The sequence below is a fragment of the Diabrotica virgifera genome, chromosome 2 (assembly GCF_917563875.1).
Source record: "Diabrotica virgifera virgifera chromosome 2, PGI_DIABVI_V3a".
Taxonomy (NCBI): Eukaryota; Metazoa; Arthropoda; class Insecta; order Coleoptera; family Chrysomelidae; genus Diabrotica; species Diabrotica virgifera.
In genome coordinates, this window is record NC_065444.1 from 110,580,000 (window position 1) to 110,652,088 (window position 72,089).

Genomic DNA, 72,089 nt, shown 5'->3' on the forward strand with positions numbered 1-72,089 from the left:
AGTATCCTGAGAAACAACAATTTTCCCGAACAGAATTATACACAATATCGAGATATGACTGCTGTTGATATTTTTGAACAATTTTTTGATGATGAAGTTATTGAATATTTAGTAAATGAAAGTAATAAATATGCATTATTCATCAACTGTCCGAATCCAAAGATTACGTTGGGCGAAATGAGATGTTTTCTTGGTATACTCATTGTTTCTGGATATTGTGACCTTCCTTCTAGAAGAATGTATTGGGATTCAGGTGAGGATGTAAGAAACCACATGGTCTATCAAGCTATGAGACGTGACCGATTTGACCAAATTATGAGATTTTTGCACTGCAGTGACAATACAAACCTACATAAAGACGATAAAATGTGTAAATTGAGACCTTTGATGAATTTATTAAAAGACAAATTTATAAAATATTTTGTACCCGAAAGAGAAATTGACTATGATGAATCAATGATTGAATATTTTGGTCGGCACGGATGCAAACAATACATCCGTGGCAAACCAATACGTTTTGGATACAAAGTTTGGTGTCTCAACACTAAAAAAGGATATTTGGTCAATTTTGAAGTATACCAAGGATCCACTTCAAATGCCATTGCGGATGATCAAAAACGGTTTGGTAAAGCAACAGCACCTCTAATATCACTTATAAATGATCTAGATATTGAAGTCAGAGAGTTACCGTTTAGATTTTATTTCGATAATTTATTTACTTCTATGAATTTGCTTACGTACATGACAGAGCATAATTACGGTGGAACTGGTACGATTAGAGAAAACCGCGTTCCTAAGACTTGTCCTCTGAAAGCGGTAAAAGAAATGAAGAAGAAGACGGATAGAGGAACATACGACTACAGCCTATCAAAAAATGATTCGATTATCATTGTACGATGGAAAGACAATTCCGTTGTCACTGTGGCATCTAATGTTCATGGGGTATTTCCTCTAACCTCAGCTAGCAGATATTGTGCTTCTCAAAAGAAAAAGATAGCAATTCCACGACCTGACGCTATAACCCAATACAACAACTACATGGGAGGCACTGATCAGATGGATGCTAATGTCAATGTGTATCGGATTGGAATTAGAGGGAAAAAATGGTGGTTTTCCATCTTCACATGGTTATTGGATGTCAGCATTCAGAACGCCTGGGTTTTAGCCAGAAGTACAGGAAAAAAAATTTGCCAACTTCAGTTTAGAAGGGAAATTGTTCAATGCTACTTATCAAAATACAAAAATCCACCCAAAGGACCTGGTCGTCCTTCCACATCTGCTGGAGACTCTAGAGTTCACGAAAATATTCAGTTTGATCGGTTTGATCATTACATTGAGTATGTGCCGAATTCCAAACGAAGACGTTGTGCAGGGACTAATCATATAGGTAGTGCCGTACGAACGCAATGCCAAAAATGTGATATTGGGTTATGCATTACATGTTTTGCTTCCTTTCATACAAAAAAAATAGTTATACTTATTTGTTTATTGTTTAAATCTTTAGTTTCTTATGTTTAATTTTTTTTTCAATAAATTTTCGGAAAAAAATATGTTATTTAAACATACCCTAAATTCCTAGCGTTCCATATAAGGCACGGCCTCTAACTAAAAAAATATTTAAACAAATAAACTTGTTTAAGTTATAAATTGCTTAGAATACATGTCTCATGTGTTTACCTAAAATTTACCACTGTAACTTAAACAAAAATAATTCAGGCGTTAATGGGTTAAAAAATCCCAAATTGAAACAGGAACTCGCTTATATCAATGACAATTATAAATTAATAGTTACCACAATTAACTTATTAGAATAACAAGAGATAAATTTATGTGAGTCAGTAAAATTAATAGATAATTTAAAGACGAAAATTAAATCGGCACCTGGAAGTAACGGTCAATTAATTAAAAAAAAATGAAATATGTTTTCGACAAGAATGAAGGTTTTTCGTTTTTATCTAATGTTGCTAAAGTTTTGAATGGGACATTTTCCGAGGAATTACAAATTATGCCAGATTTATTATCCGCTCTGAAATATGCTCCAATTACATCTGTCAATGTCGAACGTTCGTTTTCAATGTACAAATTAATTTTAAGTGATCGAAGACGTAGTTCTAAGACCGAAAATATTGAAAAACATTTAGTTGTTTCTATTAATGATAAAATTTTAAGTGGTTACAATGTTTAATTATTAATTAACAGTTATTTAGTTACTAGTTTATTTATACTAATGTTATGATTATGATGTGTAAATATACCTGCCTTAAGTTAATATTACGTTAATTCACTTTGTACAATAAATAATAAGTTATATTCCTTTATTGCCTATATTTTGCCTAAATGTTAATATTCCTGCCTTTTAATAAAAATCTTTGCCTATATAGGCGCCTTTTTCTTCAATTTTTGTTGCCTATAAATCCGAGCTTTATTGATAACTATCGATTAATCGAAAGCGACCAAGTCATCTGTCATCACTGTCATGAAATTTTTATTACGTCAAAAATTTAAAACATTCTTAAATTGTAAATAACAAGTAAGTTTTAAATCCAGTATCAAATTATGTTAACGATAAAATTTTGTATACACCACGTCAGTAAAAACTCTATCGAACTCGTCTGTTACTCGCTTCTCTCGCTACGCTCGCTCTGCTCGTAATATTCGACTCGTTCATAAAGAGTCACTTTACTGACATGGTGCATAAATAACTATTACCCGGACCGAAAAAATTGATTTTTATAATTTGTTTATATTTGGTTTTAAATAAATGTAGCAATAACTCCGAAATTATGGCATTTGGGTATAAAATAATCAGTGTTTCTCATGGACTTTAAAACGCAAAAAATGTACAGGATGTTCTTTTTGAAGTAAGAAAGTTCATTAGATGTCCAGAAAAACGGAAAATTTGACAACAATGTAATTACCACTATAATATCGGCCGCTATAATATAACCCTTAATTACCAAAATCTATAAAAATCGTGCAAGCCATTTCCGATAATTGGGGTTTCCATAAAACTCACTCTGTATAACAAAGTAAGGTTATATCTGTATATTTTATATGCATGTTAAAAAAATGTACAGCCAAGCTCTTTTCTATTTAGCTCATATCGAAAAGAAAAACAATACAAGAGAGATTTATAAAAGACATGGCGATAAGAATAGCAAGGGCGTAGCCAAAGAAATTAAGTAGTACAATAAAACTTGATAGTTAATAGCACAAGAAAGATAACTATAGATAATACTGGGCTACGTAGATCATACAAAAAAAATACAACCAAGATATTGGCTTGAGCCATGGAGGAAATTAAGCAAAACATTTTGCACAAACATAACCAAAAACACACAGAAACAAATAGTTAACTTATTGCTCATACCACAACACAAACATCAAAAGAGGAATTATCCAATCATTATACATAATATGTTAGAACCCATCACACCTGCTGTAATGAAAATGTATTTCAAGAAGAAAGTGTTGCCCTCGTCTTACCTAATAAAGAAACATGTATAGCAAAGCAATCATCAGAATGTCGCAGTCTCTGGTTACCAATACTAAAAAAAAAACAGCAACGAGTACATAACAACATTAATAGATAAATGTAAGATTAGATACATACATTATACAAGAATCCTACAAAATTGAGGCCAAGTAAGAGAACCTGTCAAATTAGTATAACAAATCACCAATAAAGATCAACCGGTTAAAATAACATCCTTATTTTTTTAAATACCTTTTTTGAAAACGATTTCCACAGTGGAAATAGAAATGTCAAAGCAAACGTAATCAAATTGCGGTTTAATCCCATTTAAATATAATTTGTACAGTACGTAAATAGTTCAGCTGGACATAGGTAACTCACACTAAGGCAATCTCGAAAAATCTTCAGCTATGCTTCTTTTCATGAGCATTTTTCAGTGCGTCACAAATGATAGAAAAAATGGTAAGTCCGTGATAATATACATTTTGGTGACATGACATTTTAGTTAAATCTGACAGTTGCCACATTTTATTTGCAATTTGGTGTAAAAATAAAACAACTTATTGCATTTAAAAAATGGTATTTTCTTTGATTTGTATAGTCTTATAAATTGTTCAGATTATATTCGTAGATATATTATATAATTCGCAAATTATTTCATTTTCGATTATAGCGCCATCTATTGACAACTAGAATAAATGTTACAAATGTCACCGACGAAATGTAATCAACGACGTCCGTTTTTTCTGTCACATACAATTTAATGCGTTAGAAAGAAATCGAAAAACTGTGAGGCTCTGAAAGATCCTCATGAGAAAAAGCATATACTCCGTCCCAAACCCTTTTTTCATGCGTCATTAATTTTGACGTCATATAGGATTTTAAGAATGTCGCAAATCATTACATGACATTTTAGTTAAATCTGACACTGACAGTGGTCAGGATCTTTATATTTATATTAACATCAATATTTATACAAATATTTGATAGAATATTAATATTTAAAATAGTTTAATATAAAATTAAATAAATATAATATCAAATTTCACTATACAATGCCCGAATATACTAATGACTTAAAATATTAATATTTACGTAGTTGACAAATTTCTAACCTAGAAATTACAATTGTCGTTTTACCATATGATCGTTTATTTTTGTGTCAAATTATCTTACTCACCTCATTGATTGTTATCTATTTAGAGTTAGTATTGTAATCTCCAACCAATTATACATAATATATAGTATAAATCCATTTTAATATGCAAATACCCGTCAAGGAATACATAATTTTTTAAGTTCAATATAATATAATAATCACAGAGAGATACGTTTTTTTCTGTCGTTTCCAACTGTAATGTTAGAGAGAAACAGATAATCTGTGACGCACTGCAAAAAGGGTTTGGGACGGAGTATACTACATTGTCATGTTTTGACGTCTATAAACATGACAATGTATTAGCTAAATATTTTTGGTCTGATTGAATGGGAAAACTGTGTCTGTTTAATTTTGAAATTAGTTTTTAAATAAAATATATTTTAAAAACGAAATTAAAATACGTAGATACTAAAAGTTAAAATATCTGCGGCCTTGAAGACAAGATATATCATAGTTATCATAGATATCATATGTCATCGAGAGAGCATAGTTGCCACACTTGCCTTAGTGTGTGTCACCTATGTCCAACTGAAAGATTTACGTACTGTATAATATAGTTGTTCAATCGCAAATTAGTCCATTAATTTGTAATCTCACAATAATCTTAACTTAATTATGTTAATTAGAGTTTATTCAACTTCCTGCAAACTGAATAAATTGTAAAATAGTGTTATTTCTAATTGTGCTTCCTAGTGTTGCGATCGCTTCCTCGTTAAAATTGTATTGGTAAGTTTTCAAAGTTCAAAGTTTTTGTTACTATGCTAGATGCATTAACCTCTATGCTGAGGTATAATTATTGGTGAACTTATAAATTAGGGGATTAGGGGTCCTTAGTTGGGGAACAACTCCAGTGCGTGAGTCATTGTTTGAAGTTACGTCGACAAAGTGTAATTATCAGTCTCTCTCTCTTCAATCCTGACCCCCCGGAGGGAATGTAGTGGTCGACGTGATGTCGTGTATTGTCCGGCTCCAAAGATCTCTGTCTCTGGTCATTTCTTTTAACTCATGCATAGGTCTTTTGCATATACCTGTAATCTGATCGATCCATCTTGTTGGATCTTCCTCGTCATCTTCGGCCTTCCACCTTTCCTTGTATGAGTCTTTCCATGTTTTCTGTGTTGGCTCTCATAACATGTGCAAAGTATTTTAATTGTTGGAGATGGACTTTACTGGAGAGCCGTTGGCTAACTTTTAGCTCTCTTAAAATCGAATTATTTGTTCTATGATCGGTCCAAGGAATTCGTAGCATTCGTCTCCAACAGAACATTTCAATGGCGTCTATCTTTCTTCTTTCCGAATTTCTCAGGGTCCAAGATTCACATCCGTAAGTCAGTATTGGGAATATTAAGCAGTTGATCAGCCTCATCTTTAACGCTCTTGAAATTTGACAGTCCTTCCATATTGTGGTCATTTTTGATGTGGCGACTTTTGCTAGATCACATCTACGTTTTATTTCTTCCTGTAGTGACCCTGTGTTTGTGATTAATGATCCCAGATATAAGTATGAGCTCACAACCTCAAACCGATCAATTGTGGTTATATGTGGATGATTGTTATGTAGTCTATCCACTATCATGATCTTTGTCTTTGATATGTTTAATTGCAGACCAAATATTTGACTTTCGTTTTCAACCAGTCGTATAAGATCAATCAGCTCTGCTTGACTATTTGCAAGAAGGGCTGTGTCATCTGAGAAACGTAGGTTGTTTATTTTATGACCATTTATTGAGATGCCTTTTTCCCATCCTTCAAATGCTCTTCTCATAATATGCTCTCCATATATATTGAATAATTGTGGAGATAGTATACATCCCTGTCTGACACCCTGTTCTGGATGAAATTCGTTTGAAAGTGTGTCAAGCACTTTAACTGATCCAGTAGTGTGTTCATATAGTTCGTATGTTCGTATGTTCGTAATTATCAGTAGCTGTCAGTAATACATTTTTTTATACTCCACGACTTCAACATTTATTTATCATCGTCGATCGAGAAAAAACGGACACAGGGCATTAGAAACAATTTGTACATTGAATTGTCCAATAGTAACAAAATAATCATAAATAAGACTAGAGTCTTATTATCTCATCAGTTCTCATCAGTTAGCGACCAATGTTAGATAACGATCTGATTTGTTGAAACAAACTATGTATTGATTGTGTAGCTTTAGTAAATATAGTCAATTTTCTTCCTGCAAAATGTCATATCCTAGATAGATCAATTCTTCTTACAGCTAATAAATTATTGTATGTAATCCCTGTGCTTCTAAGTTGCGCTATAAAATATTGTCGAAATAATGACACGTAAGGATTTTCTTATATATAATCATAAAATCTTCCTGAAGGTACGAGTATAGCCTGTTTTTCAGTTTTTACAAGGTACAATTTTAAAAATCCACACGATGCGATATCCATGCATGTCTTAAGTCCGGATTTGCATGTCTTAGAACACAATAAACATTTTATGGCTCCTATAAAATGTTAAAATGGTTGCACGTTTACTTAGCTTTTTCTTTTTGTGGTCAGTCGCGACAGATCTATATCAAGATTATTCCAGATATTTTACAAGCCATAAAGGAGCTTGTAAGAGCACTTAATTAATACATACGAATAGAATAAATAAATGTTCAAAGATAATAAATATTTAAATTTTATTCTAAACATGTGTCGAATATTTCAGTTTTACAAAATATACCGGGTATGCCAAAAGTATCGAGACAGTCGAATACATCGGACCGAAATATATAAAAAAAAGTATACAATACTTTGCAAAAATCTATCGAATGATATCAAACACGACCCCCACCACCATCCTCTGGAAGTCTGGCAGCGGACAACTTTAAAATCTTAAACAGTTTTAAAATCTTTAATATAATAATGGACGAAATAAAAGAAGCATTACCTAAAGGTCATGGTTACAGAATGGGGAACAAAGAAATCCAAATATTATGTTATACAGACGATGCCGCATTAATAGCCGAGATAGAAGGCGATCTCCAAAGATTAACACACATCTTCAATGCAATAGCTAAGAAATACAATATGATAATATCAGCAGAAAAAACCAAATGTATGACAACATCTAAATACCCACTTCTTCTTGACTGGCTTTATAACTCGGGGTGAGTCCTCGCCGCATCCACTATGGCCCTCCATCGTCTGCGATCTTGCGCTTCGATTTGCCACTGTTGTACCCCAATCCTAGATAGATCGGTTTCAACATCCTCCTTCCATCTTTTTCTGGGACGGCCCACTGATCTTCTACCGTCTGGTCTCTCGAAGAACACTGTCTTTAACACTCTGTCTTCCTCTGATCTTACTACATGACATGCCCATCTTATCCGATTAGCTTTTATATGTCTGACGATGTTTTCCGTACCATATAGAGTCACCAATTCAGCATTGCGGCGCCTTCTCCACTCTCCTGTCAATTCATCTATTTGAGGACCAAATATCATTCTGAGGACTTTCCTTTCAAATATCAGCAATTTATTTATTTCTCGCTGATGTAGAGTCCATGTTTCACTCCCATATGTAACAACTGGGCGAATAATTGACATGTACAGTCTTAATTTAGATTGTCTTTTCAGCAGCTTAGATCTTAATAACGATGATAGGGAGTATAATGCTCTATTTCCCGCAGCTATTCTTGCTGAGACCTCTTTTTCTATGTGATTGTCCTCTAAATCCCCACTACGATGTAAAATCGAGATTGATGGGAAAATAATAAAGCAGGAAGCAAGGTTTAGATATCTGGGAATAGATATAAGCAGTTACGGAGATGTTGAAGAGGAAGTACGACAAGTAAGCTTAAAAGCAAGTAAAGCGGCGGGATCTCTTAATGACACAATCTGTAAGAACAAACACCTAAGACAAGACACAAAAGCAATATACTATAAAGCAACAATTAGACCTATATTGACATACACAAGACCTGACCCATCTAAAACGAGACGACTAGTAGGAACAACAGAGATGAAAATACTTCGACGAATATCAGGGAAAAATCTTTTTGATAGGGAGAGAAGAGAAAATATAAGAAGGTCATGCAATGTAGAAGACATAAATGGATGAGCGACAAAACGGAAACAGGAGTGGAAGAAACACATTAGTAGAATGGCAGAAGACAGAATAGTACGAATAGCACGAGATAAGTCAATAAATGGACGAAGAAATATTGGCAGACAAAGAAAAACATGGTGCGATAATTTAAACAATTTAGGAGGCCAATATTGAAGAAGCAACAGGCTTTAAAGCCTACATACAAGAAGGAACAAGAAGAAGAAGAAGAAGATCATAAGTGCTTATACAGTGAGGACGTTTAGGTTGGAATAAATTAATTTTCTCGAGAATCGGCGATTTTGGAGAGAAATCCCGAAACAGGTCGATTTTTATTTTTAATTTATGATTTTTTGGCATATATATTGACGTTATCCATCTGGGCGCAATAACGTAATTGATGCTTTTTTAAATAAGAGTAGGGGTCATGTGATAGCTTATTTGAAAGGTTATTTAATTCTTCTTCTTCTTCTTTTGTATAGACATGACTCTGTCTGTTCCTCCAATGTGCCTCTAGTAGGTTGTCGTTCCATCGTTTTTATGGTCTTCCCACTGATTGTCTTCCTATTGGGGAACCGTCTCTCGCCGTCCTTACTACTCTATTTGTTGTCATTCGGTTTATATAGTCATTCTATTCTACTCTTCTGTTTTTCACCCAGTTATTAATGTTGTCCACCTTGCATCTCCATCGTATATCTGTAATTCAAGCTCTAGTAATATAAACGTTAACATAATTATTTATACAGGGTGTCCAAAAAAAATTTTTTTTCAATTAAATTAATTGAAACGAAAAGAAAAAAGTATGTAATTCATTTAATTTAAAATACATTTTATTGCTGAAAATTAAAAATTAGAAAATTATAAGTTTAAATTGGGTATAACTTTAACAAAAGTAAAGATGAAGTCATTTATAAAACTATGTTTGGAAGTCTATGAATTAACCTTTAAAACGAGATCTTGTAAAGCTCAATTGCATTTGTAGAAGCCGAGGTACGATCGGGAAAGGTTCGAAAAATACTTATTTTGCAATTTGCAAGTTGCATTATGCACTAATTTTACAATATCTTGAGATCTAATTGTTGGATTTCATTATTCTCTTTGCCTTATCCCTATGCGGGGTCGGCTTCCCTAATTGTATTTCTCCAAACAACTCTATCTTGGGTCATAGCAATGTTAATCCCCTTTACCAACATGTCCTGCCTTATCGTCTCCCCCAGGTCTTCTTTGGTCTTCCTCTCCTACTCCTTCCCGGAATCTGCACTTCAGCTATTCTTCGTATTGGGTGACTAACGTCTCGACGTTGAACATGACCAAACCATCTTAACCTATGCTCTCTTATTTTGGCATCAATTGGTGCCACATCTAGACTTCCCCCAATATACTCATTTCTAATTTTATCCTTCTTTGTCACTCCACTCATCCATCTAAGCATTCTCATTTCCGCCACATGCATTCGTTGTTCCTCTTTCTTTTTCACTGCCCAACATTCAGTTCCGTGCATCATAGCCGGTCTTATGGCTGTTTTATAGAATTTTCCCTTCAGCTTCATTGGAATTTTTCTGTCACACAACACACTACTCGCTTCTTTCCACTTCATCCATCCAGCCCTAATTCTACTGCATGCATCTCCATCTATTTCACCATCCAAAGATACCATTTTATTTGTAGTAACTCCATCTTTAAATGAACATTCCAAATACTCTGTTTTTGTCCTACTAAATTTTAAACCTTTTTCTTCCAGAGCTTGTATCCACTGTTCCAGTTTTTATTCTAAGTCTCTTTCACTATTTCCTATTAACACTACATCATCAGCATACATTAGGCACCACGGAATACTACCCTGTAGTTTCGCTATTATCTGGTCCAAAACTAATGAGAATAAATAAGGACTAAGCACCGAGCCTTGGTGCAATCCTACTTTCACCAGAAATTTATCAGTCTCTCCCACACCTGTCCTAACACTAGTCGTTGCTCCCTCATACATATCTATCACAATCTTTACATATTCGCCAGGGACTCCTTTCTTATTGAGTGCCCACCACAGAATCTCTCGAGGAACTCTATCATATGCTTTCTCAAGATCAATGAATACCATATGAGCGTTGGTCTCTTTATTCCTGTATTTTTCCATCAGTTGCCTTACAATGAAAATTGCATCTGTTGTTGATCTGCCCTGCATAAAGCCAAATTGATTATCGGATATTTCGGTTTCTTTACGTATCCGTCTATCAATTACTCTCTCCCATATTTTCATGGTGTTGCTAAGTAGTTTTATAGCCCTGTAGTTTGTGCATGGTTGTATGTCTCCCTTGATTTTGTAGACAGGTACTAATATACTGCTTCTCCATTCATCTGGCATTTGTCCAACTTCCATAATTCTATTAAATAGACCTGCTAGCCAACTTATTCCTGTCTCTCCCAATACTCTCCATACCTCCCCAGGAATATCATCTGGTCCGACTGCTTTTCCTTTCTTTATAGCGCTTGAGCCACTTCCTCGTTTGTTATTCTGGTAACCATTGCTGTTACTGTTTCCGTTAACTCCACAGGCTGTCTGTCAAATTCTTCATTTAATAAACTTTCAAAATACTTTTTTCTCCTTTTTAACTCCATCTCTTTTTGACATCCTTTTCGTGAATTAGTATTTTATTATTTTCATCTCGGATACATCTAATCTGATTAAAATCTCTTACTTTCTTTGGTCTTTGTTTGGCTATTTTATATATCTTAAGTTTAGTAAATGCCGTTTTGTTTGATTTTTATTAAGGAACAAAATTTAATTAAAAAAAAATTATCTCATTCAGTTTATGCCTTATAAGCAATTTATAAACAATTAAATTGTTTATAACAATTTTTTGGCCACTCGGTTCGAAATCCACCCTCGAAATTCGTAATCAGCAGACAAAAATCCATAAGAAACCGTTGAGTTGAAAATGCCACGGTGACCTTGCTGGGGCCTACACTATAACCATAACCAATAAAATTAATATAAGTAAAAAACATTACTACATGTTCCTACTTTGAACATTATGCATTCGAATCACGTCCTCAGTAAGAGTCTTAGAAGTTATTCAACATCATCAGTATAAATACTGCTTAATATTTTTGTCATAACAATAAAGGACGAAAAATATAATACCATACCCCTATCACCACAACCCTCCTCTTGATGCTTAGAGTTGGTAATTACCGCAAAACAACCCCAATAAATAAGTAATTTTAGTCGTTCGTCCACCCCCTAACCCCTCAAAATACCATACTTCATTAATACCCTGCGTTAAGGTAGCCATAACAAAGCAATTAAGCTGTAATTGCAAACAGTTTATGTCCCTACACCCCTTAAAGATGTCCCCTAAGACATCCTTATTCACTGGTCCTACTGAGGTAACTTTGTCGCGTAAGAATTGTTAAGGGTTGCTGGTAAGCGTCTGCAGAAACGAAATGGGATTACGATATAAGACAGGATAAGAATATCTTATTAACTGAGAGGGAATGGCATCTGGATACGAATTATTTTTAACTCATAGTAAACGATAGACTTTTTCTACGAAACTATACATAATTACTAATGTAAATACAACTTTTCGTATAAATACAGATTTAAACTTTAAAAGTGTGCGTGTATATGAACACCACTTACAGTTGAGTCCGCGAGTATTTACCCGTGCGTCATTAATACCTGGCGAGATGAAACACATACTTTTTATCTAGCATCATTCTCTTCCATGCATGAAACTCATGACAAACCAGCTGCCGTTTGTTATTAAGTAACAACACATGTTATTTTTATGAACCATCTAGACTCAGTGCATTGAAAAGAGATAGGTACAAAAAAAGACGATTCGGTATGTTTTCATATTTTAAGCACAACTTGTTTGACGTTTCTGATTTGATTAATTTGGTGGCTGTCAGTCAGTTGAACTTTTTGCGGTTTTTGTCGAATTTTTGCGTTTTGAAGTTTCTTTATATTACACAAACAGTTGTTTTCACAACTAATTTTATATTGAGTTTTGAAATTTTAAGGTAAATAATTATATTTAGGCAATTAATATTTAAAACATACAAAGCTAACGTCATTCACACAGTAAAGAAATGACTGTGTTTAGATTTCCGTCAAAGTGAATAAAATAACAAAAATAAAATATGTTATTGGATTATTTTATAAATTGTTTATTTATTTATTAATCAATAATAATAAAAGAATTTATTAAGCTACTTCAAATGTAGCTGTAATTCTGCGCAAACATTTTGAAGCAAAACTTACATTTGACATTCTATATATTATTTGATAACGTCAAATTTTATAATAAAACCCGTAATCAGAACAGTAGCCACTTTCTGTCAGTTGTTGTTGCGTGAAATAGATTTCCGACTTATTTCGTATGCTTTAAGTGATGACGCACGGGTAAAGACTCGCGGACTCAACTGTAATTAATTTGCATTATTATATTTTCATCAATCGTAAGGTGGATCGAACATCATAATGTGATAGCCAGATTAAAAAGTAACAGTAGGCAGACATGGTGGTACACTCACCGGCAAAATTAACCGCCCACCTTAAAAATGGGACATTTTTGACCTGTTGTCCAATTTAAGCGAATTTTTAATATGTTATAGCCTTATAGCTAATAGGGAATATTACCAGTATGCGCGCCAATGGTGAATATTAAATTCTTAATTGTATGTCAAAACATGTGCAATAACTACGTCTTAAATTAAAATCTCCCAAATTTCATTTGCATCTCTCAACCGGTTTTAAAGCAATAAATAAATCGTTAGTTTGTAAGAAAAATTTCAACACCCCCTATCTCGAAAACGAAGCATTTGCGGACATAAGTTTATCAAGCAAACTGTCATTATGTTGTCATGTAGAATTACCCCTTAAAGTCTGCCATACTTGTTTATAAACAAGCTGTATTAGTGAAAAACATGGCTAGTTGTTAAAGACCTAACTTTTTTATGCTCCAACATAAGCGAATGAGTCAAAGAACATAATTTAGAGAAAAGATGAGGCTATAGTTGGGTTTTAATTTCAGTAGTTTATAACTGCTAGAATATACCTCAGGGTGATGCGAATTTTTAGAAAACTCAGTTTGATTGGTACACCCGGTATAATGAAAAATTACCTGTTTAGCAATAATAAGGCTATGATATATTAAAAAATCACTTAAATCGGAGTACTGTTACTCAACTAAGCTTTATTTTTAAACCAAGAGGAGTAAACTAAAAAGATAGATTCACACTCAAGAAGGTCACTAGAAATATCACCAAATACATCTTTTTTGGTTGATCATATCGGCCTTTGACGGTAATCCATAAATATTATATTATACTAATCCGTCGCTAAAGAGTTCTGGAATTAATTGTTTTTTATATAAAAACAGACAAAAATCTAAAAATTAAAGAAATAACAAAAAATAAAAAGAATCGCTGATATAACTTAATTAACCTATGAAATGCCAAAAGTGTCAAAATTTTATAAATATTAGTGTCAACATTTGATAAAAGTGGAGTAAACTTTCCTGAGGTTGGACCAATTACAAACAAGCTTTACGGCGCGGGAAATTTGAATTGCGGACTACTCCTCTTGGTTTTAAAAGATACTATAGTGTTCTGAAGTTTAATATCCAAGCAAGCTGTGGAGTATTCCCCCCAAGATTTAGTCAATATTCAGGTTAAATTTAATTATGGTAGGGGAGCCCAAGCGTGGATTTTTGCAGTTACTCCAGCGCTTCAGATTATCATATGGGGAGAGACCTAGTACCCTGCAGATGTACCTCTACCATATATTGGCTCTTAACACAGGGGGGTTCGTTCAGGGGGCCCAAAAAAATTTATCCTTAAAAATACTCGAAATTGTCAGATTAAGTTAAGTAAATGCAAAAGAGTGTATGTTTAAAAAATCCGACGATTTGAGAGGGGCGTAAAAAAATGGGCGAGTCAAAAAGTTTTACAAAAATAGCGAATATTTCGCGAAATGAACGTCAGATCGAAAAACTAAAAACTACGTTTTCAATATTTTTCAAAAATCTATCGAATGATACCAAACATGACCCCCCACGGAGAGGGTTAGGGGGTAAATTTGACATTTTAAATACAAATCCCGCGATATTTCGCAAAATAAACATAATATCGAAAAACTGCAATATAGACTTATAACTCTATTCCACAAACATACGCCTGTTTTGGATTACTTCGACAACGAATAATTTACTGTGCAAAATAAGAAGAAAGAAAGTAAATTGCCAATTACATTGTTGTTTATTGGAATAATTATTAGCGCCATTTACTTTCGTACTTCTTATGTTGCACAGTAAAATATTCGTTGTCGAAGTAATCCAAAACAGGCGTATGTTCGTGGAATGGCCCATATTCAATATTTTTGAAAAATCTATCAAATGGGACCCCCAAATTTTTATTGCATATTTGGATTCTATACCTACGTAAAAATAAGCAATTTTTATTCGAGACATTTTTTCGAATTATGGATAGATGGCGCTATAATCGGAAAAAACGATTGTTGAAAATGGAAAATTAAATTGAAAAATGGAAAGTCCCCATTAAAATGGAAAATTTTACTTAACTTTTTTTGGTTTTAGGACCTAATAATCACAACTTAATAGGTCCCCATAACGCTCGAGTGACTGCAAATTTAGCATACTTTACTTCCCTACAATAATACAGATTAAATAAACATCTGAGACTTAGTCCAGAAATTAGTAAATCTTACAAAATAGATTGAGATGGAATAATCTTAATATGAGGACCACGAAAATAAAAGAGAGGAAGAGGAGCAATGGCATACGCAATGCACTGACAGTGTGGTATTTGACCTCAAAACCTGGCCTAAATTATTTTTTGATCCAAACGGTTCCTAATTGCTTCTAATTTCTTTTATTATTAATAAAAAAGGTAAAAACAAAAGCCTATTGTGATTTTAAACTATTTATTCATCACCACTATCATCACATTCAGATTGTATATTTTTTACATTAGCAAGGTCACATTCTGACAAAAGTTTTGAAACTTTTGTTTGTGTCTCTTATTATTTCATATTGGGCTTTAGTGAGACCTGCTTCTATGAACATAGAAAGTGCCTGTAAAGGTGACAGCTGACGTGGTTGATCTTGTTCTTTTTGGCTCTTTTTCATAGCTGTTACATATTTTGTTGCTCTTCGAGGACTTCTTGTGAGGTCTTTCACGACCTTTAAAGCATCAGGTTTGCCCAAATCACGAAGTTTTATCTGTGTTGCATATGTTAATTCGTCAACATCTGCCGATCGAAGATCCTATGTTTTCCGCCTCTTGGTTCTTTCACTTGAGTCCGAAAAAGACTTGATGGGGCGACCAGGGCTGTTTCCTGTTAAATATTAATAAATAATTAAAGGTAATTAAACAAAAACGATAATTACTATAATAGTAATCAAGATGATGAAATTTCGGTTAAATTACACCCCGCTGAGTTAATCATTAGCGGGAAGCATCTTGCTTTCTATGAAATCCATTATTATGTGTATTTTTACATACCTCTGGCTGGCAAGGAAATTGTGCTATTGAGCCAATTAGTGTGTTCTTTTCCTCGAATCTTGCTTTTGTTTTATTAGCAGCAGTCCATTTTTGCTTTAAGTCATTTTTTACAATTGACAGTTTATGTTTTACATCCTTTAATATGATGTCATTGTCAGCATACTGTTTCAGTATTTCAGACTCCATAAATTAAAGCTTTCCATCAAAAGTTGCTTCGTTTGATCTTTTTATGATAGCATACAACTCATTTCGACTGAAACACCTCAACTTAGAAGGGCCTGTAATAACAAAAAAACATAAAGATTAAAAAAGCGAAAATTTACATTCTGAATGCTAACATAAAAAAATAGAATTTTAAAAAATGGGGCGGTTTCGGGCGGCCATTTTTTTCATGGCTGTCTAGTGGACAAACCACATTATGCCCTGGGATAAGTTTGCCCCAGAAATGCCCAGAAATGCCCAGAAATATTACAGAAACCAATATTTGATATGTTGCAAAGTTGTCTTTTTTTCACATATATGAGAGGATTCTGTAATATTGTCAAAGCGGACTAAATTTGGCTAAAAATTTATCTAATATATAGTAGGATATAAAGAACATACCTGGTTCTGCAGGATCCATCACAGAAAAAGTAAACAAAGTGCTTAGAGACGTAAAAATAAAATTTTGAAAATCAGTAACTTTTAAAAACCCTTATCAATCACACTACACTCTGAGGCGAAAAGTAACTTTAGACTTTAGACCGACAATGCTGAAAAACGATTACTCATAGCGACGTGCGGCTTTCATCTGCTCATGCGCACTACTTTCCTGTCTTAATATGATGAATATTGGTGGGGAGAACGCATTTTTAACAAAAACAATTTAGGCCAGGTTTTGAGGTCAAAATACTGTGATGACGTCTAAATAATTTCTATATGCTTGTTACCTGTACCTATACCCTGTTTTTAAATTAAGAGGAGTAAACTCAAAAGACCGATTCACATCCAGTAATGTCACTATAGAGAAATTAATCACCAGATTTATCTCCTTTTTTGGTTGATCATGTTGGCTATCGAAGGTACTTAATCCATAAATATTATATTATACTAATACGTCGCCAAAGAGTTCTAAAGACAACTGTTTTTATATAAATGCAGACTAAAACTAAAAATTAAAAGAATAACGCAGAAAACGCGAAAAACCGCCGATATAACTAAATTAACCTATGAAATGCCAATAGTGTCAAAATTTCGTAAATGTCAATAGTGTCAAAACTGCATAACACTAGAGTAAACTTTCCTGAGGTTGGACCAATTACAAACAAGCATTACGGCGCGGTAAATTTGAATTAGTCCCCCTAGTTTAAAAACGAATTACCTATAGGTAGCTAAAAATTATGCCCGTATAATATACAGGGTGTCCCGAAAAGATTGGTCATAAATTATACCACACATCCTGGGGTCAAAAATAGTTCGATTAAACCTAACTTACCTTAGTACAAATGTGCTCATAAAAAAGTTACAGCCCTTTGAAGTTACAAAATGAAAATCGATTTTTTTCAATATATCGAAAACTGTTAGAGATTTATTATTGAAAATAGACATGTATCATTCTTATGGCAGGACCATCTTAAAACAAAATTATAGTAAAGTTTGTCCACCTCATAAAAATTATATGGGGGGTTTGTTCCCTTAAACTCCCCCAAACTTTTGTGTACGTTCCAATTAATTCATTATTATGGTACATTAGTTCGACACAACGTTTTAAAAACTTTTTTTACCTCATAGTATTTTTTCGATAAGCCAGTATTTATCGAGATGCGGCTTCTTTTTTAATATATTTACATAAAATTTTTATGGGGTTTTGTTCTTTTAAACCCCCCAAATGTTTGTGTACGTTCCAATTAAACTATTATCGTGGTACCATTAGTTAAACACAGTGTTTTTAAAACTTTTCTGCCTCTTAGTCTTTCTTTGACAATTCACCTTTTATCGAGATGTGGCTTCTTTTTCAAAATATAATTTTCAGATTACATATTAACAGGTCTCTATAATCGTACTTAACCATATACAGATATGTGGTGGATTCGACAAATATTCAAAATATGTCGATAAACACTGGCTTATAAAAAAAGTACTAAGAGGGAAAAAAGTTTTAAAAGCATTGTGTTTAACTAATGGTGCCACAATAATAATTTAATTGGAACGTACACAAAAGTTTTGGGGGGTTTAAAGGAACAAAACCCCATAAAATTTTTATGGGGTGCACAAATTTCACTTTAATTTTTGTTAAGATGCTGCTGCCATAAGAATGCCACATGTCCATTTTCAATAAAAAATCTTTAAGAGTTTTCGATATATGAAAAAACTCGATTTTCATTTTGTAACTTCAAAGGGCTGTAACTTTTTTTGTGTGCACTACTGCATATAGGTCAGTGAGGTTCAATCAGCCTATTTTTGACCCTAGAATCTGTGGTATAATTTATAATCAATCTTTTCGGGACACTGTATATATATTGTTCAAAGTTAGCAAATATTCTTTTTAGTGTGTATGTTCAAGAGGGGATGGCATTAGATAAACTTTTTGCCACAGATATTTGAAAGTTAAAGATATATTAAATTTTTCTAGCAATTAGTCCTTTCATATGGTATTTATTAAGTTGACAATAGGGCTTTTCATCGATTGTCATTTGTTTCGAGCTTCTGTTATATGTTGTATAATCTGGGTATAATATTAATATATACGGATTATACGACATGTGACAGAAGCTCAAAACAAATGACTGTGAATGAAAAGCCCTATTAAAGATTATATGATTTAAATCTGCAGTAAAGTAGTTATCACATGATCAGAGAGAGTTGATTCTTTTTAGTTAAAAATGTAAATTTCTTTAAATCACTTATCATCAAATATACAGTATATTTTATACCACATCTGTCATCTAACATTAATAATTCTCTCTCAAGATACATACCACAATCAGCGCTAATATTGACTAGCCACCTAAACTACGAAGCACCCGCCTACTCAAAATTGCCCGAAGGGCAGAAAGGTGGTGACACGCCAGAAATGCCCCAGGAAGAGTTTTTCTTCTTAGGCGCTTCTTGTAGAGGAACGCACCGAGCAAATTGTTTTTGGGGGTGATTAGATTGGGAAATTGGTTTCAGGGGATGATTTCTGGTTAATAGGGGTTCGGCTTTCAATATTGGGGTGTATTGAAATGTCTTTCAGTTAAGGTAATGTGCAATTGTGTGTAAGATGTAGCCAACAGTATGCTAATGAAATTGTATAAAATTTAATTCATTATTGGATTTTAAAATTTTGATGCTGAGATAGGAACATTTCGGGAATTTTATTTTAATAAGAAATTGAAAATGGCCGTATCTAATGATTTATTACCATTATTCTTAGTTAAATAATTAATAAAAAAACTTAGTAATAATCCCGTAAATATTATATAGATACATATATTACACTTACATATACAGTGATGAGCGTGCTAATAACCGGCAAAATAGCGCAAAAGATGGAAAACATATTAAATTGTGAGATAAAAAGAAATAAAACTAGTAGAGTTGTTAAATTTAGCGATAGTAACATATAAATTTACATTTTATTGATTGTTTCCCACCTTTAGACATATCAGAGGAGTATGTCAACTAAAACTGTCACTGTGACAGTGACAGTCAATCTATAAGTTACTATCGCTAAATTTAACATCTCCACTACGTTCATCTCTTTTTATTGCATCTGTGTTGTTGGTGCACCGGTGTTGAAAGGATTAGCCGACATTACTCGTTTCCAGGGGACGCCCGATTGTATTCACAAGTGATCACAATCTACGTGGAGGCTCCTTTCATGCCATCTATGTGGCCAACCATTGGAAATACAGAATTTAAAGTTGTTGGTGTTCCGGACACGGAAAGTAAGTAAGTATCTCTTTTTATCTCACAACTTAATATGTTTTCCATCTTTTGCGTTATTTTGCCGGTTATTAGTTCGCTCATCACCGTATAAAAAGAAATGAAACTAGTAGAGTTGGGACGTTTAGTGATAAAAACGAATAAATGTACATTCTATCTATTGTTTCCCTAGACGTATCAGAGGAGTGTTATGTCAACTAAAACTGTCACTGTCACAGTGGCAGTTGCCAAACTCGTCCGATACGTCTAAAGGTGCGAAACAATAAATATAATGTAAATTTTATTCTAGCTTTTTATCGTTAAAAATCCCACCTCCATTAGTTATTTCTTTTTATCCCACAACTTAATATGTTTTCCATTTTTTGCGTTATTTTGCCGGTTATTAGCCCGCTCATCATTGTAGGTATTAAGCCCGCTCATTATTGTAAGGTCTATTCACATGCGTATCTGTCCGGAGGATATGTCCGACGGACAGATATTCCGGACAGATCCGCATGTGTGTATCCATACGTACGCAGTATGTGTCTTGCTCGCCGTCTGTGATTCAAGACGACGAGCATAGACAGCGAACCAGACATACAGGGTGATTGATTAGTAGCTCAATAGCTCCGCTATAGTAATAGATAGCAATAAAAGTTAATAACAAAAATTTTAGCCATCTTTGAGCTTCACATTACAAAATTAGTTAGAATGTTACAGGGTGTTCGATAACACAATGGCAGACCAAACTTATGTTTTTTTAAATGGAACACCCTATATTTTATTTTAAATTCGAAATCCTGTTTACTTCTATATCACAAAAATATAAAGGTTTGATATGTTATACAGGGTATTTACAAAGTTATAACCAATTTTATATGAAAATCGTAACAAGTTCAACTCCCTGTATAAATAAAAATAAGCAAAACAACAATGGTTTATTAATGCCATATTTTTTAACGTATTGTCAAAATTTTGAAGAATGGTCGATATTGCTAATTTTCTTTATATCAAATACAGGGTGAGTCAAAACGCAAGTACATTATTTTCTCAGTAATTTTAAATGGAACACCCTGTATTTTATATCACTATTGAAAAGTACCAGTACCGTACTTTAATTTTTAGATAACATTCCCTATGTCTAAATTTATTAGTTTTCGAGATATTTTCATTTTTCAATGGACCAGTAGCGTGGCCACCCAAATCAACAGAATTTAATAAACTGGACTGATATTTTTGGGGTTACGTTAATAATGAAGTTTATAAAATACCTCCAACAACAAGGGATGAGATGAAAAGTAGAATACAAAGTGTATTTCGATGTGTTAATTTAGAAATGCTCCGTAGAGTAAGTAGCTCATTCAATGATCGTTTTTAGGCGTAAGGGAAAGTGGGGGAATGGTGCGCACTTAAGCAAAAATCGATTTTGTTGTAAATTCTTTAAATCTATCATAACGGCTAGTATGTTACAGTAAGCTCTAATATTATTCTACTTCGAATATTTAAAATAGGTTTTAGAGAAATACAAAGTACTAAACCAAAATCTTAAGAAACAAAAAGAAGTGCCTTTGCGCACGATTCCCCATCCATGAGGGTAATCATGCTCAGGGATTGGTAAATGGTGCGCACTGAATAATGTTTTTATAAAATTCTTTAAACATTGTTCTTTTCTATTTTCCAGCAAATACAACATGTCCCTAGGTGCAGCTGGTTTTCTGGTGGTGGAATGAAACTTAATTTTATATCATATAATTTGTCTTCATCGATAATATCTGACAAATCAGTGTCTGTTACATCAGACTACTCAGGTGTTAGCTACCTTTGCACTCTCTTCTTGTTTTGTATGCCCTAAAGTATTTTTCTGTCTGGCGAGATATCTAGCAATTTTTTAACAAATCCAGTTGCTTTTCTTGCTGCTTTCTGTTCCTGCTTTCTCTTGAGATTCACGTCCCTTAATCATCTTTTTTCCTTGGCGTTCTCCAATTTTGTCTTCATTGGTGAGCTTTTAAGATTTTTCGATTGTTCGAGATTTTCTTTTAATTTCCGGTTTAACTCGTAATAGATCAACATGAGTGGAACATAATTTTCCAAGCAAATATGCAATAAACGGCCATGATAGTTCTTCCACCATCAACAGACAGAGGCTACATACGTAGCTCCTTTAGGTACATAAACCCGTTCGTCTTTTTCTTGAAGTCGATCTTGAATGTCGAAACCTTTTATCGTTTCCCTTATTTTTTTGCGGTCATTTCTGATTGCATACAGAGGATTTTGTAAATCTTCGTTAGTATAATATATAAGAGTCATAGATTTTCTAGTGTAGTTTTGTGGCCTCTGGAAAGGAAAATGGTAACTTTATTATTTACCACTTCATTGTTTGTGGGGGAATCATGCCCACTCCTGCGCACTATTACCCCTTTACGCCTTAAATAGCAAACTTCGTCACAAACAAAAAACTACTAAACCATATAAACCAACAGATGCACCAATATGTACAGAAAACAACATGATTTAAATCAATAGTAAGCTCAAAGCAACTTAATAAAACCTACGAACTTAGTGTCTTAATTTTTTGAGAAGAAACATTTAAAGAATTCTTGCGATTTTCAATAACCGGATCTCACTTAGTCCACGTGCAACATTCGACTAAAGATAATGGCGTCAACCGTTCACGAGATCATCTAAAAGGTGTAGGACTTGTTGAGTTCTTAAAATCATCTACGGAATTTGAAATACAATGCAGCGCACGATTACCCGCTGCGCACAATTCCCCCACTTTCCCTTACATAAATGTGTTAGGAGATAATTTTGATCCCTTATGTAATTAAACATTTACTGTTTAACCTGTTAACCTGTTACATTGTTACATTTACATACAAAAGTAGTGTTTAATTGTCTTCACAAAATATTGTATTTTGTGTTTGTGTGTTTTTTTGTAAAATTTATTACTAATTTTCTTTGTTTATTTGTTGCATTTACATAAAAAGATAGTTTTTAATTGTTTCAAAAATGTTGCATGTAGTGGTTGTGATTTTGTTTGTAAAATGTATTACTAATAAATTATTTTTATTTCTTTATTTGCTACAGTGTTACATTGATTACCGGATTGATAATCGGTAATCTTCAAATTGTCAATTCAGTCATGGCTTACTTAAAATTTAGATAAATTTAAACACCTAAAATAATTTGCTCTGAAAAATGAAAATATCTCGAAAACTAATAAATTTGGGCATAGGGAATGTTATATAAAAATTAAAGTACGTTAATGTTACTTTTCAATAATGATATAAAATACAGGGTGTTCCATTTAACATTACTGAGAAAATAATGTACTTGCGTTTTGACTCACCCTGTATTTGATAAAAATTTTGACAATAAATAAAAAAATATGGCATTAATAAACCATTGCTGTTGTGCTTATTTTTATTTATACAGGGAGTTGAACTTGTTACGATTTTCATACAAAATTGGTTATAACTTTGTAAATACCCTGTATACCTTTACAAACCTTTATATTTTTGTGATGAAGAAGTTAACAGGATTTCGAATATAAAATAAAATATAGGGTGTTCCATTTAAAAAAACATAAGTTAGGTCTGCCACTGTGTTATCGAACACCCTGTAACATTCTAACTAATTTTGTAATGTGAAGCTCAAAGGTGGCTAAAATTTTTGTTATTAACTTTTATTGCTATCTATTACTATAGCGGAGCTATGGAGCTTTACCCTACTAATCAATTACCCTGTTGTATACGCATGTGTGTGAATAGTTTCAAGGATTTGTTCGCCGGACGAAGAGTATCTGCTTTGTATCAATTTTCATTATAACCGCGGTAGTAAGCGTGTATTAATATTACATTAAAATGGCATTTGCGGATAATAAAGTATTTTGGGAAAGTTTTATTTTGTTATGTAAGTTGAAGCCATGCTTGTGGAATGTAAAAAGTAAAGAATATTCTGACAGGCAACTGCGAAAAAACGCATATGAAAAATTAGTGTAAAAAAGCCAAGAAACTTGCTCCAATTGTTGCTAGTTGCTTTTTATTATTTATAGCACAGTGGAAAACAGATAAACATCCAACGCGGGAACCAGTACAACTAAGAGATTTGTCCGTGAATGTGTAGTACTAACCAATTTGTCTTGAGACACATCTGCCTGTATATAGACAACGGATCTGTCCATCGAACATATCCGCCGGACAAATGCGCATGTTAAATAGGGCCCTTTACTCTAGTACAGGGCCTGGATTCCGTGCATTGTTGTAGATATCTACACGTCGCGTCGCTTTCTATCGATGTCAATTTTCGTAAAAATATTTGAATTTTTAGCTTTAATTGAATTATTTTCTAGATTTGCTAGGTTATACTCTAATTGATGCTGAAGTGACACTTAGTAAAAGAAGAAAATATTTGAATTAAAACTAAAAATTCAAATATATTGACATCGCGCCGATCGCTTTTATCATTGTCAATATATTTGAATTTTTAGTTTTAATTCAAATATTTTCTTGTTTTACTAAGTGTCACTTCAGCATCAATTAGAGTATAACCTAGCAAAACTAGAAAATAATTCAATTAAAGCTAAACATAACAAAAATGTTTTTAAATCATTTTACAGCTATAAACCCTCTTCAATGCTAGTTGTTAAGGCCATCGGAAAGTACCGATTAGTGTCACAAGATAAGTACTTACTTGGAAAAGTCGACAGGACAATTATTTACCGTATTTAGGTACATAAAATCAAATCTTCAAAGTGACTATTTTGCTAATAACGGCAAAAAATTTCAGAATCACAACTAACACTAAAAAAACAAATTGGCATTTTTAGTAGGTAAGTAAGTAGGTAGGTAGGTAAGCCAGGGGCCAGGCAGGAGGAGACACTCGTGGCTGCAAAATCTGCGAAAATGTTTCGGGCTCACATCAGTCGAACTATTCAGAAGTGCCGCAAGCAAGATCACAATTGCAATGTTGATAGCCAACGTTCGCAACGGACAGGCCACTTGAAGAAGAAGAAGACTCTCATTTTTCTCTTTTTATTATTTTTATATTCCCCAGTAATCCTAAATTTCCATTAAACCTACCTACTTACCTATTTGGGGATTACATCAGTCTGTTCAAAATAGTCTGTTTTTAAATCAAGAGGAGTAATTCAAATTTCCCGCGTCGTAAAGCTTGTTTGTAATTGGTCCAACCTCAGGCAAGTTTACTCCACTCTTATCCAATTTTGACACTAATGACATTTATAAAATTTTGACACTATTGGCATTGGCATTTCATAGGTTAATTAAGTTATATCAGCGATTTTTTGTATTTTCTGCGTTATTCCTTCAATTTGTAGATTTTTAGTCTGTTTTTATATAAAATACAGTTGTTTTTAGAACTCGTTAGCGACGTATTAGTATAATATAATATTTATGGATTACCGTCGAAGGCGGACATGATCAACCAAAAAAGAAGATGTGTTTGGTGATATTTCTAGTGACTTTCTTGGGTGTGAATCTGTCTATTTAGTTTACTCCTCTTGGTTTAAAAACAAAGCTTAGATGCTCTGATAGTAGCAACCATCTTTGAAATGAAAAACATGTTTTTATTAGTACATACTTCTTTTATTTTATTCGATATAGTTTACTTATAACTCGAACCACGATTCCAGAGATTTTCCAAATTTTTTATGCCATACAATAATATCGGTTATTGATAATTTTATATTTTTCAAAATAGTCAATTAAAATTTTAAAAATCCACTAGGAAGAATTTCCTGTAGCTGGCTGTATACCATTAATTACAAGTAAAATTTAATAAAAAATTTTGGTCTTGGTAAAAGGTATATTATTTTAAAAAGCCCTATAGGGCTACAAACATCGAACAGAACGTTTTCGCTCTAAAAAGAGCATCATCAGTGTTGCCTAAAATAAGTATAACCATATTAATTATCAAAATGTTGAACTTAAAGTGATGACCAAGGTAGAATCAAAGTTTGGTTATACTTACAAGAACATGGTGAGCCAACCAAAAAATACGAAGGTCAAAGCCTTTCAAAAATGGACTAAAAGTCACATCAAAATGCTAACATAGCAAATTCCAAAGGATGGATATAATCCCTAAGGATATGGCCCTAGGATAACATATGACTCCCACACGTTGTAAGTGGGTCAAAGGTAACAAATTAGGTCATTATGTTACAAGAGCTGACAGGCAACTAAGATGTGATAACTTTTGATATCTCACATCTTAGTTGCCTGTCAGCTCTTGTAACATAATGACCTAATTTGTTACCTTTGACCCACTTACAACGTGTGGGAGTCATATGTTATCCTAGGGCCATATCCTTAGGGATTATATCCATCCTTTGGAATTTGCTATGTTAGCATTTTGATGTGACTTTTAGTCCATTTTTGAAAGGCTTTGACCTTCGTATTTTTTGGTTGGCTCACCATGTTCTTGTAAGTATAACCAAACTTTGATTCTACCTTGGTCATCACTTTAAGTTCAACATTTTGATAATTAATATGGTTATACTTATTTTAGGCAACACTGATGATGCTCTTTTTAGAGCGAAAACGTTCTGTTCGATGTTTGTAGCCCTATAGGGCTTTTTAAAATAATATACCTTTTACCAAGACCAAAATTTTTTATTAAATTTTAATTAAAATTTTATTAAAATGTTGAATGGGTTGCATATGAGAGTTCATTTTAAATGAAGTAAAAGACAGACGTACTCTCAATCATTTATTGTAACTTCCGACAACCGGTTTCGCTCTCTAAAGTATGAGCATCTTCAGGTCAACGGTTACAAGTCACTAAATGCTACAAATAAAAAACCAGAATTAGAATAATGTCTGGTTGTAAAAGATGCTTAAGATCCATAAGATCAAGCCAATGTTGAACAACATATATAAAAGTAGTGAAAATAGCAGACAAATGCACATGCATGTAAAAACGGGGGCGGTAACAAACGTCCCAAGTTTACAAATACATGCAGATGTATGCCGTCTATATTCATGCAATTATAACGTGTCGTACTTACATTCGGATACAAGGAGCTACTACCTCAGTATTCATGATGTTTTTGCTTAAGTTATGCTTAACGGGATATGGTGGAATAGACGGAGAATGTTGCCAAGGTAAACAAGTTTATGGGATTTGGGAATTCTTGAGGGTGAAGAGATAGTTGTTGAAAGACAACCAACTAATCTGTGCCTGTTATTATGAAAATCAATTTATATTTATTACTGTTTTTATTATATGACTGCTAATTTAATATTTTAGCTACAACTTTTAAGCTTTCCGATTGGTCATCCCCTATACGACCACTACTCCTCTCATTAAAACATCAAGAAGTACTGACCTTAACAATTTAGGTTACAGCTGCACATCCACATCTAACAAACATATTAAACATTCGACTCGTTTTGATCCAAGCGTTGTCAATCTTACACTAACACATACACTAATAAATAGAAGTCTTTTAATAAATATAAATAAAAACAAAATCTCTTAATAAACTGAAATAAAAATCTTTAAAACCATCACATTTTAAAATTGTATATAAGACATTCACTGTAGTTTACATCACAAACATAATAACAGGCACAGATTAGTTGGTTGTTGGTTGTCTTTCAACAACTATCTCTTCACCCTCAAGAATTCCCAAATCCCATAAACTTGTTTACCTTTGCAACGTTCTCCGTCTATTCCACCATATCCCGTTAGCATAACTTAAGCAAAAACATCATGCTAATGAATACTGAGGTAGTAGCTCCTTGTATCCGAATGTAAGTACGACACGTTATAATTGCATGATTATAGACGGCATACATCTGCATGTGTTTGTAAACTTGGGACGTTTGTTACCGCCCCCGTTTTTACATGCATGTGTATTTGCCTGCTATTTTTACTACTTTTATATATGTTGTTCAAAATTGGCTTGATCTTATGGATCTGTAGCATCTTTTACAACCAGACATTGTTCTAACTCTGGTTTTTATTTGTAGCATTTAGTGACTTGTAACCGTTGACCTGAAGATGCTCTGCATACTTTAGAGAGCGAAACCGGTCGTCGGAAGTTACAATAAATGATTGAGAGTACGTCTGTCTTTTACTCCATTTAAAATTTTATTATGCCTTTGCAGTACCACAATACAGTGACCATGACCTTTTAGAGGTTTTGATCGACTCTCGACTCTTGACCGCTTTAAAGCACCTTTGCCGGCTGCAGTCCACTGCCGTACGTTCATTTAGTTCTCTGGTGTGTAGTAGTGGATCCAGTTTGATCAACACGGTTACCAATCACCGCTCAGCAGTGGTCACACGATCATATTTTTGGTCAATGGTTGCTGCCCAACGTGGCAAGATAATTTTTCCACATTCAAAATTTTATACATAAATCGAACAAAAAGGTTTGATAAAAACATACAACGTAAAAAAACATGTCAAAAGGGACGAAAAATTAAAACTTATTAAAAGTTTTGTACATTTTTCTAACTTACCGGTATCGTACTAGTTGAAAACTGGGCTTACCTGAAAATAATATAACTAAATTAATGTAATGAAAATAAGTCAAATGAAACAGAAATATGATTTTCCCAAATATAACGGTCTAATATCATCTCGAGAAATACACTTCCAAATAAAAACCAAAAATGCGTCTTTTATATTTTTTAAGAATCTATCGAATAACATAAAACACGACCCTCCACTTCACCCATTGAAGATGGGGTGGGGTGTAACTTTAAAATCATAAATAGGAGCCCCCATTTTTATTGCAGGTTTGGATTCCTTAAAACACTATTTATTAACGCCATCTTTTAACAATTCTAAAAAATGTTTCGAATAAATATTACTTACTTTTTCATGAGGAATCCAAATCTGCAATGAAACATGGGGATTCCCATTTAAGATTTTAAAGTTAATCCCCACCCCGCCTCCAGGGGGTGGAGTGGAGAGTCGTGTGTGATGTTATTCAATAGGTTCTTGAAAAATATTAGATACGTATTTTTTGGTCTTTGATTTGGAAGTGTATTTCTCGAGATATTAGACCGTTTCTATAATTTACCTATGGTATCACGATAAATCGTTTTTTCCGATTATAGTGCCATCTATCCACAATTCGAAAAAAATTCTCGAATAAAAGTTGCTTATTTTTACGTAAGTAAATCCAAATCTGTAATAACAAATGGGCGTTTCCGTTTAAGATTTTAAAGTTACCCCTACCCCACATCCAGGTGATGGAGTGGGGGGTCGTCTTTAGTGCCAATCTTCATTTCGCGAATTATTCGATCGTCCCGCGAATTATTCGATCGTCCCGCGAATTATTCGATTGTCCCAGGCGACGAGCTCCACCTTGGGCACCAGGTACCTCGGAGACCATCGCCGTCGTGAAATTTGTGTTCACTGACCTCGAAAACCACCAAATATAAAAATTGAACTCATTTCCGTCAATATTTCCCAAGTTCTAAATTTTTCATTTTCCATCTCTTCGAGATGCACTTTGAAAATGCATTTTCTCATGCACAAATTTTTTTGCCGGAGATCAATTTAGTTCACAAAATTGCCTGACACTCTCTCGAATTGAATACATGACGATTCATCTTACTGCAAAAAATTCCTAGGTTTTGGGTTTTTTAGTGCTTCGTTGCTTCGTCTTTCGGTAGAACGATCCTTTCTAGCTACCCACTTCAACGTTTAGAAAACTTTTTTAGTTCAATAAAGATGTTGCAAACTAAAATAAAATATAATAACATCAAACAGGACAAAATTCCCGAATAAATAGATGCTTTCGCTACGATTTTTGCAAAGTGGAACTTTCTATTTAATACAACATACTGAAAGTTTAATTTTGGGGACGGCTGTAGAAAAATAGGTACTATGTATTTCTAATAGTTTCAGGAATGTTTTGAGGACTATAGATTGCACTGATATTGCAATTATATTTCCTCCAGAAAACTACCCGGCCCTTTCAAACTCTTGTAGAAATAGCTATTTGTATAACAAGGGAGGAAAGTGCTACTTTTCCTCCCGGGAATGAAGTTTACTATCCGACGCGAAGCGGAGGGCAGTAATCATTCAAGGGAGGAAAAGGCACTTTACTCCCATGTTACACATATGATTTTTCCACCTTCCTTAAATAACAAGTCATTTTTTCATTTTTGAATAATTTATTTATGTAACTAACTAACAGAATTTATTAGAGAACTAAAACTAACAAGTAGGTACAGCAGAACTGTCAAATATACGTCAAATTATTAATATAAACATTGTTAAATCAAAATAACAATTTACTGTTTTTTACCATTCTGCAAAATACAGGGTGTTCTACAAATAAACGTTAAAATGTATAGATACTTACGTAATAGATAATAGCATATTGTATACGGCGTCAATAAATTATTTCATCAATGACATATCATGACGTCACTTTTACTTTTACTCCCTAGGGAGGAAAAGTACTTTTACTCCCTAAGAAGGAAAAGTACGACTTTGCTCCCTACAATCAGGTCAGGAAAAGTATACTTTCGGTAGAGGTAGGTGGAAAACGTATTATTTTCGGCGAACAGCCAATTTCCGCCGCAAATTTTTGGCCGCCGACCGTCAGGTTTTGGACAATTTCTATGTTAAAAAAAGAATGTGTGTGGACTTTGTACGCACGTAAGAAGTTATACTTCTATTATATGATTTAAACGAAATTAATATACTTTTTATTTATATTTTGTTTAAATATTAAACTAATTTATACTTACTACTTCTCAAACATTTTTATTAGAACAGTGCCAAAAATTAAAATAATAAAAGAATAAAACACACATAAACACATTAAACAAGCCACAAATGATGTCTGAACATTAATTGTCGAAAATTTTTTTAACTAAATACGTATTTTCTGAAAATAAAATTATATAATAAATATACTTACAATCATAAAATGTATTAAAAAAAAACAAAAAAGAAAGTTTCTATTGGGACTCGAACCAGCGCTGATAAGCGCGGTTGGTATTGGAATTCATTCGCCTTCAACGCTTAGCCACGGACACTATGTGTCATTATTTACGAAGATCGACTAACTAAACGGATTAAACTTGTGATATTTTGATATTTTGAAAATTGATCAAATTATTTTAATTTTGAATTGAAATCATTTAGAATTGAAAAAATACAACAAAACATAGAGTAAGAAAACAATATATTAGGTGAATATTGATAGAAATTTTGATGGTAATCAAATTATATAAATAAAAGTATTTATAAATAAAAGTATTACATACTATGTATTTTGGCAGATCAAATAGGTAGGTTTATACCCATGATACATTAACAATTATTACGAACCTGTTGCTTTTAAAAACTATTTAAAAGTCACTACAATATTATAAACTTTTTGTTTCTGTCCTCACAACAATAAAAGTAATATATTATACATTTGTTTACCTTTACCTCCAAACCACAGCTGTCCTACAGCTGCCATATCGGATAATTTTTGACATGTCATTTGAACATCCAATCAGAACAAAGTTATAATGCGCATGCGCCGGGCTGATAGGTTTTAACATATAAAAATTCACACTCTATCGCCGGTAAAGAAGTATAACTTCAAAAATTAACACTCAACACAAATCAATCATACTTCAGACAATCAGAAATCTCATCAGTAGCGTTTACATGTTTAATTTTTAGTTAAGTATTTCAGTTATCTACTTATTAGCCCGACTCCTACTAGCCTCCTACCATCGCATTCATTGTTCTGCAAATATTTAAAGAGTCAGGCATTACCCATCGTGTTCTCTCTGAAATATGGAAACACTTAACAGTTAATTAGCATAAAAATTAACGTTACTGCTTCGGACGTCAAGCTAACATCAAAGTCCACTTTACAGAGTTATTTCACAAACAACGCACCATGACATAAACAAAAAGATATTTAATTTGAGAATAAAATGATAAAATTCTCTTCTCTATCTAGCACAAAGGAATATAATACATATAAAGGGTGTAATAAAAAGGCAAATTATAAAGTAAATCACATTTTTGGGATGGAAAATAGTTCGATCGAACCTAACTTAACTTAGTTCAAATGTACACATAAAAAAGTTACAGCCTTTTGAAGTTACAAAATAAAGTTGATTTTTTCCAATATATCGAAAACTATTAGAGATTTTTAATTGGAAAATTCTTATGGCAGGAAAATTAAAAAAAAAATAACAGTGAAATTTGTGCACCCTATAACAATTTTATGGGGGTATTATTCCCTTAAACCCTAACCCCCTTCAAATATTTGTGTGTACGTTTCAATTAAATTATTATTGTGGTACCATTAGTTAAACACAATGTTTTTAAAACTTATTTGCCTCTTAGTACTGTTTCGATAAGCCAGATTTACTGGAGATATTTTGAACATTTGTAAAATCCATAAAATATTTTTTGTAAATGGTTAAGTAAGATTGTAGAATATTATTTTAGGTATTAATATCACAAGATAGTGAGAATATATTGAAAATAATGCGACAATTTTTCAAAAATTTGTTGCCTTGCAATAGACACGAGAGCCCGCAGGGTCCTAGTGACTATTGCCGAATGGCAACAATAAATGTCAAAAATTTTCCAAAACTGAAAGATCGCAGACCACAACGAACGAAGTTATTAGACAAAACATTGCCAGTGAATTAAAGTCATGATTCTTTTTGCCTTTATCCCTATGTGGAGCCGGCTTCTCTAATATTATAGACCAGGACGCATCTGTAAAAATATTAGTACATTTGGATTTTGGATGTTGAGAGGTGACTCATATTTTTTTGCAGAAAATGCTTGGAAATAACTCATATTATAATAATATTTGAGTTATTCTCGTACTCAAAAAGGTCCGGAACATTGTTTAAATAATCAAAATATCAAAAAATTAAGGAAAAATTCGATTTTTCTCTTGGTTTTTTGATTATAACTTTAAAAGTATTCATTTCCTAGAAAGGCTGCACTGACATTAAAGTTGCGCAATTAAATTTCCTACAATATAGGATTAGTTAAAAATTTTAAAAATTGTCACCCTTGTTGCAAAATAGCAATAATTGTGAAAAAAACCACAAAAAAACAAGTATTCGCATTTTACATTTTTCAACCATTTATGCTACACTTAGGACCTTCATATTTTACCCAGAAAAACTTTATGATACAGTAAAACAAAACTGTAAATTTCATTAAGATCGGTTTAACAGATTTTGCAAAATAAATTTTGCAAAATAAATTTTGCAATCCAGCTTTCGCAAAAAAATTCATTTTTTCAAAACAAGTTGAGACAGCAAGTTGAGGTTACCTAAAACTATCTACCAGCAGGGTACCTAAAACTATAACTTTTCACAATCACTTCATCATCCAAAGTTATCAATTTATTTGTAGTAACTTCATCTTTAAATGAACATTCCAAAATTTTTTTTTTTTTTGTTCTACTATATTATAAACCTTTTTCCTCAAGACCTTGTCTACATTGTCCGAATTAATTTTTGTTCGAAATCCCTTTCAATAGTTTGTGAATGTACAATAGAGGCATGTATATAATATATGAAATTACTAATATAATTTTAGAGTTGTGGACCGTATGCTAGGTTGCTGGTTCAAGTGGGGATTTAAAGAGGGATTATGCTATTATGACAATATTATAAGTTCATAAAAATTTTTACCCAAGGTTATGTGTCACTGTTCACTTTTCGCGTTTTCATCAAACACATATGCCGTTCTCACACGCGGTTCCACAACTGTTCCGTGACCGAATTGCGCGAGTTTCAATTATTCTTAACGGTTTAACGGTTATTTATATCGGATAATTGTATTGTACTATTGCTTAGAGAACTTGTATTTGTTTAACGGTAATGGTATCCACAAAGACAGGTCCAAGCGCATGCGCCCATCGCGCGTTGCTTCGTCTCAGCAATAATAATTGTCTGTCTTGGTAGGGATAACTAGTTAGTTGGATCAAGGTTGAATTTAAATCTAAGGCACAAGATAGAGAACAATGGAAGAATATGAAGGAGACCTATATCCAACAGTGGACGTAAGAGGTTGAGGAATGATGATGATGGTGATGATGGATTATTTTTTGCATGTGAAAACTTAAACTGTAAAAGTATAAGTAGAGAATGTTGTTTTGAAAAAGGGGATCAATTAGAATACCTCAAAGTGAGGATTACAAAAGATGCTGAAATAAATAAATGAATTACTAAAATAAACCTGTACTGTAGGAGCATTACACAAAACAATCAAATCTGCCTTAATATCCAGAAATATAAAAATCAGGAATTACAAAATGATTGTGCAACGTACAGTTATGTACGGCAGCGAAACATGAGTTTTAAGTCAGAAAAGTAGGTACATAAAAATGGGAACGATGGTAAAGAAAGATGATACGCAAGATATATGGAGGAGAAAAGGGCTATGACGACTATAAAGAGAATAACAAATAAGAAAATAATGGAGTTCTACAATCAACAAAAAGTAAAAGCACAGACACACGTTGGTTATGACATATTTATAGGATGCCCACAAACAGGCATGTAAAAAAAGGATTAACAGGAGAAGCGGACAAAAAGTGAAGAAGAGGAAACCAAAAAAAAGTGTTTAGAAGAAAACTAAGAATACCGGTTGGAAAACAAAAGACGCAATGAATGGAGAAAGTACCAAAAAAGAAAAGTCGCGAGCAGAAAAGTAAGAATACTGGACTATGATGAAAAGACAGGAGTAAAAATAGACATGAATAGAAAAAAAAGTCCCAAAAAAGAAGTGGTTAGAAGAAAACTAAGAATACCGGAGTAGGAGGAAAAAACAAAAAACAGGCATGAGTGAAAAAAGTGCAAGTGCAAAGAAAAATATAAAATACTTTAAAATTTATACAGTGTACCATCATACACCTATACTCCAGTTGCGTGTATTGTTTTTCCTGTATATATGGAATAAATCAAACATGCAGTACGTGTTGTTGATTTTAAATTAACAACACAAACAATTGAAATATTGCTTCATATTTATGTTAATTTTCGTAGTTGCCCACAAATTAGAGGAGACCGGTTTCATTACTACAAAATGGCCGCAGCTAGAATCTGATTTTAGATTCCAATTCAATCATTTTTGTATAACGCGTGGTGGATTTGGTATATTGTGTTATGCGGACTTCATGAATATCAATTTCCCTGTGTGATTTCGCAATCAGGTCGCGGTTTAAAAATTTCAAGCAAAATAACATTCCGTTTTAATATATGCAATATGGTGAATAGGTAAGAGGATATAGGTCACCAGATTTTTTATTGCTGTTCGGTTATATGAAAACAAAAAATATATAATCTGATTTATGTTATAAAATTTGTATAATAATATAAAATCCCAATAAATCAGTAAGTAATAACTAATAATGATACTATTTATTTTTATGTTACAATAAATGTAAACCACTCATTGATGCATAAGGGCATAAGGGGCTTGTTTAATTGAAACAAACCTTTGGACCAGAAAAAAAATATTGGCAAATATATCTACAAATAATTATCACTACAATTAAGGCACATATCTCATTGTTTCACTAACCGATGTATACCCTGATTAAAGAGTTCTTGTGGCGTCTACTGTTTTACGTTAGTTTGTACTTCTTGGTCACTGAAACAAAGAGCTCAGAAAATGTTACTAGTTACAGAAATGGACTTCTGGAGAAGAGCAGCAGGCAAATCAAGAAGAGATCGGATACCGAACGAGAGAATACGAGAAATGATGGGAGTAACACATAAAATAATTGATGACATAAAAACAAAACAACTGGTATGGTACGGCCATGTACAGAGAATGCCAGATGACAGGATCCCTAAACAGATTTTGGCATGGACACCACAAGGGAGAAGATAAAGAGGAAGGCCGAGAAGAAGCTGGAGGGAGGGAATTGAAAAAGAACTAGAGAAAAAAGAAATCCCTCCAGGTCTATGGTTAAACAGAGAATAATGGCGGTTAGGAGTCGGAAGGCGTCGGAGAACGTTGTAAACCGATAGTAGTAGTAGTGTACTTCTTCATCCGACTGAAAACAATTACCTTTTAACGCCTTCTTCAATGGCTCAAAGGTGTGAACATCCCAAGGCAATAAATAAGGACTACAGGGTGGATGCTCTGATATTCTCTATTTCTTTCATTGTAGATTTTCTTTTACTGCGTTGGTTACTGCGTCTTTCACTTTCGACGCATGTGCCACTAAAAAGTGACGGCACAGTGTTCATACTGTGTTTTCTTTTACATCTTACTATTTAAGTTATAGGCTCTTATTGTGCCTAAAATAATTAGCAAATTTTACCTATACCAGCTCTTAGTCTATTAAAAAAATTCATTACAACTTGTAGGCGTGTAAAATAACTATATCTTGATAAAGTTACATTTTAATACAGGAAAAATTTATTCCGCATTCATTTAATAGACCAAGTTCCTATTTGCGGAGTGCTTAGTGAAAATTTATGATGTCACATAATTCATAAGAAACATTATGCACTAAAGCCGAGATTTTTACTCAGGAAGATATGGAGTCTCCGCTCTCTTTATTGAGTGCAATAAAACTCACATTTTTCTTCGCTTTTATAAATTTCGTAAAAGTTAATTTGTAGAAGAACGTTTGTTGATTAGAACTAAGCATATTCAGTTGCTAATATCGTTATTTAATTAAGAAGAAAAACTTTATTAAAAAATATAAAAATGCAGTAAGTAACGGTATCTTAATTAAATAGGAGACCTTGACGTGGGTTGGCCTTCTGATAGGAAAGAAAAGTACTTCTGTTCTAACAATTAAAAAAAGAAAACTGAGATATATGAGACATGCGATGATAGCAGATAAATATCTCATTCTAAAGGGTCATTCTTCTTCAGTCTGTTTGCATCCACTACTGGACAAATGCCTCCCCATAAGCTTTCCATTCTTCTCTGTTTTGTGCAATTTGGTGCCAGTTTCTCCCTACTTTGGCTTTGATGTCGTCTAGCCATTGCTTTTGTGGTCTTAGTCCAGAGTAATAAGGATTTTCTCGGAACACTCAAAGATCCAGGTAGCTGACTACTTTTTTAGTTATTGTAGACCTATAGGAAGAAAACCTACCTGTTTCCTGCCCAGAGTTCGCTTTCGTTTTTTATTTATTAACAATTTAGTTCAAAAATCGCGATTTTTTCGATTTTTTGCACTTCATTCAAAAGCTAAATAGTTGACATAAAATTACAAAATTCAGTTTTTTTGAACATTGAAAAACCTTCAAGATGTCGATTTTTGAAAGTTAAAAAGTTAATTTGTTGCTACGCAAACTGCAAAATAAAAGATAATCGTTATTTATTAATAATTTTTACTAAAACTACCTTAGAACTTTAGTGTTTCACCCAAAGTTGGGTATTGTCGTACTTAACAAACCTTCAAAATTTGAGACCGATCCATTAATTAGTTTAAGAGTTATTTTATTTGTTTATCCCAGAGACTTTTATTTTGCAATAAGATAAGACAGAAAATAATGAAGATAGGGCAATTCTGAGTATGCCAAATGAAAGTAGAAGAGTGATAGTATCAAAATGTATGATAAAAGACCCAAAAATAATTAATATAGTCAAAAATCCTAATGCCAAATTTTGGAAATTTTGCAGTTTATAAACATTTAGAATAACTTTCAAAATGTTGTCCGTAGAAACAATCTTTTTGTATATATTCGAAAAGATAGTATTTTAACACGAATTTTCAAATAAAATAATTTAGCCTGGGTTCATTTGGGACAAAGTTAGTCATACGTTTTTTTTAATTCACAGCTAATTTGTTTATAATAATTAAGGATTCTCATTAATGCCATTTTAAAGAATGTGACTTGTATTTTTTTTTAATTGTACAAACATTGTACCTTCACAGCACCCTCTACGATTTTTCAAAAATGTAATTCAAACGATTACTAGGGGGAACCTATAAATCCACCGAGTTAAAATACCAAAAAAGCAATTTCAAACGAATATAATTTTCTGTATCGGATCAACTCAGTGGATTTTGATCTTTCTTTTTTTAGTTTGTATGTAATTTCTACGTACATTACAAATATGCAATTTGTTTATAAATTTGTTAATTAATAAAGAGTCTAATTTGTTTAAACAATTCTTGAAAAAATATTTTTTTTACAAAAATCTATTTTTTGAATCATAGTATCATTAATGATCATAGAAAAAGTTAAAGCACACTTTAATAAATAAATGATTTTTATTAGATTATTATTTATTGAAGTTAATTTATTTATTAAAGTATACCTTAACTGTTTCTATGATTAATAACGATAGTATGATTAAAATCATGGATTTTTGGGAAAAAAATATTTTTTAAAAAATTGTTTAAACAAATTACATAGACTGTTTATTAATTTATAAATGTCTAGACAAATTGCATATTTGTAATGTACAGAAAAATTACATACCAATTAAAAAAAGAACGATCAAAATATATTCAATAGATCTCGAGATATAGAAAATGACAGTAGTTTTAAGTTGCCTTTTTTAGTTTTTGAACTCGTTCATTTGTCAGCTCCCAGCTCCCCCTTCACTTACCACGACTAGTCACCAATTAAACCACATTTTTAAAAACTCGTGTAAAATACCAGCTTTTCTAATATGTAAAATGATTTTTTCTACGGACAATATTTTTAAAGTTATTCTAAATGTTAATAAACAACAAAATTTCACAAATTTGGCATTAGGATTTTTGACTGTATTAGATAATTTTTTTATCTTTTTTAGTGCATTTTGATAGCATCAATTTTGTACTTTCATTTGGCATACGCCAAACTGCCCTATCTTCATTATTTTCTGTCTTATGTTATTGCAAAATAAAGGTCTCTGGGATAAAAAATTAGAGCAATTATTAAACTAATTAATGGATCGGTTTCAAATTTTGAGGGTTTATTAAGTACCCAATACCCAACTTTGGGTGAAACACTAAAGTTCTAAGATAGTTTTAATAAAAGTTATTAACAAATAACGATTTTCACTTTTTTGCAGTTTGCGTAGCAACAAATTAACTTTTTAACTTTCAAAAATCGGAATTTTGAAGGTTTTTCAATGTTCCAAAAAACTGAATTTGGTAATTTTATGTCAACTATTTAGCTTTTGAATGGGGTGCAAAAAATCGAAAATATCGCGATTTTTGCCCTAAATTGTTATTAATTGAAAAACGGACGCGAACTCTAGGCAGGAAACAGGTAGGTTTTCTTCCTATAGGTCTACAATAACTAAAAAAGTAGTCAGCTACCTGGATCTTTAAGTGTCATGAACAAGGTCTATGTCTATCTTATTATCCTGGAGTATCTTCTTCTATTACCACGTGTTTGCGTGGTCTCCAATATACAATGTTTCTCGTCCACCTATCGTTGTTTTGCCGTGCCACGTGTCCTACCCAGTTCCATTTCATTTGCGGAATTCTTCCAATTACATCTTCCACCTTCGTCCTGCTTCGCACGCCCTCGTTTCGTATTAATTTTAATATTTTAACGATTTTTACGATTTTAATATTTTAATTCCTCAAAAATTAAACCAATTTGGTTAAATTCATATAAGTAATAAGCAACTGTCAAAAAGTTTATGGTGTAAACGTTCAGTTGGTGTATATTCCCACATGACAGTTACGAGTAGGTGGCACAATGGGAAAGAGCTTTGATTTACAATCTAAACAGCCCTATAATACGCGGGTTCAATCCCCAATGCAAGTTTTAATTTTTTTTTAATTGTTTTATACATTTTATGATTGTAAGTATATTATTATATTTTTTTTTCAGAAAATACGTATTTATTTAAAAATTTTGCCATCAATTATTGTTCAGAAATCATTTCTTTGTGGCATTTTTCAATGTGTTTGTGTGTGTTTTATTCTTTTATTTTTTTAATTTTTGGTATTGTTTTAATAACATTTTCTGGAGAGTAGTAAGTATTAAAATTAGTTTAATATTTAAATACAATATAAATAAACTCTTTAAAGTATATTAATTTTGTTAAAATCATTATAATAGAAGTATAACTTCTTACGTGCGTAAAAAGTACACACATTCTTTTTTTTTTCTAATTTCATAATTCATGATGTGCGATGGGCTGAATAACCCGTGGTTTAGCGAGAAAGGTTAACAAGGTTAGGTGTATTAGCTCACGAAGTATCAAAATTCTTGATTTTTAAAGGTTCAGATGAGGGGTGTAGAAGAAAAATTCCTTTGGAAACTTGTAATATATGTAAAAAAATTACTTCCAACATTTTTTTACAATTCGGATTTGGCAGAAAAAGTTCCACCTCTTTGAAATCATGAAAAAACACGTTGTTTGTAAAAAGGGCACTTTTCAAACGTCTGTAGCTCGAAAAGTTGTGAAGTACGAAAAAAACTTTAGATAACAAAGTTATATATCTTTTAGTGATCTGTCGATTCGTCATTGCCTAAATGTAGCTGCTTCACTTAAAAACTGTTTCATAGCTATTTGAATAGTCATTTTTGGTGAAAAGCAGGCGTCAAGAGTAAAAAATGTTTTTTTATACCATTTATGGTGAAGAGAGACCCGAGAAAGAAAATCTTCAAAAAGCGTTAAAAAGGGCTATTTTTGTACCTTTTAGGCTCACAGAAGGGGCTCGTGAGCTCAAAGAAATCTGAAAAAGTTTAAAAGAGTGTTCCGATTTTTGTAGTAAAACGATCTACTAAAATTTGGGGAAAATCGGTAGGTCTCCCCCACACCCCACAAAATTAAATCTTCGTCTTCTCGTTGTCTTTATGCCCCATAAGAGCGTCGGACTTTGCAATCACCTATCCATCTTGTACCCATTTCTTCCACGTCTTCCGGTCTCCTGCAGTTTACTTCATCTGTTGCACTGTTTTCCCTCTCTTGGTCCCGATTGCCTGGATTTGTTCCATCCACGCATTTCTAGGTCAGCCCCTTCTTCTTTTCCCTGTCTTTTGGCATCTGTCACCTTCTTTACTAATCTGTTCTACATTTCTGCACTTTTTGTTTACTCTATTCCACTCTATTTATTGTAACTTTATTGTATCCTATTTTTACTACTTTTCCCTTTACTTTTTCGTCTTCAGAAAGTTCTCAGAGCTCTTTTTGTATTTTCCTCTCTTGTTTCGTCATGTCGCTGTTTAGGAAGATTTTTTGATTTCGTTTGTTTTTAGTTTATATTTGTTTTTCATGCCTGTTTGTTTGTCTTCACCATTGTTTAATTGGATGAGATAGTAGGATTCTCCTTGTTTTATTACATTTCTGACGTTTATTTCTAGCTGTAGGTTGGTTTGTAAAAAGTTCTCCATAGTTTTTTTTTGAGGTCTGCTTGATTTCTTGTATCGATATTCAGGCCGGTTAGAACAATATTTTTTTTCTTTTTTATTTATCAATCCATTCGACATTCTGTTTTATTTGTGTTAATTCTGTTTTTATACTTTCATTTTCTTGTCTGAGTTTCTCGTTCTCTTCTTTTAACTTTTTCGTTTCCACTGCATATGATTTTTATCTTCTCTTATTAGTTTCCAAAAAAGTAAATAAAAAGTAAAAATATTGCTCATAAATATATCCAATAACTAACATCTTTGAATTTTGTTAAAGGGCAGTCGGCATTAGCGAATGTCGGATCTCAATTCTGTCTTGCATCACAAGAACATTAATTTTCTGTTGGAATTTGTTATTTCTGCACCATGGAAGGCTGTTATTACTCTCTCCATCCTCAATTCTGTGACGTTCCACTGACGGGGACGGCAACGGGACGAAACGTCGGGCGGACGAGAGAGCCGGGATTTTGACGCTTAGGGACGGTGATGGATTGAGCAACAGGATTTTCAGGGAATTTTAGTGGATATTACATGCTCTTATTGGATGTACTATTACTGCTAATGGAAATTTTGTTGTTGGAATTAGGAAATTCAAGTGTGTGCACGTATGGGGAATCCGTAAGTGTGTCTTTAAAATAATTGCAGTTGATGTTGCTGCACGTTGATACTTTGTTGTTAGTGTGTTTAGTAAATACTTAAATACTTGGAGGAATTTAAAATATCACGTTATAATATGATACATACATAATATATACTCCGTTCATTAAACCCAACTTTCTCAACAGTCTCAGTAACTTTAGTAATTAACTTTGGCTAGGTTGGTCAAACTTTCACTTCGACTGGAGGTGCCTGGAACTCACTTTACAACCGAGCACATATACTTTTATAGCCAATACTAATTGAGCTTAAGAACTAAAGAGCGTAGGTGCAAAATTTCAAGCCAATCCTTTTTGAATGCATTCATTTTTTTCGAATCCTGAGAAAACTAATAGGAATTTTTGAAAATTTAAATGCAGAATGAAAGATGACATTATTACCGAAGGCCCAAAGTCCCTAAGAACTTCTGTAATGTTACAGAGGTGAAAAAGAAGAGAAAATTTAGTGTGATTTTTAATTTCAAATATCTCATTCAAAAGAAACTTTTTGTTTATTCTAAGGGAATTTCGGCCCTCGTTAATAATGTAATCTTTCATTCTGCGTTTAAATTTTTCAACAATATTTATTAGTTTTTTCAGGATTCGAAAAAAAAATGAACACCATGTCTGTGGTGAATTTTCCAAATCAAACATTCGCTATCAGGCTTCAGGAAAATTTTGAGTTGTTTATTAAATAATATTGATATTCTGTTTGATAAATAATTGATTTAAGTCGTAAAATTAATAAAAAGTTATTTATTGTTTATTATTTATGGAAGATCCAAGCACAGAATACACCAGGGTATATTCTGTGAGCTAAGTATTTTGTTGTTAAAGATGTCCAAAATGTATCTAAGCGTTCTATAGTAGCAGTATATAAATTATTGTAATCACTTAATACATAGTTAGTGGACAAATAATCCTATTAATTAAATTAATTAATAATTTAAGCGATTAGACAAGTAAAGGTTATTTAAGAATATTCAAAAACTGAACGAAATCCATATAGGTTGCTGATAACAATGTCATTACATATCAGTGAGAATTTTACTATACGTAATTTGCCGTGTAAAGAAAGGAAAAGTAGGGATATCCGTAAAATATTTGCCCCTGCGCTCTTTTAAAAAATTATTCATAGTTTAACAACAAACTAAATTAGCCTAAGTTAAAAAAACTTTATAGTCGGTTATTAGTGTAGGAAACAGAAATTGAACCTCGCAAAATGGACACAAGTCCGGTTTTATTTTTTTCTCGTATATAAAGGGGTGCTTATTATGAGACTACCTTTTTCTTAAAAAAATTCGCCCCGGAACCCACCTTTTCATCCCTTTAAAGGGGGTAATTTGTGGTTTTTGCGTAGCCCTTCCTGTACGTTTTGCCGAAAATTTACTTTATAGTAAAAGTAAATATAGTAAAAATAAAAGTAAACCTAAGTTATGTCATATAAAAAAATTTAAGTTTATGATACAACGATGATATTTTTTTGAAAAACTTAAGAACTTTGTCTAACTGGTTGGAATCACTTAGAATGTCACATAGCTGCGGTTTGAGTTTTAGCTGTTGTCACAGTTCACTGAACTGATGACATTCGGTAATAATGTGATTCCCTGTAAGTTAGCACTGGCATGTTAGATCGATAGGCAGGACATCTGATGTCATCAGGAAGCTGTGATTAAGTTTGGTGTGGCCTATATGGATTCTTGGTTATAGATTAATATTCACAAAATATAGGTTCTAATACAAACTAATGATTATAATCTTTAATTATTTATAATTGTTTTTTAAATTAAACAAGTCTGCAACAATAGGCTTATTTTAGTTTTTTATAATAATTGGAAAGTGGAAATTAGAAATGCACAAAGTGCCAAAAACACAGTTTTGAGATAATCTAAAAAACAACAGTACCTATAAAGACCCAAAAACATTACTGATAAAAAGTTTATTTGGTACATCATATTTAACACAAAATGGCAAATCTTTCCTAAAAAAGCTTACTTTGGCAATAACTTTCTATAACTAAAAAAAATATTTTAAAGAAGCAAATTAGGACAGGGCATAAGTAAGGGGCGGCTATTATGAGATATATTTTAAAAATTTTCTTGTTCTTATCAAGCATATTCTTTAATCTGAAGTAGCTGTTTGTAGAATAGTCCATTTTGTGGAGGAATATTGTCATTTTATTTTCTGATACCCTACCCTCTGGATTCAGTTTGACTATACCAGGTTCCCTAAGTTCAGCTAAAGTTTTCGTTTTTTTTTTAAGACGTTAACCTGTACCGGGTCTCGAAGATCAGAAAACCAAGTTCTGATCTTAACAAGTGCAGGATTCACTGCTTCGATCATTGTAGATATTATGTACTTTGGCAATATTTCACTTTGTAATGTTAATGTGCTCATCTGATGAAAGATTCGAATTAAATAGAAAACAGATTTTTTTAGATTGTAATTCTTTTTTTAATCATAAACTACATAGGATAGGGTATGTAAGGAATATCAGATCAGGAAAATGGCCACCGTGGCTTTGCCGGCTTATACGCATACTTTTGTCGAAATTGTCCATGATCATTTTTCCTACATGTGGCTAAAATAAAATTCGTTGATTCGTTGGGCGATGAACTTCCTCCTTCTGCACAGGTGGTTGTAGACTTGTTGCCATAGACCATTGATTTCAAATAACGCCATAAAACGAAATCCAATGATGTTAAATAACACGATCTAGGAGGCCAATTCTGATCACCAAAATGAGAGAGTACACGACCAGGAAATGTGTACACGACAAGCAGTAATGGAATTGTTTCACGGGTTGCATGGGATATGACAGCGTCTTATTGAAATCACATGTCGTCCACATCTACAGGGTAGCGAGAAAGTATGGAAACACGGTGATTTCTCGAAAACCGCTCGAACGATTTTTATAAATTTTGGTGGGTAAAGGTGTCCTAATGCGGCCGACATTATGGTGGTAATTACATTGTTCTCAAATCCTTCGTTTTTCTGGAAATCTAATGAACTTTCTTATTTTAAATAGAACACCCTGTATATTTTTGCGTTTTGAAGTTCTTAAGAAATATTGATTATTTTTCATGTTATGTTCCCTATACCTAAATGCCATAATTTCGGAGTTATTGCTACATTTATTAAAAAAAAAAATTAACAATTTATAAAAATCAACTTTCTCGGCCCAAGTAGACATTATTTTAGGTTCTTTGGATCATTGGGAACAAAAAAAGTCTTTTGTAATTTTCCTCAAAAGTTATTCGTTTCCGAGTTATAAACAATTTAAAACTGAAAAAAATCGAAATATGACGATTTTCAAGGTTCAAAAACACAAGTAAAAAATCATTTTTAACATTACAAAGTACCTAAATTCAAGGCCAAATCTTTTTCTATCAGATCCCTATAAGAATTTTTGGCATATTTTATTCTAAAACATTGTTTTTTTAATTGTTGATAAAGCTCATATGAGAGGACGGGCTATCGCGCATCATTAACAAATAAAAAATAATGTTTTAGAATGAAATAAGACCAAATAACTTATAGGCATCTGATAAAATAAAGCTTGAACTTGAATTTAGGCAATTCGTAGTTACAGAGATAATATTTTTTACTTTTGTTTTTGAACCCAGAAATCGTCATTTTTCGATTTTTTTCAGTTTTAAATTGTTTATAACTCGGAAAGGATTAACTTTTGAGGAAAATTACAAAAGACCTTTTTTGTTCCTAATAACTCACAGAATCTAAAATAATATCTACCTGGTTCAAAAAAATAAATTTGTATAATTTGTTACAAACTTTTTTTTTAAATAAATGTAGCAATAACTCCGAAATTATGGCATTTAGGTATAGGGAACATAACATAAAAAATAATCAGTATTTCTTAAGGACTTCAAAACGCAAAAAATATACAGGGTGTTCCATTCAAAATAAGAAAGTTCATTCGATTTCCAAACAAACGGAAGATTTGACAACAATGTAATTACCACTATAATATCGACCGTATTAGAATACCCTTATAGTCCAGAAAGCCACCGCGCATCCGCTAGGAAAAATATTCTAATTCGGATTTTTTGCACAGTCTTACTCAAAAAGGACTCCTTTTAACAAATTTGCATGTTGCCAGGACCAAAACGTGGTCAAAAATTTTTTAAACGTTTTTTTTTTGTTTTTTCCTAACATTATTTTTTTTTGCATGGAAAAAGTTTTTTTAGGTTTTTTGGATCATTCTAAACAAAAAAGGTCTTTAGTAACTTTTCTCTAAAAATGATAGTTTTTGACATATAAGCGATTAAAAATTGAAAAATTGCGAAATCGGCCATTTTTAACCCTCAAAAACTATATGGAAAACTGAAAATTTGAATGTTGCCAAGGTAGGTAGATATTCTTTAAACTGCAATTGATGAAATCCCGAAGAGTTTTTGCAATACAATATTCAAAACTCCTTTGTTTTTTAATTGCTAATCAAGCGTGCGCGACACTATTTTCCACCGACAGTATGGTGCAAATGAAAGGAATAAATTCGTTATTTCGTAAACGGGCGACTTTAAGGAAAAATCCCGAAATAGGTCGATTTTTATTTTTAAGTTATGATATTGAGGCATATATGGTATACTAGTGACGTCATCCGTCTGGGCGTGATGACGTAATCGATGATTTTTTTAAATAAGAATAGGGGTCGTGTGGTAGCTCATTTGAAAGGTTCTTCAATTCTCCATTCAATAATTTAAACATTTACATAATTATTTATACAGGGTGTCCTTCTACTTCTTTTTTTGTCAAATAATTTAATTTAATAAACATTTTTTGGACACCTTGTATAAATAATTATGTAAATGTTTATATTACTGAATAGAGAATTGAAGAACCTTTCAAATGAGCTAGCACACGACCTCTATTCTCATTTAAAAAAAATCATCGATTACGTCATCACGTCCAGATGGATGACGTCACTAGTATACCATATGTGCCACAATATCATAACTTAAAAATAAAAATCGACCTGTTTCGTGATTTTTCCTTAAAGTCGCCGGTTTACGAAATAACGAATTTATTCCTTTCATTTGCACCATACTGCCGGTGGAAAATAGTGTCGCGCACGCTTGATTAGCAATTAAAAAACAAAAGAGTTTTGAATATTGTATTGCAAAAAACTCTTCGGGATTTCATCAATCGAAGTTTAAAGAATATCTACCTACCTTGGCAACATTCAAATTTTCAGTTTTTCACATAGTTTTTGAGGGTTAAAAATGTCCGATTTCGCAATTTTTCAATTTTTAGTCGCTGATATGTCAAAAACTATCATTTTTAGAGAAAAGTCACTAAAGACTTTTTCTGTTTAGAATGCTCCAAAAAACCTAAAAAAACTTTTTCCATGCAAAAAAAAATAATGTTAGGAAAAAAACAAAAAAAAACGTTTAAAACATTTTTGACCACCTTTTGGTCCTGGCAACATGCAAATTTGTTAAAAGAAGTCCCTTTTGAGTAAGACTGTGCAAAATATCCGAATTAGAAAATTTTTCCTAGCGGATGCGCAGTGGCTTTCTGGACTATTACCAACCAAAATTTATAACAATAGTTCAAGCGGTTTCAGAGAAATTACCGTGTTTCCATACTTTCTTGCTACCCTGTATATCATCAAATTTAGGTAGAAAGAACTCTATTTTCAAAGAAGTATGATTCAATTATGCCTCCAGCCAAAAATCTGCACCAAACAGTGACACGCTGCGTATTCATTATTTTTTCGATAGTCTCATGTAGATTCTCAGTACCCCAAATATGGCAACGAACTCTTTTCGCTGCATATGATGATCATTAAGCTTCAGGTTTTGTATCAATTGAACTTTGCAAACATAGAGATGATGAAGATATTCAGTGAATGTACGGCTATAGTCAGCTTCTGAAGGCCGAACTAAAATTTGCAATTCTTGTCTACAACGCCGAATTGATGTTCCTGGATTTTTATCAACACTCTCATGCACTGCTCCAGTACTGACATTTGGGTAGCTTGTTTTAGACGACCCGTATGTTTAACATCACAAATTGATGCAGTCCCCCCAATTTTTCAATTACTTTCTTCATAGTTGACGAATCAATATTCCGACCTTATTTTATATAAAATTTTCGAACTATGATCGCCAAAATTTCAATATTTTGAAAAATTGTTCAACAACGAAAACGCGTTGTGCTCTCGATTTAAAATCAATCCATTTTTACTGATCCTAAGCTGTTTGCTGGCGAACTATTTTGTTTTTGTTTTGTTGCCAAAATATAAATAGCAGCAAATTCAAATCTCACGTCAATTTTGGAACACTGTGTACAGTGTCAATTTTAAAACTTACAATGGGCTATATCTCACGAACAAAAGCTGATATCGAAAAATGCTTGAAATCGTTTCAAGGATAGTAAGGGGGAACTAAAATGACATGAAAGAGAACTCACCCCCATCAAACCCCTAGGCCCCACCCACCACAACCAAAAGTTTAAATTGCAAACCCCTACTTGTGATACATCATTGAAAAGACTAAAAACATGCTATTCAATGGTATAAATAATAATTATACAGGGTGTTAATATCAGCCAGCTTACTATGACTTTTGTATTTGTAATGCTATCTCCCGGTCTAGTATTTTGAATAAGTGTCCGTCGGTACTTTTTTTAACTTAATTTGCCGTTTTTGCAAAACAAGTTGAAAACACCTGTTTTGGGGTTCTGTCAGATTCAATAATTTTTGGTTTATTTGAGAATTTTAAAGGTCATTAGTTTTCATCATTTGTACGATCGGTACTGTCATTCAGCTGTAGTTGTCACGATGGTTTACAGTATACCTGAACGCGTGGAGATCATTTTCAGATTTGCCTCCCAGAACCAGTGTTATTTACCAACAGCTCAAATATTTATTGAAAGGCATCCGGACAAAAATGTAAGTCACGTGTACGTCTGGGATTTAGTTGAAAAGTTTAATTATCCGAACAAATGGATTGGAAGGAGAGGTCCTATTGAGTGGCCACCGAGGTTACCAGACTTACCGCCAACTGACGTTTTTCTATGGGGTTACCTCAAGTCAGTTGTTTATAAAACTTAGTTTGCGTCGCTTGGGGAATTGCGAGAAATAATTACGCAAGCATGTCGCGCTATTACTAGAGCAACATTTGCCAAAGTTCGTGCAGAATTTGAAAATAATTCTGTATTATTGTTTACAAAACAACGGAATCCACTTTGAATATTTACTTAATTGAAATTTTCAACAAATTTGTAGCTCAACAAAAACCTCATTAAATTTTCCTTTTAAGCTAAAGTTTCACAATTATTGCTTCACCCTGTATAATTATTATTTATACCATTGGATAGAATCTTTTATAGTTTTTTTATCAATGATATATAACAAGTAGGGGTTTGCAATTTAAACTTTTTTGGTTGTGGTGCGTGGGGCTTAGGGGGTTGATGGGGGGTGAGTTCTCTTTCATGTCATTTTAGTTCCCCCTTACTATCCTAGAAACGCTTTCCAGCATTTTTCGATATCAGTTTTTGTTCGTGAGATATAGCGCATTGTAAGTTTTAAAATTGACACACTGTATATAACACCCAGATCTATGAGAAGAGGAAATTCGGTAGAATTTCTTGTTTTCCTATGGACTATGAAGGAAATCGAAGGGACACAAGGGGAACTGTGTACGAGCGAAAAAGCGGCATCTCAGAGAGAGACAGCCTTTAGGTAAAGGTCGACCGCCCAACAGTGTAAGCGGAAATAATATATATCGAAGGAGAACGGTTAGTGCAGAACTTTCAAGATAAGATAAAGGCGCCGAATTATGAGTTACCCGACCATCCAAGAGGAAAGAACCACACATCCAAAATTTGAAATAGTCGTATAAACATATAGCCACGTCAAACAGCTGAGTAACGTATGTCCTAATAGTCCGTTCTTTAACGGTAAAATATTGCAAAACCTCTAAATTTTAAAGAACCGCTTGGATTGACATGAAATTTGGCATACACATAGCTAACAAGTCAAAGAAAAAAAGTGATATTGTGCCGATATGTGCTTTTTCCCTGGGGGTGGTTTTCACCCCCTCTTGGGGGTGAAAAAATATTCTTCCAAAGTAAGTCGGGAAATGGATAAACTGGCTAATTTTAAGTAACTTTTGTTCTATAGAGTTTTTTCACAAGTCAATACTTTTGGAGTTATTTGGCAGTGAATATGTTCATTTTTTCAACAAATTAACCACGCTTTTAGACGGTTTTTCGCAAATAACTCAAATAGTAAGTATTTTGTCGAAAAAACATTCTTAATAAAAATATAGCCTGTAAAAAATTTAAAAAAAATGGTGTATATATCACGTCTCTATACCTAGTAGAAGCAGAGTTATAGCTAATGAAAAATAGGTTCATATTCGTCAAATTCCAAATGGAATACTTTAACGTGAAATAACTAAAAATGAAGCACATTTGGGGGAAAACTAATTACAACTTATTTAAAGTGTTCAAAAACAGCTTCATTTTTGTTTTATAAAAAAAATTTCTAGCATCAAAAGTAAACATGTTACGCTCAAAATAAAGTTAGTCCCTTTTGGTTTTGCTAAAAAAATCGAGAAAATCGCCCCCTAATTAGTATCTTAAATGAACTTAATAGTTACGACTTCACAAATTTCTTGACGCATGTATGTATTGTTTATATGATCTGTATGTTTCATCGGTTCAAAGTCCTTATTTTTGAAAGGGCTGTAGTTAAAAGGGGTTTAACGAGTCACTGATCACGAATGTATGCAAATTTGGAAACACCAAATCTTAATCAATTTTTGTCTAACAGAAAAACAAAAAAATACATTATATTCAGAAAAGCAATGCTGACTTTTTTTGTTTTTCTAGATTTTTGGTATCTCTAACAATTTTTAAGTTATTTTGAAAAAAAGCATATTTTTCAAAATTAAAATTTTTAAAAATTTTACTTTGAAACCAAATTTTTTCAAAAATAAGCACTTTAAATCGATAAAACTTACAGATCATATAAACACAACATAAAAGTAAAATAATTTGTGGAGCGGTAATTATTAATTTCATTTAAGTTGCTAATTAGGGGGTGGTCTTCCCGATTTTTTTTGCCAAAACAAAAAGGACCAACATTATTTTGAGCGTAACTCGCTTAAATTTAATGCTAAAAACTTTTTGTAAAAACATGAATAAAGCTTTTTTTAAACACTTTAGAATAGTTATAATGGATTTTCCCCAAAAAGTGCTTAATTTTTTGGATATTTCACGTCGAAATATTCTATTTGAAATTTGGTGAATATTAATCTACTTTTCCTTGGCTATAACTCTGGTTCTACGAGATCCAGAGACCTAACGGGTACACTTTTTTTTGTAATTTTATATAGGCTATATTTTTGATAACAACGTTTTTTTCGACAAAATACTTACTTTTTGAGTTATTTGCGAAAAACCGTCTAAAAATGTGGTTATTTTGTTGAAAAATTAACATATTCACTAGCAAATAACTCGAAAAGTGTTGACTTGGCGAAAAAGCTCTATAGAACAAAAGTTACTTAAAATTAGTCAGTTTACCCATTTCCGGACTTAATTAGGACATATATTTTTTCACCCCCAAGAGGGGGTGAAAGTCAGCCCCAGGGCAAAAGCACACATCGGCGCAATATCACTTTTTTTCTTTGACATGCAAGCTATACGTATGCCAAATTTCATGTCAATCCAAGCGGTTCTTTAAAATATAGAGTAAATACCGTGAAAGAATGGACTATAAAAGTTTTGGCACAAAATATTTATCGAATTATTTTGTTAATGAAGAAATCTATTTAAACACTAATTTATCATAAATTACAACTATGCTTAACTAAACTATACTATCAAATTACGTGGAGTGTCCATTCTTCTCTATTAGACTGTAGTGATGTTGAAAAAGTAACTATTCGTTACAAAGTACTCGTTACTTACGAATGCCGAAAGTAACGATTACTATACAGAGAGGCAAATCATTACTTTGATTACACTGATTACTTAGTTACTTCATACCAATCGTATCAGAGCGAGTAACGACTATTGTATCTACTTTGATTACTTTGATTAGTCTGATTACCTCGTTGCTTCATACCAATCGAACTAGAGCGAGTAACGACTATTGTATCTACTTTGATTATTTTGATAACTCTGATTACTTCGTTACTTCGTACCAATCGTATCAGAGCGAGTAACGACTATTGTATCTACTTTGATTACTTTGATTAGTCTGATTACCTCGTTGCTTCATACCAATCGAACTAGAGCGAGTAACGACTATTGTATCTACTTTGATTATTTTGATAACTCTGATTACTTCGTTACTTCGTACCAATCGTATCAGAGCGAGTAACTATTATATCTACTTTGATTACTTTGATTACTCTGATTACTTGGTACCAATCGTAACAGAGGGTCAATCCAAGCCAAGTGGTCCAAAGGTGGTGGCTTGACTATTTTTAATATTTTTTTTTCTACCTTTGAAACTTCAGTCTATAGAGAGTACAAAATTGCATTCATTTTATTTTTAAAAAACTTAGTTTGCCGATGACGGCCATTTTTGTTAAAGCGTGTCGATCATTTTCAAGGAAAACATCTCTTCACTTTAGCCAATATTTTTACTGAGGTGTGTCCTAGAACAATAAATCAAAAACCAAACTTTTTAGAAAAGTATGCTCTAAAATAATTGCCTGTGGCATTATTTAATTTCAAACTACCCTTAAAACCTTAAAAGAACCTCAAAATTTGAAAAGGTAAACCGATAAAATTCGATTTTCAGCATTTTTTTAACAGCATAAGGCAAGCCGATAATGGTTTGTAATTTTTTTTCTGGAAAAGACATACGTACATACTTTAAATAAAAAAAAGTTTGAGCTTTGAGACTTGAGTAAATTTATTCAAAAAAAATCTCAAAAATGTAATTTTTAAAAAATCTCAAAGTTTGACCCCTTATATCTCTGACAGGCACGGATGAAAAAATTTAAAATTTGGCTGAATGTTAGCCCCTAGCAAGTAGAACAAGGAGTAAAAATTTGGAGTTGCAGACTTACCTCATATAGGAGTTACAAGCCTGAAAATATGGTCAAAAATCAAAATGGTCAAAATTTGAGCGTTTTCAGGCAGGGTAATTAAATATCAAATAAACTGTCTAATAAAATAAAAATTAATCTATTTATACCAGATTTCACAATGAATACAAATTTATACAGGATGGGCCAAAGAAAAGAGTTCACCTTAATATCTGTCAATAGTCAATAGCTACCTATTAGGTTTTTAGGAAATGCTGAAATAGGTCCATTCTTATTTTGATTATATTGCAACTTTTTGGATATATTTCATACTACGTGACGTAATCCATTAGAGCGTGATGACGTAATCAATGATTTTTTAAATGGGAATAGGGATCATGTGGCAACTAAAAATACATTGTACTGCTATCAGAAAATAGAAAAAATGTTTATTTCACAAATAAACATTTATTTTCGCTTAAATCACAAACAGCCTCCCACCTACCTCTTGACAATTTGAACATTTAATTTAAGCGAAAAGCAATGTTTATTTGCCAAATAATAATTTTTTTTCTATTTTATGACAGCAATAAAATTTATTTTGAGTTAAATAAATTTCATTCTTGTTTTTGTGTCAATTACTTTAATTCAAAAATTATTGTTTGGCCACCCTGTATAAATAATTATAATATTGTTTATTATATATATACTGAACAGAGAATTAAACACTCTTTTAAATGAGATAACATACGACCCCTATTCCTATTAAAAAAATCATCGATTACGTCATCACGCCCAGACGTCACTGACGATGACACGTCATGGAGACGTATGAAATATATAAAAATCTTGTAATTTAAAAATAAAAATCGACCTGTTTCGGCATTCCCTTAAAATATAATAACTGCCAAATATCAAGGTGAACTCTTTCTTCTCTGTATAAATTTGTATTCATTGTGAAATCTGGTATAAATAGATTAATTTTTATTTCATTAGACAGTTTATTTGATATTTAATTACCCTGCCTGCAAATGCTCAAATTTTGACCATTTTGATTTTTGACCATTTTTTCAGGCCTGTAACTCCTATATGAGGTAAGCCTGCAACTCCAAATTTTTACTCCTTATTCTACTTGCTAGGGGCTAACATTCAGCCAAATTTCAAATTTTTTCATCTGTGCCTATCACAGATATAAGGGGTCAAACTTTAAGAATTTTCAAAAATTACATTTTTGAGATTTTTTTTTGAATAAATTTACTAAAGTCTCAAAGCTCAAACTTTTTTTACTTAAAGTATGTACGCATGTATGTCTTTTGCAGAAAAAACAAACCATTATCGGCTTGCCGTATGCTGTTAAAAAAATGCTGAAAATGGAATTTTATCAGTTTACCTTTTCAAACTTTGAGGTTCATTTAAGGCCTTAAGGGTAGTTTGAAATTAAATAATGCTATTGGCCGTTTTTTTTAGAGCATAGTTCTCTAAAAAATTTGGTTTTTGATTTATTGTTCTAGGACAAACCTCAGTGAAAATATTGGCTAAAGAGCGAAGCCATGTGTTCTGTGAAAATGATTGATAGGCTTTAACAAAAATGGCCGTCATCGGCAAACTAAATTTTTTTAAAATAAAATAAATGGAATTCTGTAGTCTCTATAGACTGACGTTTAAAAGGTAGAAAAATAAAAAATATTAAAAATAGTCAAGCAACCAACTTAATTTATATTGGACCACTTGGCATGGATTGGCCCAGAGCGAGTAACGACTATTGTATCTACTTTGATTACTTTGATTACTCTGATTACTTCGTGAAGGTCGGTATTATATCGGAATACCTATACAAAATATGTACCTACCTACTGAGAAATCGATATGATTACTGGTACTCAAATGCAAAAGTAATCATAGTAATCAAATCATTTTATCCCTTAAACAGACTGGTGAAGGTCGTTATTATATCGGAATACCTATACAAAATACTTACCTACTGAGAAATACGATTCTCGATATGATTACCGGTACTCAAATACAAAAGTGATCATAGTAATCAAATCATTTTTATCCCTTAAACAGATCGGTGAATCGTTGTTATATTAGGCCAGGGTAATAAGACAAAAATATACCCTGTTCGTGACACTTCAGCGGCCAGGGTACTGAAGCGTTTTTTCGACAAGTAATACCTATAGGAACAAATTGTAACTATTTCCTGCGTAGGATCTGGCGGCCATTTTTATTTATAAACAATTAACTGTCAAAAAATGGCATTTTTCCCTTTTTTTTTCAATTCAATGGAAAACAGTGCAACTTGATGATTTTTTTAGTACAAATATCTTTGAGATTATGGAAAAAGCTTTAAAATGATATATTACAAAGTTTGATATACTCATTTATTGTTAATATAATTGCGATTAATAATATAATATAATATTGTTAATATAATAAAGGTCGGAATTGCAAAAAAAATTATTTTCGCAATAACTATTGTAAAAATTAGTGTACAGGTTTGAAATTTTTGTCAATTGAGGGTTCTTTGGTGCTTAATATGTGATAAAAATTTCAAAGCGATTCATTCAATTGTTTAAATCAAATTGTTTATCTCAGAGAGCATTTTTTGTTTTTGCTGTCAAATGGAAGAGCATGAGCTATATTTTCGACTTTGTTTAAAAAAAGTGAATAAAAAATGCATTTATTAATAATAAATAATTATGCAAAAGTATCGTAAATCTTTCCTTATAAACTTTTTGAATAACTTTTTCCAAAAAAATTAACTTTTTTACCCTGTTTTAAGTGCACAACTACCAAGTAATGTTATTTATATCATAATTGATAAAAAATTGTAATAAATATATACAATTTCTTATATAACAAAATAAAAAGTTTATAAAAAAAGATTTACGATACTTTTGCATAATTATTTATTACCAATAAATGCATTTTTTATTCGCTTCTTTAAACCAAGTTGAAAATATAGCTCATGCTCTTTTATTTGACACCTGTGGAATGGTTTTAACGTCATTTATTTCTGACTTATGTTATTGCAAAAAAATGCTCTCTGGGATAAACAATTTGAATAAAATTTAAACAATTGAATGAATCGCTTTGAAATTTTTATCATTTATTAAGCACTAAATAGCCCTTATATGGCAAAAATTTGAAAGCTGCACACTAATTTTTACAATAGATATTGCGAAATTATTTTTTTTTGCAATTCCGACCTTTTTTCGCAGTTATATTAACAATAAATGAGTATATCAAACTTTGTAATAGGTCATTTTAAAGCTTTTTCCATAATCTCAAAAATATTAGTACTAAAAAAAACATAAGTTTCACTGTTTCCCATTGATTTGAAAAAAAGGGAAAATGCCATTTTTTGACATTTAATTGTTTATAAATAAAAATGGCCGCCAGATCTTACGCAGGAAATAGTTACAATTTGCTCTTATAGGTATTACTATGAAAAAATCAACTATGAAAATGAGCATAATTTTCTAAATCCTTAACTTATGCCTCGCATATGATATTCTCCATTTTCATTGCAAAACTTTGTGTTTACTTGTTATGAAGAATTATTATCATTAGTATCAAATCTGTCATGATTGGGTGTATTTGTGTTTTTAAGGTCAACTGGCATACCATCCTGACAGGTATTCTCAAGTTAATGTAACTTCATGTAATAAAACAAACGATATATATAATGTTTACATATTATAATGTTAATATGTATATACAATTTCAATATTATATATTATGTTACGATCATTGAAAAATACAAATTTAAAAACGTAACCACAGACTTACATATTTTTAGTAACCGATATGAATAAAAAATCTGTATACCCGTCTTGAGATAAAACAAATTTATCTAGATAGTCCAGCGAGACTTCCCAATGCGTACGGTAAAAAATGACCCATTCAAACAAAACTTTCATACATATCGACATGTTTTCTCAGATTCACAAACTTTTTCTGAGTTCAAGTATAATTTGACCATTCTATCGGGCCTTCCACGATTTGATTTCACATCGGGTTTGAGATGAATCTGAGGTCAGGAGAAGGGGATCGCAAGGTCGTAGACGGGATATCGACAAGGGGATAATTATTGTTCTATATTGTTAGATATTGTTTTATAAGTATACATAAAATATATTGCTAGCCCAGTTTTGTAGTCACAATAAATGTAGTTGTATTCGTTGTATGCAAGTACTTGGAGGGGATACGAGAAACGATCGTGCGCGAGTAGCGAAGAAACCTTGTAACTTTCTTAAATAATTTATATTGTCAATTGAAATTGTCATATTGACATATTTCATACCTACCGCCATTGAAGAAAATAGTATTTCGCAAATGCTGTGTTATAAATTTTAAAAATACAACAAAAAATGGTCAATTTAAGTTCTGTTCGTTTCCAACTTCTAAGCACAAATTAATACACAGAGAAAAGTGGATTTCCATCATAATAAAGCAGAAGTAAGTGACTTTATGTACTTTATGCACTTTAGTCTAAAATTAATCCTAGTTAAAGTGTACTTTGGGTTATCGTTATGACATCGGGCATTAATGTTGCTCCACAATATTGATATGCAATTATTAAATTGAATTTAATTACACCCATACCTCGCTTTACGGCCTAGATATGTTCCACGAAACATGGCCGCAAAGCGAAATGCTGTATAACGAATCAATTATTCTAATACAAATTCATAAAAATTTAATGGGATCGGTTCCAAATTTGTTAAATAAGTTACATGGTTTGTCGTTAAAAATAAATTTTATCTGTTTATTTTATTTAAATTAAAAATACATACAAAAAAAGCACATACACTGGTATATAAAATAATAATAGATTCCAAAAACCAAAAATAATCTACAAACTCCAAACTTTCTTGTTGTATCTCCATATAACGGGTAAATTATTTTTATTTAGTCCTGTAATAGGCCTTGGATTTTTGGACAAATTAGAAGTGGTTTTAGCTTAAAATCACCAGTGGCATTTGCACCTAGTAGCAAAGTTAATCGTTCTTTAGACCATTTATAACCAGGCGCAGATTTTTCGGTTTTGAAGTGTACTTGCGATCAGGCATTTGCTTCCAACAAAGTCCTGTTTTGTCTACGTTAAATACATGTTCAGGTTTATAACCACCTTTTTCTATAATTCCCTTTAAAATGTTAAGATATTCTTTATACGCGGCCTCATCTCATTTTATTTTTAAATTATGCATGAACAAGTGGAACATGGGGCCGTTATAGCGAAGCATTTTAGGCCGTAAATCGAAACCGTGCCGTAATTGAACAGGGCCGTTATAGCGAAATGCCGTATACAGAGCGGCCGTATAGCGAGGTATAAGTGTAGTTGTATTTTACTTGTAATACCGCATTTTAATAATTAATTTCATTTACTTGATACAATGTTTACCTTATAATAACATAACCTCAATCTTACTTCTTCTTCTTATTCTTTTTTTGGCTATGGCGTTGACAATCATCCAGTACCCAGGACTAACATAACTGGCCAATATAATTGCTGAGCTACAAATGTTGATGAGCTATAACACTAGATGTCGTTCTTCCGAACTTGCGCGGTCCCAGTAAAAGCATCGTATAGTCGTACATAAAAATATTTTAATTTTTAAGCAAAGAGAGTAAAGATGGCAAGGAATGGATGCACTAAAACAGAAATCTAAGAACGAATCATAAAAGGGAAAAAAATAATTGGTGCACTTAACTCACCACTCTGGTCAAACACTATCTATAAATAGAAAGAGTGCAATTACCTTTATAACAGTATTTTTAACATCGTTGTACTTTATGTATGCGAAACCTGGCAAGTAAAAGAATGGAGCAGAGCCTACTTGTTCTGGAAATAGATTTTTCGTAGATTAGCAGGTATATCCAGAAAGATGCACGTAACAAATGAAAGAATAAGACAAATCATGGACAGAACAAACACATCATAGAAGGAATACAGAAAAAACAGCTTAATTGGTACGGATATATGCAGATAATGACAGACCATCGCCTACCGAATATTACCGAATTAATATTAGAGTATCGCATTGGATTTCCGCATCGGAAAAGCTAGATCAACCTTTAACCGTATGGGGGTCTTTTTCAAGAGCCACAACCTTTCTCTTGGTATAAAAATAAGAATGCTGAGATGCTACGTCTTCTCTGTCCTTTTTTATGGTGTTGAATCATGGAACTTGAACGACAATATGTGCCGAAAATTTCAATCATTTGAGATGTGGCTATATAGGAGAATTCTTAAAATCCCGTCGACTAATCGGATCACAAATGAGGAGGTCCTTAGAAGAATGGGGAAGAACCGAGAGGTACTAACCACCATTAAATCACAAAAGTCGGAACACTTTGGACAGATTATCCGAAATAAATCCATATATGCCCTCCAACAAGCCATCCTGCAAGGAAAAATATTTGGAAAGCGAGGTCCAGGAAGAAGAAAAACATCCTGCTTAAATAATCTCAGAACCTGGTTCAACACAACATCTGTGCAGCTTTTCCGAGTTGCTGCAGATAAAGTGAAGAATGCCATGATGATCGCCAACATTCGTCAAGGATAGACACATCAAGATGAAGAATATTGGATTAGCGCAAAAAAAACGAGGAAGACCGAAAACTCAGGAAGACTGAAAACGAGTCACTTGGTAGTCTCCAATATAGTGATTCTGAGCTAGTTTCTCCTTGTTTTCCGCAGTATTTTAGCCCTAGTAGCACATATTAGTCCAATATATATTTTATCATGTGCTTGACCATGTATATTTTCCCAGTGGAAGTTATCTTGTGTTCGGATCCAGACTTTTTTGATCTCCTACGGTCAGCTCTGGATAAAGTATTTTATAGCTGATTCTTTTCTGGAAATTCTATAATTTTTAAAAGATGAAGTTTTCCAATCCTAATAGCAACATTAATAATATTGAAAATATTAAAAATATTACTAAAAGACGTTTAAATTGAAAAACTTATTGGTACATTTTCCTGGTGACACCTCCAAGGCTTCTACAACTTGCAAGCCAAATGGATGCTGCAGTGCTTCTCTTTGTCTTCACTGCAGCATCCATTTGGCTTGCAAATTGTAGAAGCCTTGGAGGTGTCACCAGGAAAATGTACCAATAAGTTTTTCAATTTAAAAATCTTTTAGTAATATTTTTAATATTTTCAATATTATTAATGTTGCTATTAGGATTGGAAAACTTCATCTTTCAATTGCCAGATGACGCTAGTCACCTAGCCTATTTGTTTCAGTTGCAATGTATGGGAAAAGCTCTCGGTGCTAGTCAGTTAGGATATGGAGAACAAGCCTGCGCTCTCTCCGATGAGATTCCAATAAGAATCGAAAATCGCGATTCAGAGGGCTGGATTGCACTCCGTATTCTGATTGAAAAGTAAGATTGTTTTGCCTTCGCATTGCAACTGAATAAAAATGGTATACATTTTTATTCTATAATTTTTGTCATTATCCATAACAGTGTGGCACTATGGCATTTCGTCAGTCATTCGATTTCTTCTCAGCATACCCATACTAGACTAGGGTCTAACTTAGGGCTTCTAGAGGCCCAACATCCACATGACGATCTGTGCATAAGATGACTATGGAATCTGCTCAGCCGAAAGGCTGGTAGACTTGTGACAGCTCAATGCTCGGATACACAAATCATATAAAGACGCCAAGGAAAAGAAGACAACGGGACTAAAGCACCTCACGCTGTACTGGACTTCATGCTGGGAAGATATCAAGTTGGAGTTTTGTTTCCCAAAGCTCTCACGTGACAAGCATTATTATAATAGTAACCTCTCATAGAACATCAGCGCACATCGGAGTTATGGAAGAGTGCCTGGAGAGCATTGTGATTAGGATGATTCATCCTTGATTTACCTGGACCAATCCTGCTCACCCCAATGCCCAAATGTCCTTTGTTTATCCTTTGTTTATCCTTTCTTTATTTGTCAAATTATTGACATGGCCGTCCAATAGGTGTGATTAAGAAATCACGCTAATTTTTCTATTGGTTGTTGAAGAGATGAGAGACGCATTTGACTAAAACTATTGGTCAAAGAATGACGATATGGAAGATTGTGGAAGGAGAATGAATTGAGAGAGTAGAGTGTCCAAGTATTAAGAGAGAGTCTTTAGTTTTCAGTTTGAGAAGTCTTAGTTAAGATTACAAGCGATGATGTAGAGAAGTAAAGTTGTGTGTTTGACGGCACGAGAAATCGGAGCTGGCAAATCAGTCTCAGTTAAGGCTTAGATTTTAGTGATAGTTTTTGAAAGCCGGTTCAAGTTCCTGATTGAGAATGTAGTAGATTGGAAGGAAGTCCTTCTCAAAAGATTATGGCGCTGCCGTGTCCAGGCAAGAAGCCGGTTAATTTTTGGTGTGTAATACACTATCTACAGTTTTTCCTGCGATCAGTTATGAATTAAGTATTAATACTCATACTAAATATTTCAAGAAGTTAATTAAAAGTTGTATTGTTTTGTGATTTTTGCTGAAAATTTGCATGAAGATAATCAAAATTGTACTATCTACATATTTATGCGTTTTTGATAGACTGCAAATTAAGTGATTAGTGAAGTGACTTGGACATCTTCAAAGAATCAAGGACAGGACGATTCCTGAACCAACAAAGGTATTTAAAATGTAAACCTTTTTTATTATGTAATAATTGGACACCGTCTTAAATTGTTAAACCAGAAAGAGGTCCATATTATTTTCTTTTTAATTTTTTTCTTATTTCAATAAATCTAATTCTTACGAGTTATTAATTATCTATCTCGCTTCTGTTGGTCAACAATTAAGTAAGAATCAAACTAAGTAAGAATCAACTAAGTAAGAAAGAATAAGGTAGGTAAATTTATATGTATTTTGTGATAATTGTTTGCCCTTTTAATAATTTTTATGTAAGTTGTTTTTCTAAAATGTTTTTCTTTGTCTTCCATTTTCTTATTAAGATAATGGCGCCCAATATTTTATTCAGTATTTCTATTGTCATTTTAATATCATCTATTTCCAAGCTAATAAGAAAATGTAAAGAAGTACCCCACAAAGAACCACCCCACATCTACACCGAATCTGAGCAACGAAGCCTTTGTTTATTCCATATGTAGCCCAAATATGCATCCGTTTCTGACATATTCACATCTTCTGTCAATCCTGTTTTCGATGAAATTGACGTGTTACAGTATGGGGACCGTGCAAGTTCGGAAAAGCGACACCTGGTTTCAAAACTCAGCAATATTTTTAGCACTTTTAATTATATTGTCCAATTATATTAGTCCTGGTTACTGCATAATCGTCAAGGCCATAACCCAAAAAAAGGATAAAAAGAATAAAAAGAACAAGTAAGATTGACGTTTTGTTATCAAAAAGTAAACATTGCAGGTATGTAGTAAATACAATTAATTATTAAAAAGGAGTACTACAAGCAAAATACAATTAATTAAATTCACTTTAATAATTGCATATCATATCAATATTGTGGAGCAACATAATTTTTACAATTTATAACACAGCATTTGCGAAATCCCATTTTCTTCAATAATAGAAATATACGTCAAATGGACAATATGAATTATTTAAGAAATATGTTAAGAATGTTGCAAGATTTCTCCGAGACTCGCGCACCATCGTTTCTCGTATCGATAGAAATAAAATATGTAAATGTTCTACTATGTGATCATTAAATTAATATTATCACACTTAAGCAATACAGAAAAATCTGAGAAATATTTTGTCCCTTCATGTATAAACCCCTTTTTTAAGATGATCGCGGTTACGGCTTTGAGTAAGAAATATAAGGGACTAGAAGGGTAATCGATATAACAGATTTCAGGAGGTTTTGATTTTTGATTGCACTACTATTTCTGTAGAATAACAAGTAGTTTTGCCGATTCGAGGCAATTTCATGTTTCTGAAACACTACCCATTCTAATGTAATTCCTTGACGTTTACTAACAAATAAATACATTATAATGTGACACACTGTGCACTTATTCTCTATAAAATGGACAAACGTTTTGGTTTCATCCTAAATTCTCTTTATTTTCGTCCTAACTGTAATCTCTGTTGTATTATCGTAACAGACCTGCCGCAAATAATGGACATGAAACAGTTTTATCACTGTGATACACGTAACACAAACATTGCGATTTTCCTGTCAGTGAAAGGTTTTTTTAAAGACCGACGCTGGCTATGAAATGTCGGTGTTTGCAGTAAATTATGGTTTTATCCTGTACGGCCGCACGTTTGAAAATGTATGCAATAATCGCAAACTGCGTGCGGAATGGACCTGACAAAAACGTAAAGCTACTATTGTCGTATCTAACTATTAAATAGTATCTACCGATGAAACTGAACTGATAAAATAAATACCTACCTTATTTTGCGATCATATTTTTTGAGATATTAGAGAGTATTTTTAAACGCTTTTCTTTACTTCAATAGTTTGCAACAAATCTTTAGACGTTTTGACTGACTTTTCTTCAATGCAAAGAAAATTTGCATTCACGGAAACAATACACGAATAGTCAATAAAATTTTTGAAGTTATACTTCTTTAGGCGCGATTGAGAGTAAAATTTCATAATACTGCGCGCATGCTCACACAGACAGTATGACGATTAGTTGCTAAATCTTTCTAGTTACGTATAAATATATCAGTGCAAGAAAAGGTGTGAAAAGAATATATTAGTGTTTTTAGTAAATGTATTTATTATAATTTTTGTGTCTTTGGATTTGTCATCCTAAGGAGTAAGATGAGTATTATTAAAACATTCTATTGTATATTTATTATAATCTTATCCGTCTTACCCAGTAAGAAATTCGATTAAAATCCACAAGGAAAAGAAAAAGGAAAAGGAAAAAAAATTCGATTACATTCAGAAATACACAAGCTAGAACTAACCTTATGTTGAATTCTCCGCTATTCGTCATGTACAGCTATTATAATGCCTTAAGTGTTTACTGCGATATATTTAACTGCAGTTTAAAGCAACTTATTTTTATGACCAAGATCTACCTAGGTGTACCAATAGTATGTTATTCGTTGCTAATCTTTCAAATTATGTATCAGCGCAAATAAGCCATTAAAATAATATATTAGTGTTTTTTAGTACATGTATTATTTATTATAATTTTTGTGTCTTTAGATTTGTCTTCCTTGGGCGTAAAATAATCAAATATCTATTTTTATATTTCACTTGTCACCGTGATGTGTAATTACGTATAGGCGAAACGTCAATAACAGGCGCCTTGATAGCCTGGTTGGTAGGGCATTGGATCAGAGATCGAGAGATCGCGAGATCGCGGGTTCAAATCCCGGACGATTCATATTCTTTTTTTTTTATTTTTGGCATTGTTAAGTTTTAGTTAATTTTTGGTAATTATTGTTAATTTTTTGTATTGTAACTGTTAAGTATATTTATTTCGTTCAAATTATATAATAGAAGTATAGCTTCTTACGTGCGTACAAAGTACACACATATTCTTTTTTTTTTTGTTTATTAATTGTTTAAACAAAAAAAAAACGATTTTAATGGAAAATGCTTAAATTCTCTTGTTTTTTTGAATGTAGAAACTTGAAACTTTTACGGATTGTAGCTAATGATATGAACTATACATAATTTCACTTTTTACGTAACTTAATTGTTTACGTTATGCTTTATAAATAAACCATAAAGTTTCAAATTTTGAACGCTCATATATTTGTTTATATATAAATCGTCGTTCATTCGTGTCAAATTTCAATACGATACGAAGCAAAACTTCAACCAAAACTCGAATTAAAAAAATTCGTGTTTTTATCGTAGTATTAGAAAAACCACCGGTAGAGACGTTTCGTGCTACAATTAACATTAGAATTCGTTTTGTCGTATTAATTAATTAAACGCTTTTCTTTGGTTCAATCGTTTGGGTCAAATCCTTGGACGTTAATTTGACTGACTTTTCTTCAATGCAAAAGACTAAAAATTTGCAGACACAGGCATTCGCGGGAACAATACACGAATAGTCAATAAAAAATTTTTGTGTTTATTAATTGTTTAAATTTAAAAATCGATTTTAACGGAAAATGCTTCAATTCTCTTGTTTTTTTACAATGAAGAAACTTGAAACTTTTACAGATTGTAGCTAGTTATATGAACTATACATATTTTCACTTTCTACGTTAATTGTTTACGTTGTGCTTCATAAATAAACAATAAAGTTTCAAATTTTTTGCCGATTCCGACTACTTTTCAATGTTTGTACATCATATGTTTTATACATATTTTAATAGACATGACGATATATTTTAATGCTTGAAAAGTGTAAGACTAAAAAGTAAAAAATAAAAAAATATGAAAAAAATATTTTTAAGAAACGCTTTTCTAAAGAAAAGCGTGGTGCGAAAACCGTTTATTCGATGAAGACACGCCACGCTTTTCTTTGACGAATGTGTTAGATATTTTCAATTTTCTTTATTTTTTGCTTTTTAGTTGATTTTTTTATAATATGTTTAATTTTAGTCACTCATAACTAAAGAAAAGCGTTTCTTAAAAATATTTTTTTCCTTTTTTTTTAGACAAACATACATGTAAAACAGTTGAGGTATTTCTTACAAAGAATATTTATATTTTTTTATTATCTCCCAGTATATTTACAATATGTTACATAATAAAATTTTACATCAGGTAAATGATCAGATATTTATATTGGGCATGTAAGAAATATTTCCAGTGAATTATTTCCTTTAATTAACCTATTCATTTAAAACAGCTATTTGTTTGTTATTCCACTTTAAAATTTAGATTAATTTTGCTTATAAGGTCTATTGGTTTAAATTTTTTTAGCGGCGCACTTCGCCCATGGTGTTAAATAGATCACTCGTGAAGAGGTTCACATGCGTAGACACTCTATCCCTATATTTCCCACTGTATCGTGTTTTATTTCATTATTGATGGCAGGGGATTCTAGTTCCTTTTCTATTATTGTATTTGGCACGTACCAGGGGGCGTTGACTAAATTTTGTACCTTATTCTGGAACCTTTGAAGTATTTCCAAGTTTATACCGGTATATTGTTTTGAAGTATCAGTTTAGCTTTCCTTCCGCTAATCCAGTATAGTTGCTGCAGTCTAAGTCCTAATTGTTTTCGCTTATTGAATATATGTGTCCGCCATGTGAGGCGTTGGTCTAGGTGCATACCCAAGTATTTAACGCTATTTGCTTGTTCTAATTGGCTGTTATTTAGATTCACAGGTGAACATTGATCTCTTTTCATCGTGAAACTGACGTGAATATGAATGGAATCGTACGGTTTTATTTTTCACTATTTTAGCCTACCCCACCTCCAGGGGGTGGAGTCTGTATACAGTGATGAGCGCGCTAATAACCGGCAAAATAACGCAAAAGACGGAAAACATAATACTTTGTGAAGTAAAAAGTGATGAAACTAGTAGAGGTGGAAATTATCGATATAAAGGTATAAATTAACAGTACATTAGATACTTTTCCACCTTTAGACATATCGGAGGAATATGACACCTGTCGCTGTGACAGGAAAATTTTATAAAATACTCCTGTAACAGACGTCTACAGGTGGGAAACTATGTAATGTAATGTTAGTTTATACGTATATATCGATAATTTCCACCTCTACTAGTTTCATCTCTTTTTTACTTCACAATGTATTATGTTTTCCACATTTTGCGTTATTTTGCCGGTTATTACGCTCATCACTGTATACTCTTTATTGCTTGGAATAGGTTCGGTTTCACATTTCTACAGATATTGTTACGTAGCGCACGATCAAAGTATTTTCCAAATCCACAAAACAGAGACAACTTACTGTTATGCTCTAGGGCTTTTTCTGATAGCTGTCTCACCGTGAATATAAGATCGGTTGTACCTCGCCATGACCTAAAGCTGCATTGACTGTCATCCAGTGTGGCCTCGATATTTTCTCTCAGATTTTTCTGTAGTATTATTTCATAGATTTTACTAGCAACTACCAACAATGATATTCCTCTGTAGTTAGAAAACTTATGTTCATTACCTTTTTTGTGTAATAGGAGAATTGTTGTAAGAGTCCAATCTCTAGGTATGCATCCGGCATGCCATCAGATCCTTATTATTTTCCATAGTAATTGTAATCCTTCTCCTTCCATATATTTAATTAGTTTAGCCTTAATATTATCGTGTCCTGCAGGCTTACCATTTTTTAATTTTAAAACTGCTTCCCTGAATTCTTCGTATGTTATGTCATCATCATCCTGCTATTCATTAAAATTGTACTCCACCCTATCATTCTCTATTTCCCTGTTGTCTCCCATTAGTAATTCCATAAAATGTTCATAAAAAAATATGTTACCATCTTTGTCCTCTAAACCTGTTACTCCGTTTGATTTCTTTTGTCTTAGATTTCTAGAGTCCTATAGAGTAAAAATAAATTAAGACAGTATTAAGTATTCTACCAATATTAGAACAGTATGTGGACAGTTGTATTTTTCTTTCATAAAATTGTGTTATCATCATGCATTTATAAATGGTACAGCTTAGATAGAATAGAATAGTAAAGCTTCAATGCTTAGCTTGTACTTCATAAATATTTTATAGTTCTTATCATTCTGAAATTGTTCATCATGTCAAAGCATTTTCTCCTCAATGAAACGCAGAGGCAAAATAATAAAATGCAATATTGCTTAAAGGAATAAATTCATTTTGAAATAATTATTCGCATAATATAATATAATTGTGCTTTTTGTGAGGTTCTCGCAATGCTGATTAACATCGAAAAATAAAAATCTTTTTCTTTTTGGCCTAGCCATTCCCTGACCCTTTCCTGTCTATTATCTTTGTCTTTTTCTTATTTTTAGTCTAAGTCATGACTTTCCTGTTTCCCTCAGGCCAAAAGATAAATCTCCGGGTTCAGAGATAAAAAAATGTCAGTAAATAATTGCAAGGTGAATGTAGCCTTACCTCACGATCTACCGGGTCTTTGAAAAAGGATCGTGTCGGGGATTTACCTAACCTGTGTGAGATATGCTCGAATATAAAAAAAATTGATTTATGGGAGGTTTATAAGATGGAGTAAGAGTGCAGTTCCATTACTAGAATGATTTGTGAACGCGGTATTCACTTCTGTTGTAAAATGATGGGAAAAAAATCATTCAGTTCAATTAAATAATAAAAATAATAAATTATGAAGCGATGAAAATGCAATTAATTGTCAAGATGTTTGTAGTATTTACAGTAAAACCTCCGTTAACCGAAATAATTGGGGGAGAGGCCGTTTCGGATAACAAGAATTTCGGTTAAAAATAACATTGTTTTTTGTATTCTTCTATTACCAAATTACATAGTATGGAGAGATATAGCTGCAAAACATCGTTGTCAAAGGGAAACAGAAGATTTCTTTAAAAAAAACACTCTAAAAATGTACATTTTCCTTAATTTTGTTCCTTTTTGTTTAATTTACTTTTTAATGACATTCCCCACCAAAAATTATATATTACCCAGCGGTTGCCACATACGTCTTTCAGCGCTCATTTAATACGTTCAATTTTTTTTATCCCCCACTCTACATAATTTTAAGATCAAAACTTTTATTCCTCTGTTATATTTACTCAAAAAAGGTATACCACATTTACCTCGCTAAACTCAACCGTTTTCGAGATAAACGCATTTCAAATCTACTATGCAAAATTAAATTTTTTGAATTTCATTGTACTTATGGTAGGGAAGCCCAAGCGGGGATTTTTGCAGTTACTCGAGCGCGTCAGATTATCATATCGTGAGAAACGTGGTACCCTGCAGATGTACCTCTACCATATATTGGCTCTTAACATAGGGGAGTTCGTTCAGGGGGGCCCGAAAAAAAATATATCCTTAAAAATACTCGAAATATTATCAGATTAAGATAAGGTAAGTTAACTAAATACATGCAGAAGTGTCTATATTTCAAAAATCTGACGATTTGAGCGGAGCGTACGGAGATGGGCGAGTCAAAAAATTTCACAAAAAAAAGCGAATATTTCGCGAAATGACAGTCAGATCGGAAAACTAAAAACTACGTGGTCAATATTTTTCAAAAATATATCGAATGATACCAAACATGACCACCCACGGAGAAGGGTGGGGGTAAATTTAAAATTTTAATTACAAATCCCGCAATATTTCGCAAAATAAACATCAGATCGAAAAACTACAAAATACACTTATTCAATATTTTTGAAAACTCTATCGAAGTGGGGTGGGGGGTTAAAATCTTAAATAGGAGCCCCCATTTTTTATTGCAGATTTGGATTCTCTGCATAAAAATAAGCAACTTTTATTCGAAACATTTTTTCGAATTATGGATAGATGCCGCTATAATCGGAAAAACGATTGTTGGAAATGAAAAATTAAATTAAAAAATGGGATTAAAGTCCCCACTAAAATGGAAAATTTTACTTAACTTTTTTTGGTTTTAGGATCTAATAATCACAACCCATTAGGTCCCCAAAGCGCTCGAGTGACTGCACATTTAGCATACTTTGCTCCCCTACTTATTATTAAAAACCATTTGACATATCATTGTCATACTTGGTAGCAAATGTAAGTACTGTACACCCTACTAAATTGTATTAAACAAACGTTTCTGTCTACTACCAGAGGCGTACGACGGGGAAAGTAAATGGTTGACCCTTCCCAAATTCTACGCCACTGACAGGATTGATATTTTAGTGCAATTTTTGGATTCTCCAATACTTTCTATGCAAATAATATACTTTTCATTCGTAACGATAAAGTTATTAGTTTTCGAGATATTTTAAGTTAAAAACAAAGAGGCATAATACATTAATCAAATTAACTGTGCCGTTTCATTTTTAACTTCAAATATTTTAAAAACTAATTAGTCCATTCTTTCACGGTTTTTGCTCTAAATTTTAAAGAACCGCTTGGATTGACATTAAATTTGGCATACGTATAGCTTACATGTCAAAGAAAAAAGTGATATTGTGCTGATGTGTGCTTTTGCCCTGGCGGTGACTTTCACCCCCTCTTGGGGGTGAAAAAATATATGTCCAAAATAAGTCCGGAAATGGGTAAACTGACTAATTTTAAGTAACTTTTGTTCTATAGAGCTTTTTCGCTAAGTCAACACTTTTCGAGTTATTTGCAAGTGAATATGTTCATTTTTCAACAAAATAACCACATTTTTAGACGGTTTTTCGCAAATAACTCAAAAAGTAAGTATTTTGTCGAAAAAAACGTTCTTAGCAAAAATATAGCCTATAAAAAAGAAAAAAAAATGGTGTACACGTTAGATCTCTGGATCTCGTAGAACCAGAGTTATAGCCAAGGAAAAATAGATTCATATTCACCAAATTTCAAATAGAATATTTCGACGTGAAATATCCAAAAAAACCAAGCACTTTTTGGGAAAAACCCATTATAACTTTTTTAAAGGATTTAAAAAAAGTTTCTAGCGTTAAATTTAAGCAAGATACGCTCAAAATAAAGTTGGTCCATTTTGTTTTTGCAAAAAAAAATCGGGAAGACCACCCCCTAATTAGCAACTTAAATGAAATTAATCGTTACCGCTCCACAAATTATTTTACTTATGTTGTGTTTATATGATCTATAAGTTTCATCGATTCAAAGTGCTTATTTTTGAAAAAAATTGGTTTCAAAGTAAAATTTTTAAAAATTTAAATTTTGAAAAATATGCTTTTTTTCAAAGTAACTTGAAAATTGTTAGAGATACCAAAAATCTCGAAAAACAAAAAAAGTCAGATTTGCTTTTCTGAATATCATGTATTTTTTTGTTTTTCTGTTGGACAAAAATTGATTGAGATTTGGTGTTTCTTTTGCATACATTCGTGATCAGTGACTCGTTCAACCCCTTTTAACTACAGCCCTTTCAATAATAAGGACTTTGAACCGATGAAACTTACAGATCATATATAAACAATATATACACGAGTCAAGGAACTTGTGAAGTCGTAACGATTAAGTTCATTTAAGATATTAATTAGGGGGTGATTTTCTCGATTTTTTTACCAAAACCAAAAGGGACTAACTTTGTTTGGAGCGTAACTTATTTAATTTTGATGCTAGAATTTTTTTTAACAAAAATGAAGCTTTTTTAAACACTTTAAATAAGTTGTAATGAGTTTTCCCCGAAATGTGCTTCAGTTTTGGTTATTTCACGTTAAAGTATTCCATTTGGAATTTGACGAATATGAACCTATTTTTCAATAGCTGTAATTCTGCTTCTACTAGGTGTAGAGACGTGATATATACACCATTTTTTTTTTAATTTTTTACAGGCTATATTTTTGCTAGGAATGTTTTTTCGACAAATTACTTACTATTTGAGTTATTTGCGAAAAACCGTCTAAAAGCGTGGTTATTTTGTTGAAAAAATGAACATATTCACTGCCAAATAACTCGAAAAGTATTGACTTAGTGAAAAAACTCTATAGAACAAAAGTTACTCAAAATTAGCCAGTTTAGCCATTTCCTGACTTTCTTTGGACGAATATTTTTTCACCCCCGAGAGGGGGTGAAAACCACCCCCAGGGCAAAAGCACATATCGGCACAATATCACTTTTTTTCTTTGACTTGTTAGCTTTTGTTAGCACGTGTATGCCAAATTTCATGTAAATCCAAGCGGTTCTTTAAAATTTAGAGGTTTTGCAATATTTTACCGTGTAAGAACGGACTAAATGACTTTATCGTTACGAATGACGAGTATATTATTTTCATAGAAAGCATTGGAGAATCTTAAAATCATACTAAAATAGCAGTTTCATCAGTGACGTAGAGTTTGGGAAGAGTCAACATTGCACTATCCCGTGTCGTACGCCTCTGGTAGTAGCCAGAACCGATTAATTAACATATTTAGTAGAGTGTACAATACCTACACGTCCTGCTAAGTATGATAAGGATATGTCAAATAGCAGCTTTACAGTATCGGGTACAAATAGTTCTTAACGTTTTAAATAAATAATAAACTAGTCTCTCATCAGGAGGCACATAATATGCTGCTCTCTATGGCCCAACTAGA